Source organism: Oryctolagus cuniculus, chromosome 1, assembly GCF_051225735.1.
Source record: "Oryctolagus cuniculus isolate XC-2025 breed Fujian yellow rabbit chromosome 1, ASM5122573v1, whole genome shotgun sequence".
Taxonomy (NCBI): Eukaryota; Metazoa; Chordata; class Mammalia; order Lagomorpha; family Leporidae; genus Oryctolagus; species Oryctolagus cuniculus.
The window spans coordinates 12,401,015-12,464,926 of record NC_142867.1 but is presented as its reverse complement, the minus strand read 5'-3'; the positions used below and the strand labels follow the sequence as shown (position 1 = coordinate 12,464,926).

Below are 63,912 nucleotides of genomic sequence, written 5' to 3'. Positions count from 1 at the left end.
TATATGGTTACTGTACTATGGTCTGTACTCTTTATAAAACTGTTTAGAGGGATTAAGTCCCAGAATAAAATGCGGCTTGTTTGAAAATCTGCCCTTCTTGAGCTTCTGTACTGCATGAGACCTGGGAGCAAGGCAGATTGCAAAAAAGGCCAATAGAAAGCCAGATCAATGTGCCAAGTGATACCCATCCTGCAAATGGAACAAGGATTGAATTCTCTATACAACTTTTTCTGTTTTCTACTTCACCCCCTTCCACTTCTAACAACATACTTATTAGAGGGCTTATTGACAATATGGAATATCTATAACCCTGGCTATAAGAACATTTTTACTTCAACTCATGAATTACTTTTTGTTTTCCTTCTCCAAACCATTAGGGCTCCTCAGTTCTTTGTGAATTGAGACTGAAGGTTAGACTGAAGACAACTTGTTTTAGCTGCAATTCCTTCAATAAATGAATGCTCAATGTTTGGAAAAACTTAACTGGGGAATATGTATTTTTAAATCTAAGTATTAAATACAACTTGCTCAAAGTCTTATAGAAACACACTGAAGATACAGGCACACAGATGGAAGCACTACACTACCAGAATTCCATCCTTATTTCCAATATCTGCCTATGGCACCACCCTTCTCTATTGAATGTGTGATCATGAAGTGGCAGGGACCAGTGTTGAGGACTGAGAGGTTGTAAATGGAAGGCGCTCAGGGTCAATGACATGATTTGCTTTATTGGAGAGACACAGTGGTGAGTATTAGAGGTCATAGCTATGATGTAACATCAAGGGATGTATCCCTGTGTGTTTGGGAGTGGGTGGGTGGAATAGGACACATATGTGTCAAAAGGAGACCATACTAGATGTTACTAAATGGTGACTAGTTTGGGGTTATGGAATTATTTGGTCAGTTTAAGCATGTGGAAAGAACATTTTTCTACTTTTCTCCTAAATAACACTCTTGCTTATTTCATATTTTCTATTTATCCCCATTATGCCTTCTTGTTAGTAACTCGCATACATTGGCCGGCGCTGCAGCTCACTAGGTTAATCCTCCACCTTGCAGCGCCGGCACACTGGGTTCTAGTCCCGGTCGGGGCACCGGATTCTGTCCCGGTTGCCCCTCTTCCAGGCCAGCTCTCTGCTGTGGCCAGGGAGTGCAGTGGAGGATGGCCCAAGTGCTTGGGCCCTCCACCCCATGGGAGACCAGGAGAAGCACCTAGCTCCTGCCATTGGATCAGCGCGGTGCGCCAGCTGTGGCGGCCATTGGAGGGTGAACCAACGGCAAAGGAAGACCTGTCTCTGTCTCTCTCTCTCACTGTCCACTCTGCCTGTCAAAAAAATAAAACATAAAAAGAAATAAAAGTAACTCACATACATTGACCATACCTTGTTCATTATGCCAATGTTTCACAAGCTTCTGTCACTTATGATATTTGATTCTCATTTTCTCAAATTTAGAGACAAATATCCTTAAACTATATTGTAAACCACATTCTAATGTTTATGAGCATGATCTATAAACTAGAAGCCTATAAAATAATAGCATTAAATTCTTAGCAAATTTATTTAATCCTTTTTTTCAACTATATTTAAGCTACCTAGAATTAGTGGAAAATTTTTAAAAATTAAAGCAGAATTAACTTTAGATAACCCTATGAAAATGTGAAGATACCCAAAACAAAATAAGGCTTACATAAATAACAGATCCCTTCCTAAAAACTATTAAATTATGTGTGTTAGGCCATTACAAAACACACCAAACACCGGAGTAAGGGAAAGGGTTTATTGGGGAAAACCCAGCAGACCAGAGGGAAGAGGCGAGGAGGGCAAGAGAGAAGGAGAGTATGATAGGATAGGAGCTAGCGAGGAGAGAAGAGAGCACAGAAGAGAGACAAGATGGGGAGAGGAGAGAGAGTGAGAGAGCCACGTGTTCAGGCACAGGTCCTTTTAAAACTTTGTCAGAGGGTGGGCAGGGAAGCAAGAGCAGCGAATCCCATTAGGATGGGGGTGGAGCTTGACAACAGAGGTTGGGCCGTGTGGCCACCTGGCTTCCAGCAATGGCGGCAGGGGCTAGAGCCTAGGATGGTGTCAGGGTGTAGGTTGTGCCATAGATCAAACTGCGCCATTTTCCTAACAATGTGGTCCAAAAGAACGAACATGAGCACAAAGTTAGAGAGTTAATATATTAGCATAATTTATTCTTTTTAAAAAAGGTTTGTTTATTTGGAATGCAGAGTGGCAGATATTCCTGGTAGCTTTGGGATCTGCAGGAGAGAACACCCACACTTCCGGGAATGAAAAGTCCTTGCCAAGGTCCCCACGGGCGCCTAAAGGTCAACCAGTGAGGATCAGACACACCTCAACCTTTAACCCCCATGCCCTGTATCTATAAAAGGAACCCTCTCAACTTCTGATGTGAGACTTCCCCGGCCCCTGCCCTGTTGGGACCCGGGAACCTTGCATGGGAGCGGAATCCCAATAAAATCCTGTATATTGATTCATCTGGCTGGGAAGATTTGTTATGCACAGGACACCTTGCCATTCCATTGGTTGGTTTACTCCGCGAATGGCTGCCACAGTCGGGGCTGGTCCAGGCCAAAGCCAGGTTCCCTTTTTCCCTTTGCTGATGTTGTCCTGTATCTTTTGCTGTAAATAGTCTATTTGTTGAGTCAATGTAGCCAATAAATGGAATTAGGGATGGCCTTGAAGACCCTAATACAAGAAGTAACTTCTAAAAATTAAGAAATGCAATGAAAGTTAAAAAGAAATATCTAGAAAAAAAAAGGCCAGCACCGCGGCTCAATAGGCTAATCCTCTGTCTGCGGCACCGGCACACCGGGTTCTAGTCCCGGTCAGGGCGCCGGATTCTGTCCCGGTTGCCCCTCTTCGAGGCCAGCTCTCTACTGGGGCCCAGGAGTGCAGTGGAGGATGGCCCAAGTGCTTGGGCCCTGCAACCCATGGGAGACCAGGAGAAGCACCTGTCTCCTGGCTTCAGATCAGCTCAGTGCGCCAGCTGCAGCGGCCATTGGTGGGTGAACCAATGGCAAAAGGAAGACCTTTCTGTCTCACTGTCCACTCTCAAAAAAAAAAATATATAGGAACTTACAAATTGTTGGGCAATTCACTACATAGAAATAAGGAAACAAATCAAGTAAGTAAAACTCAGGCTTAAAAAAGTAATGTGGGGCCAGTGTTATGGTATAGCAGGTAAAGCCACCACCTGTGACACTGGCATCCCATTTAGGCACCAGTTTGTGTCCCAGCTGCTTCACTTATGGTCCAGTTCTGGGTAATGGCCTGGGAAAAGCAGCTAAAGATGATACAAATGTTTGGGCCTGGCCACCCCGGTGGAAGACCCCGATGAAACTCCTGGCTTCAGCTTGGCACAGCCCTAGGTGGTGTTGTCATCTAAGGAGTAAACTAGCAGATGGGAAATCTCTCTCTCTCTCTCTCTCTGTAACTCTGCCTTTCAAATAAATAAATATCAGAGGCAGAGAGAGAGATCAGTCTTCCATCCACTGGTTCACTCCCAAATGGCCACAATGGCTGGAGCTGGACTGATCCAAAGCCAGGAGCCAGAAGCTTCTTCTGGGTCTCCCATGTAGGTGCAGGGGCCCAAGCACTTGGGCCATCCTCCACTGCTTTTTCCTAGAAAAGAGCTCGATTGGAAGTGGAGGAGCCAGGACTCAAACCAGTGCCCATTAGGCATGCTGGTCTGCACGTGGTGGCTTTACCTGCTACACCACAGCACTGGCCCCCAATAAATAAATCTTTAAAAAGAAATGTAAAAAAGTCCATCTCATAGAAGCTGAGTGTAGAATAACTATTAGCAGAGGCTTGAAAGGGTAGAGGGGTTGCAGTAAGTTGATAAACAGGTACACAGTTGCAGTTAGAAAGGAGCAATAGGCGGGCTCAGCTCTCTGCGCTCTGCTGAGCCACCAGCCTGGCCTGCCCAGGTGAATTCTCTCCATTCAACCAGGTAACCTCACTCTCCACCAGTCTGAGTGACTGGATGCTCTCTCCCTATCCCTCTCATTCTGAAGGAGGCCCTATTCCCAATAAAGCCTTATGACTCTGCTCTCTGTCTCACGCCTGAATTCTTTCTTGTGTGAAGGCAAGAACTCCATGTCTTCCACGGCCTTTTCTCTGGCGATATTTGGGGACCCAGATGGGACCCACAAGAAATCCATGAGGGAATTCATGAAGGGATCAGGAAGGGATTGAAAGAAAACTCCATCCAGGTCTGTATATCTTCTCTCAAGCGCGATCGGATCTATGGGAGTGACCGTTGATCTCCCAGCATCCCACAGGTCCCCAAGAATGCGGAGTCCCCCAGCCACAGTGTAGCCGTGGCCCAGACTCCACAGAGATTGAAACGGGCAGGGCAGCTAGGAAGGGCAGTTGGCTGAGAGCCTGGAGATCGCTCAAGTTTGCTTTGGCTTTCCAGTGGCTGGACTGCGACCCTAGAACTTTTCCTCTCTCTTGGAGGACTCCTGGTACGCTGCCTACTGCTACATGAGTGGGGCTTAGCTTCAGTCTAGGTTAATATTGGCCCTCCAGGTAAACTCAGACAACTAGAGATAGCAGGCAATCAAGAGCAATAGGAGATTTTGAGCAGTTGGTGAAACAGCGCGCCTACCCAACCCCAGGGCCAGTCCTATCAGGCTCAGGTGTGCCCAGTCTTCCCTTTCCCTGCTCTCTGCCAGCAGAATGGCTCACTGCACCCACTCAGGCACAGCCGGATGTCTCTGGCAAGAGATGAGTGCTCTCTAGGGCTTTTTTCCTCTCTCTTCATTTCCAATTCAATACCCCTCCTAACTATGAGGGGGGAGGGCAAATGCCTCTGGCTAGGGCTGGCCTTACAGGTTTCCCCACCTAAACAAGAGACACCTTAATCTATGAAACCTTTCCAATCTGATGGATGGGTTTTTCTCTTCTCTGCAGTTGATGGAAACTTTCCTTCAACCCCACAGGAGTCTCTCATTCTCTGCCTCTTTCTTTCCTGGTGTGTTTCACTGTCCTAAGTAATGGGCTCATACGCTGATAATCAGTTTTTTTTTTTTTTCCTGTGCTACTGTAGCTGACTTAGCTAAGGAGAGTTTTCACGTGTCTTGAAGGTTTCGTGTTTTTCTGTTGCCAGTACTGAGTCTTAAATGGGTGAACTGCATCTCAGTTGATTATGATATCTGCCTATTCGTAACGTTTGAGAGATTATCTTAATTCGGATCAGATCGAGCCTGCAGCCTTGGTTAAAATGCTCAGGTTAAATGTACTATTTTAGCTAAATGGTGTGACTTTGACTATTTAAATTCTAAACTGAGTCTTCTGACTTTGAGGCTTCCAATCGATCCCTGGAATTCTCAAAGGATGAGACTCTCAATTTGTTAAAATAACACTTGTTTGAGTCGATTCAGATTATGTAAAATACATTAAAAGGTTATAAACGAAGTCAGACCTATGTTGTATTCAAGTTACTGCTTTTCAGCTAGAGTGGTTTTGTAAAGATGAGAGTAAATTCTGTGTATACAAGCTTTTATGTTGTTAACTAAAGTAAGCCAATACAGTTGATTCAAAAATTGTGTTACTCCAAATGCCCTTTCATTGGCTTGGTTTACATGTGTCTTTGATGATATGCTTTATACTTGTTTCTTTAAAGGATGACGATATTTTCAAAGTTGTTAACATACACTAGAGTCTGTGTTTACTGTTCAGGTGGTGTTATCCTTATCAGTTACTTGAGAACATGGAAGTATAGCTTTGACCTTAGAAATAATTCAGATAATGACATAGTATTCATTAATATCTCAGTGTCTTAAGTCGTCTAGGCATCGTTGCTAAGCAAAACTTGAGAAAAGGCATCGTGTGTCTTTTAGCATCTTAGATTCTGTGAGGGGGACTGTTCAGGTTTGTTAACATGTATTCTCAGAGGTTGTCCATACATGACCATTCAGGACTACTTAAAAGTAACTTTGGGTTTAAGTTTCAGGAGCTGTGAGCAAGTCACAAAAAGTTTGAGAGAAATCTTAGAGGAAAAGTTTGTGATTTTAAAATATTGTTTACAGAGTTTCTACAAGTTGAGTGCTAATGCCAAAGTTACACTTGTTGTAGGTAGGCATACAGGATATAACTGATCAGGTTTGTGAGCTGGAAGGCCATGTCTTCACCATGCCCCTGTGTGACCTCATGCCTCTACCTGACCACACCTGTGTGCCCACCTGCCAATCAGACTAGTTAACCACTCCCCTTTAGAAGGGATTAAAGGCCTGGAGCATGATGGGCCCAGTCCTTTATATGTTGGCCCTTTTGCCTTTTGTGCTGGGCCCTTGCTGCCCCTGTGCCTTTGGGGCATGTGGCCTTTGGGCCATCCACTCCATGTTTCCTGGCCTATATGCTGCTCAATAAGCTGGCTCCTGGTACTCAGTATGAATCCAGATTTCTCTTTTTAGATAGGGCCCTTACTTTTCTATGCATCTCCCTCACTGAATAAAAAGCTTAAAAACTTATCATGCTGCCTGAGTCATTTATGCAGGTATTCAGAATTCTTAATTCTTCTCTGAGTATTAGGCAAGAACCCACACAGGCTTGTTAATATTGGGAATTTGTTAATAAGCACACAGTAACATAATTGGAATCCCATATTCCGATATCACATTGACCCAAGGTTGAAGTCTGATCTTCTGTTACAACAAGGTTTTTGAAAAATGCATATTAATATGTTAGTAAATATCTGGAAATGGCCTCAGTCATAGATCTTAAATTCTGTTTTTGCAAAAACTGTAACATCTCCATTTAACAGTTTCTGTTTCATTGGTTACTCTTTGCCATTTCTAGAGTAGATCCTGTATGCTCTTTTTGACTGTTAAATTGTTCCAAGTTATGTGGTTATTTCATGTGTTAACTCTTATATTCAAAGTTTTTTATTTCTGGTATATTTGACAAAAAACATAGATTTTGTGTTCTGTTAATCTATTGTGTTCTCTACTGTTAAGTTCTGATTGATGAAAAGTATTGAGCCTATAGGCACATGAAAAAATGTTCAAGGTCGCTAGCAATCAGGGAAATGCAAATCAAAACCACAATGAGGTTTCACCTCACCCTGGTTAGATGGCTCACATACAGAAATCTACCAACAACAGATGCTGGGGAGGATGTGGGGAAAAAGGGACACTAACCCACTGTTGGTGGGAATGCAAACTGGTCAAGCCACTATGGAAGTCAGTCTGGAGATTCCTCAGAAACCTGAAGATAACCCTACCGTTCGACCCAGCCATCCCACTCCTTGGAATTTACTCAAAGGAGTTTAAATTGACAAACAAAAAAGCAGTCTGCACCCTAATGTTTATTGCAGCTCAATTCACAATAGCCAAGACCTGGAACCAACCTAAATGCCCATCAACGGTAGACTGGATAAAGAAATTATGGGATATGTATTCTTTAGAATACTATACCACAGTAAGAAACAACGAAATCCAGTCATTTGCAACAAAATGGAGGAATCTGGAACACATCATGCTGAGTGAAGTAAGCCAGTCCCAAAGGGACAAATACCATATGTTCTCCCTGATCGGTGACAACTGACTGAACACCAAAAAGGAAACCTCCTGAAGTGAAATGGACACTATGAGAAATGGTGACTTGATCAGCATAGCCCTGACTGTTAATGAACAACTTAATACATTATCCCTCTTAGTATTTTTTTTTGTCTGTTCTACTTAATATGACTGGTTTAATTCTGTAATTAATACACAGTTATTCTTAAGTGTTGAAAATTAACTGAAATGTGATCCCTGTTAAACATAAGAGTGGGAATAAGAGAGGGAAGAGATGTATAATTTGGGACATGCTCAAGCTGACTTGCCCCAAATGGTAGAGTTAGAAACATACCAGGGGATTCCAATTCGATCCCATCAAGGTGGCATGTACCAATGCCATCTCACTATTCCAAGTGATCAATTTCAGTTCACAATTGACCATAATGAAAGGACTAAGAGTCAAAGGGATCACATAAACAAGTCTAGTACCTGCTAGTACTAACCGATAGAATAAATAAAGGGGAGAGTGATCCAACATGGGAAGCGAGATACTCAGCAGACTCATAGAATGGCAGATGTCCTAAATAGCACTCTGGCCTCAGAATCAGCCCTAAAGGCACTCGGATCTGGCTGAAAAGCCCATGAGAGTATTTCAGGCATGGAAAGCCAAGACACTCTGGCAAAAAGATCTCTGTGAGTGAGATCCCAGTGGAAAGAACAGGTCTTCAAAGAAGGAGGTACCTTTCTCTGAAGGGAGGAGAGAACCTCCACTTTGACTATGACCTTGTCTAAACAAGATAAGAGTTGGAGAACTCAAGGGGCTTCCATAGCCTTGGAAACTCATGACTGGAACATAGGGAGATTACTGATGCCATAAACAAGAGTGTCAATTTGTAAAGTCAACAACAGGAGTCACTGTGCACTTACTCCTCATGTAGGATCTCTGTCCTTAATGTGCTGTACATTGAGGCTTAATGCTATAATGAGTACTCAAACAGTATATTTCACTTTGTGTTTCTATGGGGGTGCAAACGGTTGAAATCTTTACTTAATGTATACTAAACTGATCCTCTGTAAAAAAAAAAAAAAGAAATTATCAATTCCCAACTTGACTCTCACTGGGATTAAACATGACAATAGGTCTGATCTGATTTCATCATCATTTAAAAAAAATCATCTATTATTTTTCACTTTATGTTTCTGTGTGGGAGCAAACTGTTGAAATCCTTACTTAATGTATACTAAGCTGATCTTCTGTATATTAAGATAATCGAAAATGAATCTTGATGTGAATGGAAGGGGAGAGGGAGTGGGAAAGGGGAGGGTTGTGGGTGGGAGGGACGGTATGGGGGGGAAGCCATTGTAATCCATAAGTCGTACTTTGGAAATTTATATTCATTAAATAAAAGATAAAAAAAAAGAAAAAAAAAGAAAAGTATTGAGCCTTAAAAGTTTAAGTTATTTATATGTATTTATTTAAAAATATTTGGTCACTTTATCATTATGATTAAATCTGCTCTAAATTGTTGAAATTGTCCTAAGTGGATATCATTTCATGATGTTAAGGAATTCTATTTTTTTTTATTATAAACACTTTTATTTAGTAAATGTAATTTTCCAAAGTACAGTTTATGGATTACAATGGTCCCCCCCCCCATAACTTCCCTCCCACCCACACTCCTCCTATTTCAACCAGATACTTTAAGTTCTCTTGGCATCTTCAACAGTTTCTGAAAATCAAAGTTCTAAATTCTCTGGACTTTAATATTTCCAGATGGACCCCTGGAGATATCAAAGGATATATCTCTCATCTTGCAGAGATAATAGCCAATTAGGCTATTTGGTTTAAAGGTGTTGCCAAGGTGTGAAATGATGCTAAATTTCAGTTATAAGCTTGTTTCTTTCCAGCTACTCCAGCCTCTGGTTTGAAAGCCAGATTCTTTAAGGCAGACTGACAAAGTCTCCATCCAGCTAACACTGAATAATCAGGCATTGCTAGTTCAAAATATGGAACAAGCGGAGGTCCAGCCAAAAGGAAGAAAGCATTCCAAAAGACACTTAGAGATGATTGGAGATGGCAATACAGCTGATACTAGAGAGCTGGGTCCTTAGAGCCCAAGAAAGCTCTAGTGTCCACAGGCTACACAGTGAAAATCCAGAAACCCAAAAACTTACTACATAAATCCAAAAACTCATTTTTGAGTTATGTGGTAAATTCTAGAATAAACTTACGGGTTACACAGTAACACTAGTTAAACCGGGCAACCCAGGCCATAACCTACCAGCTCATTGTGAACATTCAGAAGCCTAAGGATGGCAAAGATGTCTGCCACTTCTTCTCTAAGTCAGGCTATGCAGTAGACACTGGTTAAACACTGGTTAAATCCGAAAGCCCAGGAAGTCAGGCCAAGCAATCAGGGAGGCCCGACTCGCTGCCTCATTTCTCCTTTTCTCTTCCAGAAGGGAAGTTGACTATTTAGGATTCTCTACTGTGATGTACAGTTTGCTCCTCAGACTTTATAAAAGTGAGACTGACCTTTTCTGTAACAATGTCTAGCCACAGCATAGAGGACCAAATGATATAGCCAAAAAACTATTAAATAATGTTACAGCTAGATTGGTTTTTCTGTGTACACAGTAAATGGGCAGAATTACCCCTTTTAAACCAAATTTAAGGAGAGAGAGGAAGTTGTACCGATGACCTCAAAATATATACACAGATCACCATATTTGATCTTACCTGAAAGGTCATAGTTCTCCTCATGGGCATGGTTTTAACTCATAGGGAAATACTAAGTTGTAGGCAGCCCATCGCTTCTCGGCCTTTTGGCTAAGATCTCCTGTAGGCAGCCCATAGACAAGTCAGACAAGTCAAAGTCAGCCTCGGCTTGTGGAATTCCTGGGAGGAGAAAGTCACAGACTCCCATGTTGAAGGAGGATGCACTCTGCTAAAATTAACTATGTTATGACTGTGTTGCACAAAACCCAATAAGTTGCTTGCGTGTGTTGTTAACTTCCGTGTTGCCTTGAGCTGCAGCTGGTTATGCATAAAATATCGCTGAGACGCTGGAATAAAGGAGCCTTGATCAGCCTTGTTGTCTTGGCTCCATTCTCTGCGCCCTTGTCCCTCTTTTCATTCCCACTCCCTCCTTCAGGTTCTATTCGACTGGTGCAGCTGGCCCGCACACTCTAAGTGTCACAATTTGCCCATGACCATAGCTTTCTAGCACATCTGATGATATTAAAAAAATCTTAAAAATCTGGATTGGGTTGAGCACCCCCTTGACTGACATCCTAGAGGCTGCATCCGTGGTCTACTTTATTAGAGGCCAGGAGAATGAGGAGCAAGCTAGGCAGAAGGAGCAATGTAAGGATAGAAGGCAGGCCAATTAATGGCTGTTTTATGCAGTGATTTTCCATTAAGGAGACCCAACAAGGCCAGTCCACCCCAAACAGCACCTGTTTCCGATATGAGGCACCAGGGCATTAGGCAAGCAGCTGTCGTGACAGAAACTGGCTTCTGTCAGCTCTGCCAAGAGCAAAGCCACTGGAAATGGAACTGCCTTGGGTGTCGAAGGATCCCTGGTTCAGAACCACAGACCCTGTGGTCCAGAGTTAAAAAACCTTTGTTTCTGCCCAGCTTCCAACTCTAACCAAAGCTATTAGAGGATGGCCAAGGGTCAGTGAAACATAAGTTGCCTACTTGTACTAGCCTCCTATTCAGTTCTCTTCCTAGTCCAGCCATGTAGTGGGAGTCAACAGAGTGCCTCCCTTAAGGAGATTCACATGTCTCTTGTGTTTCTCTTCCAGCTCCCCATGGGTAGGTCTGGGCCTCACACAAACCTGGCCAGGCCTTAAAGCCTGTTCAAATATTATTAAGCTTCAAAAAAGCACTTCCTGGGGCTGGCAATGTGGCACAGTAGGTTAATCCTCCACCTGCGGCGCCGGCATCCCTTATGGGCAGCAGTTCTAGTCCCAGCTGCTCCTCTTCCAATCCAGCTCTCTGCTGTGGCCTGGAAAAGCAGTGGAGAATGGCCCAAATGCTTGGGCCCCTGTACCCACGTGGGAAACCAGGAAGAGGAATCTGGCTCCTGGCTCCGGATCCACGTAGCTCCGGCTGTTGTGGCCATGTGGGGAGTGAACCAACGGAAGTAAGACCTTTCTCTCTGTCTCTCCCTCTCACTGTCTGTAACTCTACCTCTCAAATAAATAAATAAAAATCTTTAAAACAACAACAACAACAACAACAACAAAAAAAGCACTTACTGTCAGTTCTAAAAACAGGGCTTAGAGTAACAGCTAACTTAGATAGTCCTACACCTATCTGCACAGGTTCTCACAGAGGACTTAAAGGACCTATCTCTTGAAGGAGATGTGAAATAATCTAAAATGTAGATGGTTAAATGTAAATGGTTTATTAGTCTATTTCCTTTCCAAGCCTGAGACTCCGGTCTTGTACATTAGCTTAACTTCCTAGCTACTAGGCATCCAGAAGGGAAAAAAGCATAGCCAGTCCACTAGAGAGTTATTTTACCCTTAACCTCACCCCTGGGAAGAGAAAATGAGTCCCAGAGAGGATATTGGCCATGCAGCAAATTCCTGCTTCTGCAAACTTCAGGCAGTCTTCGATGAGGTGTCTGTTTCAGGTCTTTGACCCATTTTGAAGTTGGGTTGTTTTCTTATTGTTGAGTTAATAAGTACTCTGTATATTTTGAATGACAATTCCTAGTCTGTGGCTTGTTTTCATTCTCTTGAACAAGTTGGTTTTTATTTATTTATTTTTTTTGTAAACAGAAACTTTGCAAGTTAATCTTAAAGTTTATACATCAGTGCAATTGGCCCAGAAAATAGAATTGGTCAAATGAGAGAGAAGTATAACTCACCATATCAATATTAAAACAGCTCTATAGTAAATAAGATAAATACATAGATCAATGAACAAAATAGACTCTGGAAAATCCATGTACATGTATGGACCCTTGGCTACAGAGAAAAAGCACGATTCTCCCTTCCTCTTAAGTGTACTCTAAGAGGCAGCAGGTGATGGTCCAAGTAGTTGTGTCCTTGCCATGTATGTGGGAGACCTAGATTGAGTTCTTGGTTCCTGACTTCTGTCCTGGACCAGTTCCAGATATTGTAGGCATTTGGGAGTGAACTGAAGGATAGGAGATTCATATTCTCTCTCTCTCTTTTTCTCCTCCTCCTCCTATCTCCCCACTGCCTTTCAAATACATAAAAAATTAATTTTTACAAAACACAGGCTTTTAAATAAGTGTGATGGATCATTTCAATACCCAAGTGGATATCCATATGATCACATATACTTTTTATTAACAAAAATCAATTTCAAGTAGATTTAAAACCTACATAGACATGTAAAATCATAAAGCTTTTAGAAAAAGATATTGGAAAATATTCTTATGGATTTCATACTGGTAAAGATTCATTGAAAGTGACCCAGAGTACACTAACTCTGAAGGGAAGTTTCATTGATTAGATCACATTAATAGTTTTTTTTTGATAGAAAACTTTTATTTAAAAAATATAAATTTCCAAAGTACAACTTTTGGATTATAGCAGTTCTTCCCCCCCGATAATCACCCTCCCACCCACAAACTATCCCATCTCCTACTCATTCTCCCATCCCATTCTTCATTCAGATTCATTTTTAATTATCTTTATATACAAAAGATCAACTCTATACTGGGTAAAAATTTCAACAGTTTGCACCACACGGACACACAAAGTATAAAATACTGTTTGAAGACTAGTTTTACCATTAATTTTCATAGTACAACACATTAAGGACAGGGTCCTACATAGGGAGTAAGTGCACGGTGACTCCTGTTGTTGATTTAACAATTGGCACTCTTATTTATGTCGTCAGTAATCACCTGAGGCTCTTGTCATGAGCTGCCATGGCTATGGAAGCCTCTTGAGTTCACCAACTCTGATCTTATTTAGCCAAGGCCATAATCAAAGTGGAAGTTCTCTCCTCCCTTCAGAGAAAGGGACCTCCTTTTTTGATGGCCCATTCTTTCCACTGAGATCTCACAGAGATCTTTCATTTAGGTCATTTTTTGCCACAGTGTCTTGACTTTCCATGCTGGAGAAACTCTTACGGGCATTTAGCCAGATCCGAATGCCTTAAGGGCTGATTCTGAGGCCAGAGTGCTGTTTAGGGCATTTGTCATTCTATGAGTCTGCTGTATATCCTGCTTCCCATGTTGGATCATTCCCTCCTTTTTAATTCTACCAATTGTTATTAGCCGACACTGGTCTTATTTATGTGATCCTTTTGATGCTTAATCCTATCTATGATCAGTTATGAACTTAAACTGATCACTTTAAATAGTTTTGTTTACTCTTATTAAGAACACCATTAAAACTTAATCAGATTTAATAAAATTAACAAGTATGGGTTCTCCAGAGAAATAGAACCAATATTAGATACATAGAAAATGGGCTCATGTAATTATGGAGTCTCAGAAGTCCCAAGATCAGCAGTTGGCAAGTTGAAGAGCCAGTAGAGTTGATAGTATAGCTGTAGTCCAAGTCCAAAGGTCTGAGGTCCAGGAGAGCCAGTGGTTAATTGTGTAGTCCAAGTCAAAAAAGGAGACCAATGTCCCATCTTGAACACAAGCAGAGAAAGTGAATTCTCCCTTAACATCTTTATTCTATCCAAGCTGTCAATGAACTGGATATGTCCACATTAGAAAGGACAATCTACTTTATTGAGTCTACTGATTCAAATGTTAATCTCACTAAGAAACAACCTCACAAACACACCAGGATAATGTTGACCTGAAACCCAGGGTACCAGGTGTCTCAATCAAATTGGCATAACATTCTTACTATCATACCCACTACAAACTGGTAGAAGATATTCACCAAACGAATAAACCAAAATGTTCTTATCCTATTATTTACAAATTAGTTTTAAGAACACAGACAACTAAATAGAAAATTGGAGAAATGATTTCACAAGAGAAGGCAGTCAAATTGTCAGTAAACATGAAAATCTGCTCAAATTCACAAGTAATTCATGAAACTCAAAACTAACAACGAGAGGATGAGCAAGACATCCAACTGCAGATGTATCATCTGTGTCTCCCTCCTGATGCTCATTAAATCCTAAAGCTCTTGTTTCTTATAATTTAATTAACAAGAATTATGTAGGTATGAGAGATATCACATAGGCATAGCATGTTCCTGGAGATGTACAATAGAATTATTAACTTTATGACATAATATCTGATACTAAAATATCTTTTATTTTTGAGGTAACATTCAAATTTACACTACAGTCAAAGGCTTAATGTTCCACTAAATAGAGTTTAACAAGTAAAAAGTTTAAGGACCATAGCAGGTGGCCCAGATTGCCAAGAAAAATGCCTCTCAAATTTAGTATGCAAATTGACTAGTTGACAGTCTTGTTGATGTACATGTGTTGTACACTGATGCTGTAGCTCTACAGTGGAACATATTTTCTATCTAACAAGTTCTCAGGTGAGGTTGTGGAGCTCCTGCTAGCTAGCTGACGGACCATGCTTTGGGAAGTTACTAAGGGTTCCCATGGGCTACCCAGGTAGAAGGTAATTGTAGACAGCTGAGTGTGGTCAAGGTTTATAAGCATTTAAGGAAGCCCAGCTCCTTGCTGCTTCCTATTCCCTGTGAGTGTTGTGTCCTGTAGTCTGGCGTGATGAAGGCCTGTGCGCTCTTAGGCGAGTTCTTCCTCCTCTCTTTACTATTTTGGCATTCTTCAGGACTTGAGCCAGGTATGAACAACAAATGCCTTTGGAAGATGGTGATGTAGAGTGATAAGGTTTTTTTTCTTTTTAATATTTTGTATTTGAATGTCAGAGTCACAGAGAAAGAGGGAGAGAGAGAGAGAGATCTTTCATCCACTGGTTCACTCCTCAAATGGCCACAATGGCCAGAGCTGGGGAAGACTGAGGCCAGGAGCCAAGAGTTTCTTCTGGGTCTCCCATGGGGTGCAAGGGCCAAAGCACATGGGCTCTTTCTCTGCTGCTTTCCCAACTGCATTAGCAGGGAGCTGGATTGGAAGTGCAACAGCCAGGAATTGAACTGACGCACATAAGGGATGCTGGGGCTACAGGGGGAGACTTAAACTGCTATGCCTCAGCACCGGCCCTAAGATTAGTTTCTAAAACACTGCTGTATGAAGAATTATTTTTCTCCTTGATTATAAACCAATAGTTAGGGTTACTTGTTTCCAACTAGACGGTTTTTTTAAAAAAACAATGTGTTTTCATCCCCATAATCCACTGTGTTTAAGCTGTACTCAGGTGTTGGCTTTTATTACAAACCTGTTTGAAACTCTTCAGGTTGAATTTATCTTATATCACTAGCTGTATTCCAATGGCTAGACCCATGTTTCTGATGTAATTGGGATTCATATGATTTGAGAGAGCTAGGAAGAAGGGCTACCTTATTCATGTCTCCAGATTCCTGGGAAGGAAGGTTGTAGACATTTTTGGCCTATTTTCAGTGCTTGACAGAATAAAATAAACAGTGAGTAGATGAGTTTGGGTAGGTTCTAGTGAGTTCCTTTGAAATTCTGAGTTTTGGAAATGCGTTATAACCCCAATTCTGGTGCTTATTAGATGCATGAACCCGGGCTTTACTTGAAGTCTCTTGGCCCAATTTCGGCCACTTTTAAAATTACTAGGGATGCATTTGCACCTTGCAATACAATGGTGAGAGGACCAATGAAGTGAGTTGCTCAAATGTAAGTGTTGGTATCACATGAAGTAATTGAGAGGGTAGCTACAGATTGCCTCAGGATGCCAACCTGATGGCAATTGTGGCTGATGTTGCTGTAAAAGGTTTGCCAAGGAAAGCCTGTGGACTCTGTCTCATGGCTGTAAGCATGTTGCTTCTCCACCTGTACAAGTACTTTAGAATACTGTTTCTCAACTGGGGGGTTGTTTGTCCCTCCAGGGACATCTGACAACATCTAGAGGCACACTTGGTTGCCACAGCTTGGATTGCTACTGGTATCCAGTGGATAATGGTCAAGAATGCTACTATACATTCTATGTATACAGCCAATAAGAACAGTCAACTGCGAATATCAATAGAACTGAATGAGAAATCCAGTTTCTGCTTAGTTGGAAGACTCCTTCACTATGCAGAACTAGTTCCAGACGGATATTTAAAAAAAAAAGATTTGAGAGAGAAAAAATCTTCCACTGCTTTACTTCTCAAATAACTCCAACAGCCAGGGCTGGGCCAGGCTGAAGCCAGGAGCCTGGAACTCCATCTGTATGTCCCATGTGGGCAGCAGGGTCCCTAGCACATGGGCCATCTTCTGCTGCTTTTCCAGGTGCAGCCAGTTTACCTTTTTTAAAGTTTGACTTTTTTTTTAAAAGATTTATTTATTTTGAAAGAGTCAGAGAGACCAAGAGAGAGAGGTCCTCTATCTGCTGGTTCACTCCCCAAATGGCTGCAATGGTTGAAAGACTGGACCAGGCTGAAGCCAGGAGCCAGGGACCAGGAGCTTAACCCTGGTCTTCCACATGATTACAGGGTCCCAAGCACTTGGGCCACCTTCCCTTGTTTTCCCAGGTGCATTAGCAGTGAGCTGGATCAGAGGTGGAGCATCTGGGACTTGAACCCACACTTATATGGGATGCCGGTGTTGCAGGTGGCAGCTTAAGCTGTGCCGAGTTGCTGCACCAAGCAAATAGTAGTATTAATCTTTACAGCAAAAATACACTTTCCTGAAAAGCTAGATGACATGCTCCATCTTGTGCTTGTTTCTGCCCTCTTTCAGCCATTGCAACAAGCAATAGTGTGAAGTTGTCCCTCCAGATTTCTAGGCTAGATGAGGCCACCTTTCTAAGCCAAATGGAGTCTGCAGATCACTGGATACTGCCAAGTGTCCCAGGATCAGATACTTGGTAAATGTCTCATTCAAGTGGTTTGGCAAATCATTTATTTAATTAAAACTCATGTTGAAGACCAAATGCATACCATGTAGCTGGGGATGAAGAATTGAGGATTCACATTTGGGTGAAAGATAACAATGTTTCTGATGTTTACTTGTTTAAAATGTTAATGGGTTGAGCACAGCCTCTATGGGTTAAGATGAGAACATTGTGCTGTGTATGTTTTAGTATTAAGATTTTGCTCTAGATTTAGTTTATTTTTTTTAAAGATTTATTTATTTGAATGTCAGATTTACAGAGAGGAGAGGCAGAGAGAGAGGTCTTCCATCTGCTGGTTCGCTTCCCAATTGGCTGCAATGGCTGGAGCTGCACCCGCTAGGAGCTTCCTCTGGGTCTTCCCACGTGGGTGCAGGGGCCCAAGGACTTGATCTATCTTTCACTGCCTTCCCAGGCCATAGCAGAGAGCTGGACTGGAAGTGGAGCTCTACCCATATGGGATTCTGGCACTGCTGGCACCAGCCTTGCCTGCTATGCCACAGCGCTGGCCCCTAGATTTAGTTTAGATCACTGATGCTGAATATGGACAGACAGATCTGTCTCCATAGCAACAATTTGATTATAGTACCTTACATAAACACTTTGAAATTACTTTTACCTTAAATGAACATTGAGCACTTAAGTTCTAGGTTTTAGTCTAAGATATTTCTATGCCTATGTCATTTAATCACCACCAGACCTTGAAAGGTAGGTAATAATTACTATACCTTAAATATGACTAAATGGTTAAAAAGAAACTAAATTTATCTCTTTGGATGAATTTTTATTGCAATGTAAAATGGAAAGATGCAAATTGGTCACTACCCTCAAGTGGTTATTGGAGCACTTGAGATGTGGCTATCTGAATTGTGCTTTAAGTATTTTAAATGCATAGATTTCATGAAATCTGCTTGGAAAAGAGGATTTAAAAATCTTAATTTTTATTACATGTTAATGATAATATGAGATATTAGATAAAATAAATATTAAAAATAATACCTTTTATTTTTGACTATAGCTTTCAGTTTTCTAATAGCCATAAATTTATATGGTGTGTTATGTACTGTACTGTGTTACGTACTGTACTGTTATGTATAGTACTGACATAGAAAGTGTTTGCTTTGAGATAAAGATGTGCCAACATATTAACATTTTGGGTTTTTTTTATAGCAGTGACTTCAGTGTGTTCTGACGATTGGTTGGTAGCCAGAATAAGAAAGAGACCCTTTGATAATGACACGGAAGTTAGAATTGGTGACATCCACCTGGGAAACAGCTGTCTCGTCACAAGGATGCTGTCATTCAACTACGAGTTTTCTTATCCTATCGTTTATTGTGGAATCAAGAAATTTGTAAGTGCCATGATGATTTTCCTTAAAATGCATTCTGCATTTTTCAGTCATATTGTGTCAATGGTTACTTTGTCATTTAAAAACTTCAAGATACTCATACCTTGCAATGAACAACTCTTGCACAAGAACCAGATGCTGTACTCAATTTCAGATAAGTGGGTTTGAAGAAGTTCAAAGTTATGGTACATGACTTCCAATTTCCCAAACATCATCTGCTGTCAGATTGAAATATTTCAAAGCATTGTGTGGTTATGCACAATGAGGGGCTATTTTGGAAATGTCTAATATACTTTAAAACAGTCCCTCAGACAAAAGTGTGCTGTCTCCTCTGGTGGTAGAGATGGAGACAAAGAGTTAAAAAGACAGAAGACAAGGTGAATAAACTGTTTCTCTCTCATAACTACTGCATTATTTTTGTTGAATTAATGTAAAATGGCATTTTCAGGTTTTTCTGGAACTGATATATGAAGTTCAAATCACTAAACCACCAAAATTTTGTTATCTAGTGTTAAAACTCTCAATCCTTTCAGATATTCCAAGGGAATGATGTTTTCATATTATCTGAAATCAACTACAAACCTAGATTGGATACCAGCTACACGTTCCCAGTAGTTTGCTTTATGAAGAGGTAAGTGTAGCCAACTATTCCCTTACATATATTTTCTTAAATATATCCTTTGTTGTTTTATCCTTTGTTTTTGTTGCTAATGTAGCTATTAAAAATTATCCTGGGGATACCTATGACACTACTAAGATTTCTAAAATTTCTCTATTTCTTGTCAGGAAAATTTTCGAATCTAAAGAGTTGAAAAGAACTTTATGATAAACGTCCATATACTCAATAGCTAGAGTCTGTCATTTTTCAAAACTTTATCACACACCCTTTCCCTATGTAACAATTTTTTTAGTGCACGTCCAATTGAAGGCATGAGCACACTCCCCCGAGCACTTGAACATGAATATAATGAATTGGGGATCAATATTTATTTAAAGGTAATTCTTTGAAGAAAAATTCACATACAACTAAATATATATATGAGGGTGCTTCAGAAAGGTTGTGGTAAATTATTTTGGTGCAAAAATTTCTTTTAAAATATTTGTTTGAAAGAGTTACAGAGAAAAAGGGAGATAAAGATCTTCCTTTTGCTAGTTCACTCCACAAATGGCCGCAATGGCCAGGGCTCGGCCAGACCAAAGCCAGAAGCTTCATTCACATTTCTCACATACCAGATTCTACCCAGAAATTCTATGATTCTCTGACAACCTGTGGGTGGCAGGGGCCCAAACACTTGGGCCATCTTCTCCTGCTTTTCTCATGCCATCAGTAAGGAGCTAGAATGAAAGTGTAGTATGACAAACTGGTGCCCATGTGAGATAGATACTGGTATCACAGGTGGAGGCTTTACCCACCATGCCACAACACTGACCCCCATAGTGTTTTCTAATATCCCTTCTTCAGAAACTTTTTGAACTTTATAAAGGTTACAGAAGTTTGCATTTGTCAGCTTGTCTGTATGTTTCACACTTCACCTTGCTATTCCTGTCTCTATAGTTTTATATAAATGGATCATAGCATCTGTTCTTTTGTATCTGGCTTTTTTCAACTAGCATAGTATCTCAGTTTATTTATGTTATAAAAACGAATATGTTCTTCCTCTTATGTTGCTGAGTGGTAGTCCATTATATGTTTATTATTTTGATGAGGACTTGTGCTGTTTTCAGTCTTTTAATAAATCTTCTATGATCATTTTTTTGCATGTCTGTTCCTTTGAATGCCTAGAAGTATTGCTTGATTATACAGAAAGTATGATTAGTTTTGTAAGAAACTGCAAAATTTTTCCGAATAGGATGTTTGTCTATTTGTACATATATCAGGAATGTATGAGAGTCTTTTGTTTTACTAGATGATGTCCTTAGAAAGGATTTATTGGTGCTGGCACCGTGGCTCAATAGGCTTATCCTCCGCCTTTGCGGCACCGGCACACCGGGTTCTAGTCCCGGTCGGGGCACTGGATTCTGTCCCGGTTGCCCCTCTTCCAGGCCAGCTCTCTGCTGTGGCCAGGGAGTGCAGTGGAGGATGGCCCAAGTCCTTTCTCTCTGTCTCTCTCACTGTCCACTCAGCCTGTCAAAAAAAAAAAAAAAAAAAAGGATTTATTTATTTGAAAGAGTTCTTTAGAAAGGAGAGACAAAGAATCTTTTATCTGCTGACCTATTCCCCAAATGGCCTCAATGGCTGGGGCTGAGCCAAGATGAATGTAGGAGTCTGGAACTCTATCCAGATCCCCCATGTGGGAGGCAGGGGCCCAAGTACCTGAGTCATTTTCTGCAGCTTTCCCAGGCACTTTAGCAGGGAGCTAGATGGGAAGTGGAGCAACTGGGACTGGAACTGGCATTCATACGAGCTGCTGGCACAGCAAGTGGCAGCTTATCCTGCAGCACCACAGCTCCAGCCATCGCTCACAATAAGATGTTAGTCCTTTTATTCTAGTCATTCTAAGGAATGTATAGTAATATAGTAATATCTTATAGTTCAATCTACATCTTACATTTTGCATGAACTATTAGTGCTCACTGGTCTCCTGTGAGTTGTCTTCTGTCCATTTTTGTCATCATCCATCTTACTGAGTTGTAAGTGCTTTTCATATATCTTCACTACTAGGCCTTGGTCAGATGTTTTGTTATAGTTCCAACATTACTTATTCATTGTCTTAATGGTGTCCCTTGATAAGCACACATCTGTAATTTTGAAGTTTAATTTATATATTCTTCCTTCTATGGTTATTTTTCTCCTCTTACAATTCTTTTACTGACAAATCTTTAATTTTCTTCAATCTTTGATTTTGGACTAGCTTACCTCTACAATCCATCTGAACTTAAATTTTCTATGTAGTATGAGGCATATTAAAATTCTCTTCTCAAATAGCTATCTTGTTGATTCTGCACCAGCGATTTTGGTGACCTTCCTCTCCCTCTTGGGTTGCTTTGGTTCATCTATAAATTGATGATCATATAAATTTGGATATTTTATGTTCTACTTATCTACTTGACCTCTTTCTCAGTACCATGCTTTCTGGACTAATTTCATTTTCAACTTGGCAATGTCATTTTCATCTACTTAGTTTACTTACAAATGAGCTCTTACTATGTGAAGGATCTTTGAAAAGTTCTAGAAAAATGCATATTATAAAGAAGCACATGAATTTCAAAATTCTTCACTAAAATAAGCCTTTTAAATTCATTTTCCTGCAAATATTTTGAAGAATCCTCCATGTCCTTATAATTGTTTTATGGAGAGAAAAGATAAGAAAGTCAACCAGGCAAGGACTGACTTGAAACTAGCATTAAAAAGGATCTCGTGCCCTTCAAATTCCACCAGTCAACTCTAAACCTGTGCTATGTGATACAGTGGCCAGTAGTCACATGTAACATTTATCCATAAATTTATTTAAATTAATGCAACCTGAAAGCTAGTCCTTTAGTTGTACTAGCTATTTCTCAAGAGCTTAATATCGGCCTATGAGCAGGGTAACATCACAAAGTGTGGATGGAGAACATTGCCTTTATAGAAAATTCTACTAGATAGTGCTGCTACATAAGAATAAATAGTTCTGAACTAGATAGTAAAAATCTAATTCTTTTTCTAGGAGTGGTTCTGAGCTTTAAGTAGTCCTGTGTCTTTTGATGCCAGTTGTCTTCAGAGTGTATGATGTGAGGATTAAGACAAGTATAAGAAGATCTGAAAGACGGTGATGACTAAGGGGTAGAAGGAAGCTCACTGAACATTTTTTTTTTTTGACAGGCAGAGTGGACAGTGAGAGAGAGAGACAGAGAGAAAGGTCTTCCTTTGCCGTTGGTTCACCCTCCAATGGCCGCCACGGCTGGGGCACTGTGCTGATCCGATGGCAGGAGCCAGGAGCCAGGTGCTTTTCCTGGTCTCCCATGGGGTGCAGGGCCCAAGCACCTGGGCCATCCTCCACTGCACTCCCTGGCCACAGCAGAGAGCTGGCCTGGAAGAGGGGCAACCGGGACAGAATCCGGCGCCCCGACCGGGACTAGAACCCGGTGTGCCGGCGCCGCAAAGTGGAGGATTAGCCTAGTGAGCCGCGGCACCAGCCCAACTGAACATTTCTGTGATAACAATTTTCTTAAATCATCTAATTTCACCTTAATTCTATAAAGGAAATCTTGCAATCTTTACTAATGAAGATGCTGAGGCATGTAGCTATTATGACTTACTAAATGGCAGAGCTACAACTATGATTCTCTGACAATCTGTTCTTTAAAATCCTCTGTAAATAAGATATTAGACTCTATCTTTAGACATAAGGCTAGTGAAACTAAATTCCAATTTCCAATATTAGGATGCTTTAGTCTTTGATCTTCTAAAGAACATGTTTTCTTGGCAGTATGAAGTGTTTGCAAACTGTTCTGTCATACTGCCTGGAACAAATGTAGAAAGGTGCTCGGTGTGTGTGTGTGTGTATTTTAATATGTGGAAATATGTTTTCTCTTCCAACTTCAGGACCTTTTCAACCTCCATGGCTAAAATGGTAGCTGGTATATTTTACAAGAACCACAAATCTGTTCACCCAGGTTAGCTCCTGAATTGGGTGCTGCCAGTCAGTTTTTCAAAAAGCCTTTGCAAACCTGTCACCTGCTCAGAGGCTGACAGCCTTGTGATAAGAGGCTCAAGCCATCAATCTTCTGTTTTGGCTGATGAAAGAGGAGATCTGCTCTAGGCAATGATCACGTAAATGTGGTGATAAAAGATGTACAGCATTCCATTTCTTCCAAGAATTCTATAAACTTATAAAAGAAGCCTTACTATTCTCTCTGCAAAAATATCGATATAGCACTTAATTGTGTGCATTTATTTCATTTTCTCTACTTCTAGGCTTATATTCTCGTCTCTGGTAACTTTTGGGTTGAATGGTCATGAAATCAATCTCTTGAGTGATAGCTCTCAAGTAAAAAGAGTGCAACAGTCATCGATTTCCTTCCAAAGTGAGAAATGCGAACCTGATTTTAGCAGTGTTCAGAAGGTGAGAATATCCAGCTTTTCCATTTTATCATGGTTAACTCTAATTGGCCAAATATAATTTTTAAAAAAGATTTATTTATTTGAAAGTCAGTTATACACAGAAGGAGAGGCGGGGGTGGGGGGAAGGTCTTCCTTCCGCTTGTTCATTCACCAGTTGGCTGCAATGGCTGGAGCTGTGCCGATCCAAGGCCAGGAGCTGGGGGCTTCTTCAGGGTCTCCCACATGGGTGCAGGGGCCCAAGGACTTGAGCCATCTTTTACTGCTTTCCCAGGCCATAGCAGAGAGCTGGATCAAAAGTGAAGCTGCCAGGTCTCTAACCGGTGCCCATATGGGATGCTGGCACTGCAGGCAGCGGCTTGACCCACTATGCCACAACGCTGGCCCTGGCCAAATATAATTTTAATGGAGGAAACAACATGAACTGTTTGCTCAAATTGCTTGGCCTTTATGTGAACCGTTTACACTTAGGAATCCTAGACTGTTCTTGGGTACAGTCATAGCTTTCTTGTCAGTTGGCACATACATTTGAATAGGTTCCATACTGATCAATTTCCTTACCTTTTATATTAAATATCAAATTGTATGTTTTCATATAAACTATGAGAAAGTGAAAATTGTCTTAGAAGGCCTATACCAGGTCTCAAATTTCAAACCAATGCCTTCAGAAAAACATGTATACATGCATACTGTATGTAGGTATACAGGTATGATACAATATAAAATGAGAGCAGGAAGATTCAGAGGAATTTTATTACTTTGCATTTGTAACTAAGATCAGATACCTGCAGAAAAGCACTGTTAAGGATTTTTCTACTAAGCTTATTTCAAAAGGGTGCTACAAAATTTGTGCAAATAGACTATGGTTGTGAAGTTTATTTCATAAGGAAGTGAGCTTTGTTCTAGAGTTCTGATAACCATTTAAAGTTGTGTAGCCTAAATATCTGGTGTAATAGTCTTGGACAAGCAGTATACTATCCATACTTAGACATTATGTTATCAGAAATAGTTTGCATCTAACTTATATATTTGATTATAGTTGAGTGATGCTATAGATTACATTTGAGGACAGAAGTTGGCTTTTTCACACTGCTTCTGATTAAGCATCCTTGAGTTCTCTGAACAAATTGTTAGGGGAAGGTTTTATGTAATTGGTTCTTGACTGGTTTTCCCCCTGTCCTACAGGAACAACTAAATCACTGCATCAACAATGCCTGTGTTATGACTTCTCCCTGAAACACAGGAGCAAGTGGTATATACCTGTCTGGGAGCCAGGTTCAGTAACACTGTGGTTCTATTACCATTTAAATACCTTCTGAAATTTGAGATACTGAAAATCTACACTGTGGCATTTAAACTTTTCAGTGAATTCATCATAAATGAAGCTATCTTGTATGTGAAATCAAGGTTATAATAAAACCACTGCTATATGAAGATTTGCTCAGGTGCAGTGTGAGTACTTTTATGACAGGTTTCATATGACTGAGCATTTTCAGGATTCGGCTACTAACTTTAAACTTCTACCTATTACTCTTAGTAATTACTTAGTGTCCAATACTGAAATATACTCCCCCAACTAAATCTTTCCTCTTTTATAAAGCTGGGAGAAGGGGAGATAATCTATGCTACCTGTATAGTTGCTTTAACAATTGGAAGACTTTCCCATAAGTCATTTATCTTGGCTTTGGATAATTCTTTTCCTATTTTTTGATTAAAATACTTCCTCATGGGGCATTATAAATTTATTTTGGAATTGTGCATTTATCCTTCCATTACTTTGAGGCAATATTGGAAGAAAATATTCCAATTGCTTTTCAGCCTAATCTTGAGAATCATAATCAAAGAAAGCTACAATTACACCATAAACATCTTTTCCACCTACCTCTACCCATAGATAAGTGGGTTGCTGGAGATTTCTTCATTAAAAAACACTTGCTCTTTCCTTTGAGGTTCCTGAATGAGTTGACTGACAAAATGTTGATCAAGGAGGTACAGCTACCAATCGCAAATGAGGATTCCCACTGTGTGGAGGAGGGCAAGCCATGAGTAGCAGGAGCTCATACCTTGGCCTGCTGCATCTATGGGTTTGAATTCAGAAAATGAGGACACCACACACATGGCACTGTTTGGATATAATTCCTGTCTCATGTGTTGAGAAAGGAGACAGAGATGCATCAGAAAAGATGAGGCAGAATCATTTTCTGTAGTGTGCAGCAGCAGTCTGCCATGGTCAGCAGTGACTCCTAATAGCCAATGAAGGGTGGTGGGTTGTATGCCCTCTAGAGCTGCAGGCAAAGACCTTATTCTCCTCCTATGGCAGGAGATACCCAGATGGAGTTGGCCTCGTGATATGAGGAGTGGAGAATGCAAATAAAGGAGAAGGAGACAGAAGAGACATTTAGGATTAAAGAGCTGTATATTTTGTACTTATACCATGGAAAATGTTCTTACAGGAATAAACTTCTACAAAAATGGCTGTCAGTGGATAAAGTCTACTGAACGCCAAGCTAAGATTTGGCTTTCTCTCCTGTGTTAGAGTATAATGACCACTTACTTTAGCAGGAGAGACCACCATTCTTGGAGAAGTACATTTCTTTTCTATCCCATCTCCAACCATCCCACTTCAAATATCTTCTAGATATATACTCAGTGGTTCTCAAATCTGGCTTCAGATTAGAATTACTTTGGAACTTTGTTTTAGAAATGTCCATGCTGGTTTGTTCCAGAGAAACTAAGGTTTATAAACTCTCTAGAACATTCTGAGTAGCTGGAAGTAGAGCCATTGCATTAGCATTTCCTACCTAGGCTATGAAGGGATTTCAAAATATTCTTGTAAAATGATATTAGGATAACTTTATTTGGGTATGAACATTTTTTGAAATCCATAACATTTTTTCATAATGTCTTCCATGAAGTTTTTGAAGGTTCTTTAATTTTTTCACACCAAAATAAATATCTTTAATCCCATTTCTCAAACTTTAACTTATTTAAAGTACAACTTTTTGATTATAACAGTCTTTCCCCCTATAACCTCTCTCCCACCCACAACCATCCCATCTCCTCCCTCTCCCATCCCATTCTTCATTAAGAGTCATTTTTAATTATCTTTATATACAGAAGATCAACTTAGTATATACGAAGTAAAGATTTCAACAGTTTGCACCCACACAAATACGAAGTATAAAGTATTGCTTGAATATTAGTTTTACCGTTAATCCTCATAGTACAACACATTAAGGACGGGGAAGTAAGTACACAGTGACTCCTGTTGTTGATTTAACAATTGACACTCTTATGACATCAGTAATCACCTGAGGCTCTTGTCATGAGCTGCCATTTCAAACTCTTTAAAGTACTCTTGTATTTCCCCATTTACCAAAAAATATGACAAATTTTTAAGATTTACTTTATTTGAAAGACGAAGTTAGAGAAAGGGCACGCGCGAGAGATCTTTAGTTGGTTCATTCCCCAGTGACCACAATGGCCTTAGTTAGACCCATTCAGAGCCAGAAAACAAATTCTTCCAGGTTTCCCATATGGGTATAGGAGCTTGAGTACTTGGGCTATCTTTTGATTTCCCAGGCACGTTAGCAGTGAACTGGATTGGAAGTAGAGCATCCAGGTCTTGAAACTGTGGCCCATAAGGGGTGCTAGCACTGCAGGTGGTAGCTTTAACCTATACTACAGCATGGCCCCTTGAATCAGTATTTCTAGTCTTTGATAACAATCCTTGCCCATCTTGACATTAGTTTTACAATTATAGCAAATGTCAGTTTTAACGGAACAAATTCAAGGCAATGACTTTAAAAGTCTTAGAGTTATAAAATTATGAGCCATGAATCAAGCACAGTTAGTACATTCGAAATTCAGACTTTAGGTGAAAATGCTTGTTGAGGAAACAGTTATGCATACTTAGATATATAAAGGTGCTGCCTCAAGAAGCATGTAATCTTAATATATTCACTAGATAATGTAAATATTACATAGAATAAGACAAAGCTTGAGAAAATATCATTTAAAATAGTTAAATGGTACAAGTGTAAATGACCAGGTAGAATACAGATGAATTCATTCAAATAGAGACTAACTTATTTGAGAGGAAGAGAGAAGGACAGAGCTCCCATCTGCTGATTCACTTCCTAAATGCTGACAATGACTGGGGCTCGACCAGGCTGAAGTTGGCAGCAAGAAATTTGATCCAGGTCTCCCATTTGGGTGGCAGGAAGCCAAACATCTGCACCATCACCTGCTACCTCGCAGGGAGTGAATTAATAGGAAGCTGGATCAGTAACAGAGCTGGGACTCTTTTTAAAAAGGTTTATTCATTTTTTTTTAATCTTTTATTTAATGAATATAAATTTCCAAAGTACGACTCATGTGTTACAATGGCTTCCCCCCCCCCATACCGTCCCTCCCACCCACAACCCTCCCCTTTCCCACTCCCTCTCCCCTTCCATTCACATCAAGATTCATTTTCGATTATCTAATAATCTGAAGGTTTATTCATTTATTTGAGAGGTAGAATCACAGACGGAGAGAAAGGTTTTCCATCTAATGGATCACTCCCCAAATGGCCACAACAGTTAGAGCTGGGCTGGTCTAGAGCCAGGAGATTTTTCTTAGCCTCCCATATAGGTTCAGGGTCCCAAGTACTTAGGCCATCCTCTGCTGCTTTCCCAGGCACATTAGCAGGGATCTGGCTTGGAAGTAGAGCAGCCAGGATGCTAATGGATGCCAAAACAGGGGGCGTGGCCTCTACTGTGTGTGCCACAACATGTATACCCAGAGCTGGGACTTGAATCCAGGCACTTTGATAATGAATGTAGGCATCCATACTAATGGCATATTTGCTAGGCCAATTGAGTATTATCACTTAGCAACTCAATTATTTAAGATATTTTATCACTGAAAGTAGCCAATCTCCCCCCAATCATATCCTCTTATAATTAGGAGATATTGCATACAAGTAGAGGAAAGCCCTATGAGTCATCTTTCTCATCCTAACTCACATTTAAATATTTTTTTCTGCATTTATTTGACTCCTCCCCCAGATTTGAGGTAAAATAAGATGATTCCAGGAAGCTAATGTGCAGCATGCTGACTTAGTTAACAAAACTGTGTTGTATATTTGAAATTTAAGAGTAGATTCAAATTTTTAAATTTATAGAAAGGGAACAAATTTTGTATAGTTCTTTAAGATTATTTGAAAGGCAGAGATATAGAGAGAAGGAGAGAAAGAGATCTTCCATCTGCTGGTTCCCTCCCCAGATAGCTTTAACCAGGAGCTTCTTTTAGGTCTCTCACATGGTTGGCAGGGGCCCAAACACTTGGGTCATCTTCCACTGCTTTCCCAGAGCATTAGCAGTGAACTGGATTAGAAGTGGAGCAGCTGGGTCTTGAACAAGTGTCTACTTTAGGCAGAGGCTTAACCTTCTGCTCTATAGTGCCGGCCCCTCATGTACACAGTTTTAAGAACATAATGAAACTTCCCTCTGTCGCTCCCCCTCTTCATGGAGGAACGACACTAAACCCTGCCTAGGCTTCATATCCGAGTCACGGCACCATTATGTCACTCCCCCTCTTCGTGGAGGAACGACACAGGACCCTGCGCTGTTCTTTTATCTGCTCAGCCCTCCCCGGGTTTGCTGCTTGTTCTTCCCGGGTTGGCTACCATCCCTTCCACCTCCATGGAAGGGCGGTTCCCCCTGCCACCTTCCCCACTTCCGCGGGGGAGCGGCACACCGCCGGCCAGCTCTCTCGGGGGCTGCACAGGTGTTCCTTCAGATAGATGTTCCTGGTGCATGTTGTCTCTCTCCTCCTTTATAGTCCTCTTCCACCAATCCCAACTCTGCTACCCACACGCCGAGCACGCTGCCCTCCTCCAATCAGGAGCAGGTCCTACAGTTTATTGGTTGAACTGGAGGCAGCTGTGTAGAAGCTGTTTCTCCCTTCTCAGCACCATATTGTGGGAGAGCAGATACATAGAATAAGTCTTAATTCCAGTAACTTAGTCTAGTCCGAGTTGCTCCCAGTTGCTCCCCACACCCTCTCTCCTTCCCTCTTTTCCACCCTCCTCCTTCCTCCTCATTTTTCTAATTTTTGTAATGACATACTTTAAATTTGCTTTATAATCACAAGTTTAACCCTCCACTAAAGCATTCAACAAGTAAGAGAGTAGATCTCAAATGTTCTCACTACTGAAGGAAAACTAAGAGCTAAGATGGCCACATACACTGAGTGTCAGTTCAAGTTCTGGCTGCTTCACTTCTGATCCAGCTCCCTGCTAATGCACCTCAGAAAACAGAAGACGGTTCAAGTGCTTTGGCCCCTGCTATGTATAAGGGGGATTGGATCGAAGCTGCTGGCTTCAGCCTGGTCCAGCCTTGCTGGGAGTGAACCAGTGGATGGAAGATTTCTCTTTCTCTCTGTAACTCTACCTTTCAAATAAATACTTTTTAACTTTTATTTAGTAGATATAAATTTCCAAAGTACAGCTTATGGATTACAATGGCTTCCCCCCTCCATAACTTCCCTCCCACCCGCAACCCTCCCATCTCCCGCTCCCTCTCCCATTCCATTCATATCAAGATTCATTTTCAATTATCTTTATATACAGAAGATCAATTTAGTATATATTAAGTAAAGATTTCATCAGTTTGCCCCACACAGAACACAAAGTGCAAAATACTGTTTGAGCACTAGTCATATCATTAATTCACATTGAACTACACATTAAGGACAGAGATCCTACATGGGGAGTAAGTGCACAGTGACTCCTGTTGTTGACTTAACAAATTGACACTCTTGTTTAAGGCATCAGCAATCTCCCCAGGCTCTAGTCATGAGTTGCCAAGGCCATGGAAGCCCCCTGAGCTCGCCGACTTTTATCTTGTTTAAGCAAGGTCATAGTCAAAGTGGAAATTCTCTCCTCCCTTCAGAGAAGGGTACCTCCTTCTTTGATGACCTGTTCTTTCCACTGGGATCTCACTCACAGAGATCTTTCATTTAGGTGTTTTTTTTTTTTGTGTGTGTGTGTGTTTTTTTTTCTCCAGAGTGTCTTGGCTTTCCATGCCTAAAATACTGTTGTGGGCTCTGGTGAAGTGAAATGGACACTATGAGAAACAGTGACTTGATCAGCCCTTGTCATCACTGTTGATGTAAAAATTAATACTTTATCCCTTTTAGTATTTTTTTTTGTTCTACTTAATACTATTGGTTGAGCTATGTAATTAACACAATTATTCTTAGGTGTTTAAAGTTAACTGAAAAGTGATCTCTGTTAAATATAAGAGTGGGAATAAGAGAGGGAGGGGATGTACAATTTGGGACATGCTCAAGCTGACTTGCCCCAAGTGGTGGAGTTAGAAATGTGCCAGGGGATTCCAACACAATCCCATCAAGGTTGCATGTATCAATGCCATCTCACTAGTCCAAGTGATCATTTCAAGGCACAATAGATCATAATGATAGGTCTAAGAGTCAAAGGGATCACATAAACAAGACTAGTTTCTGCTAATACTGATAGAATAAAAAAGGGAGAAGTAGGATCCAACATGGGAAGAGGGATACACAGCAGACTCCTAGAATGGCAGATGTCCTAAACAGCACTCTGGCCTTGGAATCAGCCCTTAAGGCATTCGGATCTGGCTGAAGGGCCCATGAGAGTAAATAAATATTTATTTTAAAAGGACAATTAAATGACCAACAGGCACATGAAAAAATGTTCAAGGTCACTAGCAATCAGGGAAATGCAAATCAAAACCACAATGAGGTTTCACCTCACCCCGGTTAGAATGGCTCACATACAGAAATCTACCAACAACAGATGCTGGCGAGGATGTGGGGAAAAAGGGACACTAACCCACTGTTGGTGGGAATGCAAACTGGTCAAGCCACTATGGAAATCAGTCTGGAGATTCCTCAGAAACCTGAATATAACCCTACCGTTCGACCCAGCCATCCCACTCCTTGGAATTTACTCAAAGGAGTTTAAATTGATAAACAAAAAAGCGGTCTGCACCCTAATGTTTATTGCAGCACAATTCACAATAGCCAAGACCTGGAACCAACCTAAATGCCCATCAACGGTAGACTGGATAAAGAAATTATGGGATATGTATTCTTTAGAGTACTATACCGCAGTAAGAAACAACGAAATCCAGTCATTTGCAACAAAATGGAGGAATCTGGAACACATCATGCTGAGTGAAGTAAGCCAGTCCCAAAGGGACAAATACCATATGTTCTCCCTGATCGGTGACAACTGACTGAACACCAAAAAGGAAACCTCCTGAAGTGAAATGGACACTATGAGAAATGGTGACTTGATCAGCATAGCCCTGACTGCTAATGGACAACTTAATACATTATCCCTCATAGTATTTTTTTTTTTTGTCTGTTCTACTTAATATGACTGGTTTAATTCTGTAATTATCACACAGTTATTCTTAAGTGTTGAAAATTAACTGAAATGTGATCCCTGTTAAACATAAGAGTGGGAATAAGAGAGGGAAGAGATGTATAATTTGGGGCATGCTCGGGCTGACTTGCCCTAATTGGTAGAGTTGGAAACATACCAGGGGATTCCAATTCAATCCCATCAAGGTGGCATGTGCCAATGCCATCTCACTATTCCAAGTGATCAATTTCAGTTCACAATTGATCATAATGAAAGGACTAAGAGTCAAAGGGAGCACATAAACAAGTCTAGTATCTGCTAACACCAACCGATAGAATAAATAAAGGGGAGAGTGATCCAACATGGGAAGTGAGATACTCAGCAGACCCATAGAATGGCGGATGTCCTAAATAGCACTCTGGCCTCAGAATCAGCCCTAAAGGCACTCGGATCTGGCTGAAAAGCCCATGAGAGTATTTCAGGCATGGAAAGCCAAGACACTCTGGCAAAAAGATCTCTGTGAGTGAGATCCCAGTGGAAAGAACAGGTCTTCAAAGAGGGAGGTGCCTTTCTCTGAAGGGAGGAGAGAACCTCCACTTTGACTATGACCGTGTCTAAACAAGATAAGAGTCGGAGAACTCAAGGGGCTTCCATAGCCTTGGAAACTCATAACTGGTGCATAGGAGATTACTGATGCCATAAACAGGAGTGTCAATTGGTAAAGTCAACAACAGGAGTCACTGTGCACTTACTCCTCATGTAGGATCTCTGTCCTTAACGTGCTGTACACTGAGGCTTAATGCTATAACGAGTACTCAAACAGTATATTTCACTTTGTGTTTCTATGGGGGTGCAAACGACTGAAATCTTTACTTAATGTACACTAAACTGATCTTCTGTAAAAAAAAAAAAAAAAAAAAAAAAAGAAAGAAATTATCAATTCCCAACTTGACTCTCACTGGGATTAAACATGACAATAGGTATGATCTGATTTCATCATCATTTAAAAAAAATCATCTATTATTTTTCACTTTATGTTTCTGTGTGGGAGCAAACTGTTGAAATACTTACTTAAGGTATACTAAGCTGATCTTCTGTATATTAAGATAATCGAAAATGAATCTTGATGTGAATGGAAGGGGAGAGGGAGTGGGAAAGGGGAGGGTTGTGGGTGGGAGGGACGGTATGGGGGGGGAAGCCATTGTAACCCATGAGTCGTACTTTGGAAATTTATATTCATTAAATAAAAGATAAAAAAAAAAGGACAATTAAATGAGTTTGTGGATGATTATGAGGTTAATTATCTTGTTTCTGCTGATTATTTTGCAGCATATCCATATATTAAAACATGGTAAACTGGTAAATACATTCAATTTTTACTTGTAAGTATTCTCTTGAAAGCAATTCTTTGCAACCATTCTTCAAGGAATAGAAGAGGCCTCTCATTTTTAAAATTTATTTTGATCTTAATTACTAAGACATTATATGCATTCTATTTTTATTTAATAAATACAAATTTACAAAGTACAACTTTTGAATTGTTGCGGCTTTTTCTCCCATAACCTCCCTCCCACCCGCAACCATCCCATCTCCCATTCCCTCTCCCATCTCATTCTTCATCAAGATTCATATATGCATTCTATCATTTAAACTTTCTACTGTTTTCTAAGACAGGTATTATGTTCTTACATTTACAGCTGAGAGAACTAAAGCTTTGAGTTTGTGGTTTATTCTGCAGTTCTAAATCTATGACAACAGGTGGAAAGGATGTACTTTTGTTCCCTTTACTTCCCCATGTTCTGTTTGTTCTTCCCTTAAGGCACTGCTTGCCATTTTTCTTCAGTATTCCACTGGCAATGGCTCTGGCTAAAATGAGATGAGAGTGTCACACCTTCATCATCATCCTTGCAGCTGTTTCCCCTTGACTTCTGTTACCAGTCCCCTCCCTTTGCTCACAACTAGACCCTCCATAGCTTCTGTGCCATACTCAGGGGCCAGGCCTGCTGTAGAGGTCTATGCATTCTGTTCTCCTGGCTGCTGGACCCCTATTCATTGTGCCTCTGCAACCTCTCCTGCCCCAGCTGTCCTGCCATCAGGGAACTTGGAACCTCTTTCTCTTTCCCGTGCCAGTCCCCACTTATGCTCTGGTTTCCAGGACTGGGTTCTTGCAGTGAGCATTCTTTCTCTCCCATGGATCTGGGATTGATCCAGGCTTTCCTCTCAGGCGCTGTCTTATGACCTCGGTAAAGATGATGCTTTGCATCTTCACGTACTACCTACTTCCTTACTCTGTTATTTGGCTCTGATCTTTTCATCATCTATTTCAGGACACTTATTTATTATGGATGATTATGTATAATTTGTCATCTAGATGAAAACTGAGAGGGGTTATTATAATCAGCATAAAAATTATGACTGGTTTTCCCATACATAGAACCTATGTGTGGATTTGGCACACAGGTTTGTTGGTGTGATGGTCTGGATGTGTCCTCCCAAACTCATGTTGAGATTTAATTACCATTGTGACAATACAAACAGGTTGGACCTTTAAAAGATAATTAGCTTATGAGGCCTCTGCCCTTGTTAATGGATTAATATCATTAGTGAGAAGTGGGTTAATTATTATGAGAGAGAGTTCCTGATAAAAGAATGAAGTTTTACTCTCATTCCCTCCCTATCTTTCCAATGATTAATTGCCCTTCTACCATCTTATAATGTGGCATGAAGGCCTTTGTCAGATGTCTTGGACTTCCCAACCTCTAGAACCATGAGCCAAATAAACTTCTGTTTATAAATTACCTATTTCCTGGTTGGTATTCCATTGTAGCAGCAGAAAGTGGACTAAGGCAGCCAGTTAAATGTTGGGAAATATGATTAACTTTTATTTTTTTAAATTATTTTATTTGAAAGAGTTACAGAAAAGGAGAGGCAAAGAGAGAGGTTTTCCATCAGCTTGTTCACTCTGCAAATGGCCACAATGGCCAGGACTACAACAGGCCAAAGCCAGGAGCCAGGAGCTTCATCTAGGCCTCCTATGCCAGTGCAAGGGACCAAGCACTTGGGCTATCCTTTGCTGTTTTCCCTGGCATATTAACAGGAGGCTGGATTGGAAGTGGAGCAGCCAAGACTTAAACCAGCACCTGTATGGGATGCCAATGCTGCAGGTGGCAGCTTTACCCACCATGCCACAGCACCAGCCTTCTGGTAAACTTTTCTATGCCATATCAATATCCTGAAATTAAGTGTTAGTAATAGTAGCTAGGACTTGGGTCAATGTGAGAATGGAATGAGTTAATGCATGTATGATATTTAGAATAGTGACTTGCACATGATCTTTTAATTCATTTAAACCACAATTAGTGTTGTGTCTATGACAAGTAGTTAATTTTTCTCAGTCTTTGAAAATTTAATATTATCATGCATTTAAGATTCAAAGGCACATTATATAAAATAACCTCCACCCTCTGTCTTCCAGATGCTAGTCTTACTGCCTGATATCTTTTCTTACTCTATGAACAACTGTTTTACTTTCATTCCACAATGGTTTGCCTTCATTCCTTACCAATGATCTACCCACATTTACTGCTCTTATTTTTTGCTCCAACAATGTGTTAAGCAACATCTCAAGGCCGGAAGACAGTTACTCCTGGTGCCAGTTACCTAATCATCACAAAGGCTTGGAGAAACAGGACTGATCAGAGAAACCCCAAATACAGATATGATTGGCACAGTCTTCAGCAAAACATTTTCACCAGCTCCACCAAAGTGTTGCATAAGGCAAAGAGACGTTAAACTTGAGGAAAGAGAGCCTGCCATGTTCTGGGAAAGACACAGTTATCATCATTGCACATATCATGCTTGGTGACAAGATGAACTTGGGAGAAAAGAGGTCTGCCAGAGCCTGACGCCTCCAAGGTAAACCTTATTGCTCCCCTCTCCATAGAAACCCCCAGCTGTTTTCTGTTAAAGGTGCCTCCCAGTGGGCCTCCGGGGTTGTCTGCAAGATTTTCTGTTTGGTTGACATAGTAGAGAGTTGGAATATTTTTCATGAGGATGGCTTCTCCTTAGAATGTGATAGGTACTCCGACACCATAAGAAAAGATGCTAGACTTAATAATACAGTGATTTCTTTTGGAAGATGCCAGTATGGAACCACACACACACACACACACACACATACACTTTAGGCCTTAGATGTATTAAGTACTAGTGGATGCACTTGAGTTTGCCTGCAGCTCTGATAATGAGGGTGGTTTGGACATCCCTGAGATTTGGAGTTTGGTGAATGAATTTTAGTGTAATACTAAGTAGAGCCAGAGAACTATAGTCTGATACCTAGCTCCTCAAATTTCTGGCTATGTGTTTTTTTTTTTTTTTTTTTGTTTTTTTTTTTGACAGGCAGAGTGGACAGTGAGAGAGAGAGAGACAGACAGAGAAAGGTCTTTCTTTACCTTTGGTTCACCCTCCAATGGCCGCTGCGGCCGGCGCACTGGGCTGATCCGAAGCCAGGAACCAGGTGCTTCTCCTGGTCTCCCATGCGGTTGCAAGGCCCAAGGACTTGGGCCATCCTCCGCTGCCCTCCCAGGTCACAGCAGAGAGCTGGCCTGGAAGAGAGGCAACCAGGACAGAATCCGGTGCCCTGATCGGGACTAGAACCCCGTGTGCTGGAGCCGCAGGCGGAGGATTAGCCTATTGAGCCACGGCACCGGCCGGCTATGTGGTCTTAAGCACGTTAATTAACTTTCTTTTCCTCAGCTGTCTCACCTGTAAAATCGAAGATCCTAAGAGCAATGCCCACTCATACGGATGGTGTGAGCACTAAATTGGCTAACATGAATAAAGCAGTTAGAGCAGCTCCTGCCACACACCAAAAACTGGATAGGTGAAATGAACTAGGTAGGTCCTTAGGAAATCTACATTTCTTGATTCTTTTTAAAAGCCAAATTGACCAAAATTTGTAAAATGTAGCTTGTTTTACCTGAAGCCTGAAAATTCTCCCTAATTGTTTTTTTTTTTTAAGTCAACTTGTATAATGTGGTTAGAATAGATTTCTTCCCTCCATAATGGCTCTGGAGTTTCATGATAAGAGAGGCTTTGTGCTTGTAGATATATTTTCCATTATGATCCATGGGCTACATGGGGCTGGGCTCAGGGTATGTTTGTTTATTAAATGTGGCTTAGCTGAGTGCCCACTGTACTACAGATACTGTTCTAGACATGGGAGTTAACTGGGTAAGAAGACAGTGAGAGACAAGTATTGAGGCAATTGGAGCTCAGACTGATGAAGTGGTTTGAGGAAGGAAGCTGGGGAAATTCTGAGAATAGCTGAAACAGGTGCATCATCCAGTCTTTGTCAGGACTAAAACAGGTGTCCTGTAAAGTATGATGTGGGGCTGACACAGCCTGGTAGAAGAGCAGAAATCTTCTAGGTGAAACTTTGGTGGGGAGTGTTCCAGGAGAGGGGAATGGTGCTGAGAAGGATTGGAAACATTTGAGGGCAGTTGTAGAGACTGACAGAACTGGAGCAAGGCTGGACTGAGTTTTGAGATGGAAGAGAGTTAGGAATGAAGCCAGAGAGCTAGGCAAGTAACCATCTGATCACAAAGGAGAGTACTCCCCACCTTACTTAATCTTAGCTTATTAGATATTTCATCTAAAATATGTGTCCCAATCACAAAATAATTTAAATAGGGTTATTCTATCTTGAATTTTTCTTACACTTATTTTACATAATTACATAAACATTAATTAAAATAGATTGGTTGTAAACTTTATTGATTTTTCTTCACTTTTGATTTCTGTGCATGACCTTGAACAGGAAAGGTAAGAGTTTCTTGTCACCATACCTTTATTAACATTTAAATAGATAATGTTCCTTAATGCTAGCTGAAAATCAATATTGGTGAGACAATTTTATGAAGTTTATAATGATCTTGTAAATGGCTTTCATAGGAAAATTTTATGAATTTTTATAGCAATTCCCAGTGTGACAAAATTAGAATGTGTTCTGGCCCTCAGAACACTAATTTTAAAATTTTTTAAAATTTATTTGACAGATAGAGCTAGACAGTGAGAGGGAGAGAGAGACAGAGAGAAAGGCCTTTCTTCCGTTGGTTCACCCCCCAAATGGCTGCCATGACTGGCACTGCGCTGATCTGAAGCCAGGAGCCAGGTGCTTCTTCCTGGTCTTCCGTGTGGGTGCAGGGGCCTAAGCACCTGGGGCATCCTCCACTGCCCTCCTGGGCCACAGCAGAGAGCTGGACTTGAAGAGGAGCAGCCGGGACTAGAACCTGGCACCCATATGGGATGCTGGCGCCACAGGTGGAGGATTAACTAAGTGAGCCATGGCGCCAGCCCCCAGAAAACTAATTTTAAAATTAGTGTCTTAGTGATTTGTTATCACACTTGAATAAGTGTAATACGTACTCCTTACAATGGAGAATTAGAAAGGCACACATCATGAAGGGGTATGGCATGTTTATTTTGACAAAAATATATCTATTAGAAAATGAATCTATAATTTCTAACAAAAAGTACTAAATAAGATGTTATTCTAAACTCAGTCAATAGTTTTGACAGAATTCAGCAGCGCTTGGTGGATTGATAATTCCATCTCTTCCACCTCATCAGTTAGAAAAGCACATAAGAGTTTTGCAATTGCTTTGCCTTGGAGGACTATGTATGCATCAGGAAGTTGTACTGCTCAACATTCAGAAGTATAAGCATCCTGTGTATACTTGTGTGATGTAACATTTTTAACTGTAAAGACTGAGGTGTTGGTTTGGTGAACCCTAGATCATACAACTAGTAAGTGGCCAAATCTGGATTTGAATCTGGTTCCTCCATAGTCCTCAAACTGCTTCTGTTATGCTTTATTACCATTTATGTAGTGCCACATGCAATGTATTCACTTTGAAAGTGTTGACCCTTTCCCCCCATGGCACTCTGTTTGGGGTCTCTGATTCTAACAAACCTTGTTTTAAAAATAAAGTGTTGGGCCTTTAGGTAGAATATCTTTAGTAGAATCTGAAATCACTTATCATCTGTACAATTTTGTATGTTTCTTAATCTATATGCCTTGATTATTCTTATCAGTAAAATTAAAATAATAATGTTAAGACATAGAGTTGTTGGAAAAGTTAAATATATTATTAGTACATTCATAGCAATAAGACAGTGTCTGGAACATAACCATCAACATTAAATAAATGATAATTATTGTCATTAGATGTTGTCTAGAGTCATCCTCTTCATACAAGTGACTACTGGTCAGAAGAACTTTGTATTTGATGATTGGGTTGAGGAGAGGCATGGGCCTGCTAATGCACATAGAAATGAGCAAAGAATTATTCTTTACACACGTGAAGTATCCAGGCCGATTACAATGATTCGTTGGTATCTACTGCTTTAAGACAATTGGAAGTGAACATTATACAAATTATTCTTCCGACCACATGCCCCATCCATGAAGAATCTTTTTTGTTGAACAGACAGAATAGACCATTTCTCTTAAACTAAAAAAAATATGATTGCTATTGGTAGAAGGTAAAGCACAAGCTTTTGGATTTCTTTTCCATGACAGCCATAAAAATCATCAAATGGCTTCCCAAGAAGTTGATAAAGCAGTGCTGGAGACAGCCTCAGCAGCTGGTATCCCAGGCAGCCCGGAACCAGAGGGAGTGAGTACTTCTTCATACCAGTCCATTGAAGAGTCAAACATTTATCAGAAGGGAGAACTACAAGCCCTTGGGGTGAGTTGGCCCTGTTCAAAATATTGGTTTAAAAGGGAAGAAATTAAATATCACACGGAAAATGTTATCGTTGCCCATAGGAATAAATTCTAAGTTATTCTTCATTGACTCATTGAAGAACTGAAGAAAAGACTGAGATGTACTATAGCCCCCACAAATGGAAATGCTGCGGCATTCTCTCCTGGTAGACAGCATCATACCAAACCTTGGAAAATGGATTCCAAGGCCCTTTGATCTCTTATGATGCCCAATCAGGAGGCTGAATTCTAGGAAGCTCATATTCTATATCTTCAGTTAGAAAAATGGGTTTATGACATGTTCATGAAGGAAATGGAGTGAGGGGTATATGGGAACTCTTTGTATCACTACTTCTTAGTTTTTATTTTGTAAATGTAAAACTATTCTGGAACAAAATGTTTTAAAAAATTGGGTGGATGAAAAGGCTGAGTAGAACACTGCTTGCCATTCATCTGCTTTCAATCTGTTGTGAGTCCAAAGCATTCTGGGAAGATGTTTGGACTTGAGCTATCTGATCAGCCATATCGCTAGTCTTTTGACACTGTAAGAAGAGGAGTTGTGGGAATAAGTAGAAACTGAAGAGAAAGAGAAAAGAAAGAAGAGAAAGTGAAGAAAAAGGGCTGCCCCTGGAACTGATGGGACTACTATAGTAAGCAACATTTCAGTATAAGTCCTTCTATTTAGGCTTGACATTTTATTTTTACTTTAAAAATATTTTAAATTTATTTTTAAGCTTTAAAATTTAACAATTTTTAACATTTTGCCACATATACTCCCTATGCGTACACTTTATATGTATATAGTACACACACACACACACACACACACATATGTAGTAGTTTTCATTGAAAACAGGGATATTAATATCACAAAGTGAGGGCTTCCTAACAATGATCATAGTGTAGGGGAAAGAAGGGTGTATTTTCACATACTGTTATAATTCAGTGAAGCAACATTTTTATAACTATATACCAATGCCATGACAGCCTCATGGTTTTTATACTCTCTCTCTGTAGGCTTGACATTTACACCATTTCAAGCATTTACATCTCCTTTCTGAGGAAAATTAAAGTGGAATTATATGACTTCTCATTTCTTTTTCTCCTTGCAGGCCATCCAGATCCTGAATGGAGCAATGATTCTGGCTCTGGGTGTTTTTCTGGCCTCCTTACAATACCTGTCCCATGCGTTCAGGCACTTCTTTTTCTTTACCTTCTACACAGGCTATCCGATATGGGGCGCTGTATTCGTGAGTATTTGTATTTCCCACGAATGGATAGCTTCTACGACATCACTGTTACAAATGTTTATGAGAGTGTGGTTGGACGTTATTTGGAGGTTGCATGCTGTGGCTTTGATTTGCAATTCTTGATACAAATAATTTTTTAAAAAGCCAATATCTTTCTGATTCAAAGAAGGCACATTTCCTTAGTTCAAATTAAGTCCCAAATATCAATTTAATACCTATATGTTAGATTTATAGATACTAAAAAATATTGAATGGGAAGTGAGTATTGGAGAATTGCCATGTGGTTTGCCTGGCTTAGGAGATAAGAAATGTGTCTGTTAATCAAAGGATGGTCAAGAAAAAAAATGGTAGCTACTCATTCCTTTATCTACTTTACTTCCTATTTTCAAACAGTTTATTAGTTCAGGATCCTTGTCTGTTGCAGCTGGGAGGAAACCCACAAGAATGCTGGTAAGTGGCAGTTCTTCCTCTTTTTCTAGGACAATAGTAAGAACAGAAAAAAAAGATCCTTTAACAGGGGGAAAGTAGAGGTTGGTGAATCCAGCTGAGACACTGTGTTTTATGTAATTCACGAGGAAATTAAAGCATTCAGATGGTAGGTCACCAGATGGTGAATATCCTACCTGGGATGGTTGTTCTGAATGTGTGATGAGTGTTAGAAAACAGTATCTTAATTTTTATGTGCTGTCAAGTTTTGTCAATTCTAATTATTTTGAGCCACTGGTTCCAAAACTGAATATGAAAAACTCTATTCCTTTAGTTGTTCATCAAAGAACACCCACTTCTCTTCTGTGTATGCAGTCAGTGCACATATAGCCATTTATCCTCACTTTCCTGTTCAATTCATTCACTTCCCCTCCTTCTTAGAAGCTATTTTACCATCCTATTCTTATCTCAATGCTAATCCTTTTTCTTTCATTCTTACTCTCTGTTGATGACCTTGTTTCCTAGTCTGAGAAAAATAAAGCTGTTGGAAGAGAATTTTCATATCCCCTTTATTCTACATACCCAGTGGGCCAGTCTATACCAATGTATTTATCACTCTAGCCTCTTACCATGGGTGAATCTAATCCCCCTCCTTTAATTTTGGATTCCATTCTTTTTACTCACTCATAAATGCATAAGCATTCAATTACTGTTCTTAACTTAAAAAGAGAAAATTCACCTTGACATATTTCCCCTTGCTATTACAGGCACTTTTTTTCCCCCTGTAGCTAAGCTCCTTTAAAGAAGTTATTCATGCTATGCCTCCAATTCTTGTCTATTGAGTTTCAATTAAATCCATTTTTGTTAGACTTTATTTTCTTCCCTACCATGCCCTGGAACTACTCGCTTTCTTTAAGATTTATTTATTTATTTGAAAGGTAGAGATACAGAGGGAAATGGGGAGAGAGAGAGAGAAAGAGAGAAAGAGAGGGAGAGAGGGAGAGAGGGAGAGAGAGGGAGAGGTGGAGGGAAGGAGGGAGAGAGAAAAGGAGAGAGATCTTCCACTGGCTGATTCAGTCCCCAAATGGCAGCAAATGCCAGGGCTGGGCCAGGCCAAATCCAGGAACCAGGAACACAGTCCAGGTCTCCCATGTGGAAGAAAGAGACCCATCTACTTGAACCATTAATACTGCCTCTCAGGACCTGCATCGTTAAGAGACTGGAATTGAGAGCAAATCTAGGACAGGAACCTAAGTACTCTGATAAGGGACACAGGTGTCTTAAGTCAAATACCTGCCTCAGTGGTTAATTCTTGATTCTCATCTATCTTAATTATGAGCAACATTTAGTACATACGGTCATTCACTCTTCCTTCCAATAATTTCTTCACTCGGCTCCCAGCATGTGTCAATAGGCTCATCTTTTGCTTTCTCCTCCTCAATCTCCTATGTTGGTTCCTTTCATTCCCCCTGACCTTTTAATGTTGAGGTGCTACAGACTTCAAGTTTTCCACCTAATCTTCATCAAAGCAATGATTATGGGTTGAGATCTCATTCATTTTCCTGGACTTGAATAACATGTGTTTATCCATGAATATTAAATTTAGTGTATATTTCCAGCCTAGTTTTCTCCCCTGAGTATTTGACTGGCATGTCTACTTGCTTCCATTTTCATATCCAAAAGTTCCAAAGCTCAGTTCCTAATCTTCCCCTTCAAGCCTTCTACATGCCTAGTCTTTCTCATGTCAGCCAAACTGCATTCCCAGATCAAAACCTTGGTATATATCTGACTCTTCTTTCTTTCACAGATCCTGAGTCCTATTTGTGAGTAAATCCTGCTGTGTCTATCTCCAAGCTATGTCCCAGTTTGACCTTATCTTTCTGCTGATGACACTTTATCCAATGGACCATTCTCTCCTCTATGGACTTCCTGCTCCCACCCTTGAGCTTCTCTTCAGTAGTGGGGACAGAAGGATCCCTTTAACTCATAAACCTCAGTTTGTCACCCCTTCCTGAAATCCTCCAACAGCTCTGTAATTTTCTGATTTGGAACCTTTGCTTGATCTACAGAGACCTTTATTACTTAACTCTGAACTTTGTCTTCTTTTCCTAATATTGTCTACTTGCTCCAGCAACCTTGTCCCCCTGGCTGCCCTGGAGCCCTTTAGCTTCAAGGCTTTGAAGTGGGAGTTTCCTCATTAAAAGGACATCCCCCAGAAACTCTCTTGGCTAACACTTTCAGCTCATTTTTGTCCCTTTCCATGTGTCATTCCTGTTTGACATCAGACACACTTACTCCTGTCTCTGGATTTTCAGATTCTCATTAGCCGATTTTTATCTCTTACTTCACTCTATAATATTAATTACTTTCAAAACCATTGTACAATTTGCCTATTATTTTGGCTATTGTTTCCTTTGTCTATTGCTATAATGGAAAGTGCATGGTGGAGAACTGTGTTTATCAATGTTTGCCCTACATCTAGGATATTGCTCAGTGTGTAAATATTATCCAATCAATATTTGAGTAAGAGAACTGTTGCTAGGGAAACAAAATATGTGCTATATACTAACTGAAAATTCTTATTTCCTTTTAGATGCAGAACAGTTTTGGGATGAACATTGCCAGTGCTATAATTGGACTAGTTGGAGTTGTTTTTCTCTCATTGAATTTAGCAATTAATAGCAACTCACTCAAAAGTTGTCAGTCCTCACAGTCACTGGACTTATGCATTTACATGGGTTCCACATCAAATGTATGTTTCTTTAAAAATAGATTATATGTAAAATACTTTAAACAATCCAAAATTCACACAAAATAGTACATAAGGTACATCCATGATATTTTAAATTTTGTTCACTTGTTTGGAAGGCACAGTTACTGAGAGGGAGAGAGAGAGATCTTCCATCCACTGGTTTACTCCCCAAATGGCTGCAAAGGCCAGAGCTGGGCCAGGCCAAAGCCAGGAGCCAGGAGCTCCTTCCAGGTCTCCCATGTGAGTGCAGGGTCCCAAGTTCTTGGGCCGTCATTCTCAGCTGGATCGGAAGTGGAACATCTGGGACTTGAACTGGTGCCCATATAGGATGCCAGTGTTGCAAACAGTGGCTTAACCTGCTACCCACAAACTGGCCCCATCTATAATATCTTGATTTGAATCTTGGCTCTGCTACCTATTAACATTATAATGAAGGGCACAGTAGACAGTCTCATTATGCTTTTATTTTCTCATTTTTCAAATGACGATAATATTCATTTTAAATGGTTGCTGTAAGAATTAAATAAGTTAACATTTGATAAGTAATTATAATTGCTCAGCACATTGTATTATATTATTCTTAAAATTACTTCTTATACTCCCAGGGAGATTCAATTTAAAATTTTATTTTTATATGCTCTTACAGAATACAACAAATTTGAGAACTTTACAACTATCTCCATAGTCTGGAATGTTTAATGAAGTACTGAGTGACTTCACTTTTGAATTTACTGCAGTGTGGTATTTCAAAAGGGAAGCTCTTTAATAAACTTCCAATGTTATGTTTGTTCATGTGTACATATTCTACCTCTTAGGCCATATTAGAAATTACTATTTTTCTTCAAATTTTCCCATTTTGACTCTGATTTTCTGTAATCCATAAGCATACTGAATTTTCCCCAATTCTCCCGTGTTCTGACTCTGCTCATGGAAATATGTATAGTTTCTCAGTATTATATTTTTAATTATCTAAATTTATTTTTATCAGATTCTTATTTTTCAGTGCACTTGGTAGTATTATTCCACAGGAGAAATTTTCATGTTACTTTTCTTCCAGGTGCCCCAGTGATAATAGAAGAATCACTAGCCCAGCAGCAATTCATTTGGTGTTGATCTCAGCTTTGTGTTTTAGTTTCTAGGGATAATATAAATGCCTAAACCACTATGAGCTACCATCAGTGAAATGGTGTTAGACTTATTTGTGTTCATTTTCCTAAACTGCCTGTTATCTCCCAGTTTAATACCATTCCAGTTGGGAGGGTTAGTGATAGTGTCAGAATTTTGGCTTTACAATTTCTTCCCTCTGTTGACCATCTTGTATGAATTGCTATAGAAATACATCACACCTCTTTCTTCTTTTTAAAAATTATATTTTATTCATTTGAAAGGCAGAGCTGGAGAGAGAGAGAGAGAGAGAGAGAGAGAGAGAGAGATCTTCCCATCTACTAGTTCCCTCCCCAAATGGCCACAACAGTCAGGACTGGGCCAGGCTGATGCCAGGAGTAGGGGATTTATTGAGGTCTCCCATGTGGGTACAGGGGCCCAAGCACTTGGGCCATTTTCTGATGCTTTCCCAGGTGCATTAGCCAGACTGGAATCAAAAGAGCTGGGAGTTGAACCAGTAATCCTAAGGAATGTTAGCATTGCAGGCAGTGGCTTAACCAGCTCTACCACAACACTGTCTCACAAACACATCTCTCTCTTAAGGGAAAATGTCTCTATGCTTTTAGATTGAAATTGTATCCCTTCTACAGTGTTTGTGTGTATCTATCTTCAGTCTAATTTATGGTTCTCTTTTTCCATGATGAGGGAGGAAAATATTATGGTCTGGCTTCTTGCTGATCTTTTCTCCCTCCGGATGTTTCCACTTGGTTTGACATGGGCATTGTATCCCCTAGGGCCTGGTATCTCTCATGCTCATCCTCACCTTGCTGGAACTGTGCATAACCACCTCTATCTCAATCATGTGGTCCAAAGCGAAGTGCTGTGCTTCAAGACCAGTAAGTTTGTTGAAATGACTAATCCTGTAGGATTTGAAGTTGTTTTTGGCTCTTGGAACTAGAAACAAACTTTTATATGAAAATGAGTTTTGGGGGCTCATGGATTAGAGATTTTATAATGTTCAAGACAGAATGAAGTCTGGGAAAACATTCAGCTGCGAAAAAGCAAGTGGAAACCTTGTATTTAATATTTAAGAAGCCTTTTTCTTTGGTACCTGGAATTAAATTTGTCTTCTTGTACTTTTAGCTTTCTAGCTTTTTGACCCAGGAAAAATTGCAGATTCTTTTTAGATATACAGTATCTTAACTGTAAAGCTGAAATAATATTTTTATTCTCTTCTGACATTTGTTGTGAGGATTGTGTATGCAATCATAACACCATGTTTATTTTAGTATAGTAACAACATGTAAATAAGTATTATTGATGATTGTGATGGTAGGAAGAAGTGGTAGAAGAGGGAGACGATGACACTATTCTTAGAGACCGATGTTTTCTTTTCCAGCAGATTTCTTCACCCTCCGATTCTGTGGAATCAGGAATACCTCCTGATGAAAGTCATCCTGATGAATACTCAAGCTAAAGTCGCTAAAGTCTCCAATGAGTAGGAGATTCATCCAAGAACTCAAGAGAACATGAACCTGTAAAACTCAATCCTCCTGATAGCACCAATCATGAGAAACGTGGACCTCTAACTCAATCTTCCTTATCTTAATTGTAAATTCTATTTTCATGCTCTGAGTATGGGAGGACAAATATAATCCTTTAGGCATTCTTGGATTTCAGATCATTACTCTAAAGTTATTTCTAGAAACTGGTTCTCCTTTCCCACATAAGTCATTACTTCATAAGGCTTAAGGAAGGAAGTTAATATAATACCCCTATATCATGTATTCTTACTAAAATCCAACTTCCAGCCATCCAGTGGGGAGGACAATAAATCAGACTTTCTTGACTTTAGCTGACATCAGCATTAAAAAAACTGCCAAATTAATAAAAAATCACCAAGATAAATTTTCACTATGTTTAAGGTGGATTGAATAAGCCTCAGTGACTCTACTTCAGTCAACTACTGGGATGTACATATACCTAAATGGTGGTTTAAATTGGGGACTTTGAAAGCAGTGCCAACATCTGTTCTTCAAAGGACCACGAGAAACTGCAAAGCAGACAAGAGAAAAACCAGGGCTTTAGAATATAATATCTGACTTCATATTCTTTTTTTTTATTTTTTTATTTTATTTTATTTTTTTGACAGGCAGAGTGGACAGTGAGAGAGAGAGACAGAGAGAAAGGTCTTCCTTTTGCCGTTGGTTCACCCTCCAATGGCCGCCGCGGCCGGTGCACTGCGCTGATCCGATGGCAGGAGCCAGGAGCCAGGTGCTTTTCCTGGTCTCCCATGGGGTGCAGGGCCCAAGCACCTGGGCCATCCTCCACTGCACTCCCTGGCCACAGCAGAGGGCTGGCCTGGAAGAGGGGCAACCAGGACAGAATCCGACGCCCCGACCGGGACTAGAACCCGGTGTGCTGGCGCCGCTAGGCGGAGGATTAGCCTAGTGAGCCGCGGCGCCGGCCTTGACTTCATATTCTGACCCTTATTATCTATCTGAACTTGGGCAGTTACTTAATCTCTGTGGTGCATTTTCCTCATATGTAAAATAGACATTATAACATCAACTGCCTTATCAGTTATTATGAGGTTTAAGTGAAAACAAAACCGTTGTGAAACAGCACCACTTCTTGATGATGTGTTGCTGTTAGTGATCTTGCTTCTGTTAAACATGAGGTGCAGCTGTGGTCTGATGTGCTGTAGGAAGACAGAAACCCTCTCTCGTCTGTTGTGGCTTCTGTACCTCCAGTAGCTACAATGGCCATCTTTTCAAGGTAGCAATTATTTCCTGAAACTCTTTCCATCTCAGTGCCTGATTTATGAATCAGCTGAAGTAGTTATATTTCTGATTTAGAAATTAATTTTCCCTCTTGATGTTGAATTGGGACATCTATAATGTCCAAACATTCATATTCATAAGTTGCTTTTAACTCCTCATTTATCATATGAACAAAGGTTGTTCCTTGCTTGTTTCTACTAGTTCATTGCCATCCAGTTATATAATATACGTTATTCTATATTTTAATCCATTCAATAATCACTTACAGAGGGCCTACTAAGTATCATGTTCTGTGCTTAGAGTTTGACATACAATAGAGAATGAAGCAGTTTCTACTATCAAATTGCTCATAATGGAAGGTATAGACTCAGAGAAATAAGGGCTATGATAGAAAGAATATTAAGGATCTTGGGAGGCACATAGGAAGTGTTTCTAACCTGGATAATAGGGAATGTCAATGATAATTTTTCAGAATTTTCTTCTCAACTGATATGATGGGGCATTAGCATCATGAAGGGGGAAGGAGCATAAAGGAATATGCGCTAATCAAGGGAGGATCTTTATATTCAAGGAACAAACAAAAGTTTACTGTGTGAGGAGTAGGCAGAAAAGACAGATTTGGAGAAGGAAGAATATGCATCACAGGTCTTAAGACAGGGCAACTCTAAGTCGTAAGAAGTGATTGAAAATGTATGCAATGCGGCTGGCACCGTGGCTCACTAGGCTAATCCTCTGCCTGTGGCGCTGGCACCCCGGGTTCTAGTCCTGGTTGGGGTGCCGGTTCTGTCCCGATTGCTCCTCTTCTAGTCCAGCTCTCTGCTGTGGCCCGGGAGTGCAGTGGAGGATGGCCTAAGTGCTTGGGCCCTGCACCCGTATGAGAGACCAGGAGGAAGCACCTGGCTCCTGGCTTGGGATCAGCGCTGTGTACCGGCTGTAGTGGCCATTTGGGGGGTGAACCAATGGAAGGAAAACTTCTCTGTCTTTCTCTATCTCTTATCTGCCTGTCGAAAAAAGAAAAAGAAAAAAATGTATGCAATGATGTGCAGCAGTGTTAGCTTGTGAGAGCCAATTTTACATTTTCTGGGAGCACAAGTCAACATAATTTGGGTAGCTTGAAACTGGTTATGAGAGGAACATTTATACAGCAGAGATTGGCTGAAGCCACAAATCACACTCCCACCTTCCACTGTCTCCTCCCTAGAAAGCTATTTGCTAACCATTTGAATGAATACCACCAGATGTATATGAATAATCCATATACTTATTTTAGAATTTAGAAATGTCATTGTGGTTGCAATGTAGAGTGCATTGGAAGGAGTACATGGAAAGAATATGGTTGGTTAAGAGTAAACAAATCAGGGGCTGGTGCTGTGGCATAGCGAATAAAGCTGCCGCCTGCAGTGCCGGCGTCCCACATGGGCACCAGTTCGAGACCCGGCGGCTCCACTTCCGATCCAGCACCCTGCTCTGGCCTGGGAAAGCAGTAGAAGATGGCCCAAGATAGCCTCTGTACCCCTGTGGGAGACCTGGAAGAAGCTCCTGGCTTTGGATCGGCACAGTTCCGGATGTTGTGGCCAACTGGGGAGTGAACCAATGGGTGGAAGACCTCTCTCTCTCTCTGCCTCCTCTCTCTCTGTGTAACTCTTTCAAGTAAAATGAATTTTTTTAAAGTAAACAAATCAAACAATGGAGAAATACAGATTTCAGAAGGAAATGTTTCTATTAATATTTGTAATACCATTTTCATCAGTATTTTTCTCTAGTGTTATTGAATACATTAATCATTGCTTTGTATTTTGAGAAAGATGGCAAACAGATCAAAATATATTAACTGCCTGTACTGGACACTGTGAATGCCTCATCAGCATTCATCCACCACGTCTCTACCCCCATCCCCTACTGATGCAACCGTGAGAGTTTGGTGCAGTTAACCTCAACCTTGAGCTTCAGGAATACACCCTGAAAAATCTAATTCCATCAGGACAGTTCCATTCATGATTACATTATAACATTGTGTGATAACATTCACTTGGATGAATGACCCTATGGATTGCAAAGCACTTCTCCTTACTTTTCCTTTATTGAGTCTTGGGAGGGTCCTTCAGTTAAATCATGGCTTTATTTTCAGTAGGCAGAGAGAGTGATTGGTAGAATAGGTAGAATCATGAGATAAATATTTTGACCAGTTCTGAAGAGGGGGTATTTTAGAAATATCTCAGTAAAACAGGAAAAAAAATGCATTACTCATGATCTGTGACAAAAGTGTGAGACCTAAAGAACAATGGAAGAACAAAATGAGAGAATGCTAAAGGAGAAACTAGGATACTGCTGGACCAGTGAGAAACTGAATGATGACTTGCTATTTAAAAAATATGAATATTTCTGTTGCTTTCAATGGTTCCTGATGAGACTTTTTCCAAAGAGAATACTATGGAAAATTCCCACAAAGACTTTTGCCTCCAATTGATTCTTAGATGAATTAAAAATTTGAGAATAATTCAATTTACAGTGTGTATGATACTGGTATTTATGCACTGTCTGGTCACCTTTTTTCAGTTTCCCACTGGGTTGAGGACATTGGTCAATTGGTTTATTTATTCATCCAATAAATACTGAATTCCTAGCACGTGCTTGAGATTGTGTTAAAAGTTCAGATAGGGTCTGGTGTTGTAGCAGAGCAGATTAAGCCACTGTTTTCTATACTGGCATCCTCTATCAGAGTGCCAGTTGGAATTCTAGCTGCTTTGCTTCCAATCCAGCTCACTGCTAATGCTCCTGGGAAAGCAGCAGAAAGCCTAAATGCTGGGTCCCTGTAACCCACAGGGGAGACCAGGATAGAGTTCCTGGCTTGGCCTGGACAAGCCCTCGCCATTTGAAGAGTGAAGAAGCAGATGGAAAATTCTATCTCACCCTCTCTCCACCCTCTGCCTTTCAAACAATGTCTTTCAAAAAATTTGGATATATTGGGAGGTGCACTGTGGCACATTTCTGAAGTCATAAATAAAGAGGTTTTCTCTTTATAATCAGCATTGGGTTTTTTTAGAACCATCCATCTTATTTTATGAAAATTTTCTTTTTTTTTTTTTTGACAGGCAGAGTGGACAGTGAGAGAGAGACAGAGAGAAAGGTCTTCCTTTTGCCATTGGTTCACCCACCAATGGCCGCCGCGGCCAGCGTGCTACGACTGGTGCGCCACGCTGATCCGAAGGCAGGAGCCAGGTGCTTCTCCTGGTCTCCCATGCGGTGCAGGGCCCAAGCACTTGGGCCATCCTCCACTGCACTCCCGGGCCATAGCAGAGAGCTGGCCTGGAAGAGGGGCAACCGGGGCAGAATCCGGCGCCCTGATCAGGACTAGGACCCGGTGTGCCGGTGCCGCAAGGCAGAGGATTAGCCTATTGAGCTGTGGCTCCAGCCCTCATTTTCTTCATTTTGGTAATCAAATATTCCGTGGAACTTTGGAGCTTGATGTCAGTCTTGGGCTTTCTCAGCCCCTGACCCATTTTTATTGAACCCATACTTGGCTCTGAAATGCAGATATGAGGGAGAGAGACAAAATCCCAGAGAAAGGCTGTGATTACTGTAGAAGTTTCATAAAATACCCCCTAAGTGATGATATGGCTTTCAATGTGTAACATGCATATTCATGCATTTTTAAAACTAAACTGAGCATTCAACTTGAGAAAGTTGTTAGTGTGGGATCTGAAAGCAAATTTCACGTTTGAGGAAATAAATCTAGTATGCAACTGAGAGAAGACGTTTGGAAAGGCAGTGCAGAAGACAGATATATGGTAGGGGAAGAATGTTAGCTCTATTATCTCTTCCGTTCAGGGTGAGCTTTGGTTAAAATGCTTAACTTGATAATTTTACCTCCCCCCCGTCGCTCCCCCATTCGTGGGGGAACAACACTAAACCCTGCGCTGTTCTTTTGTCTGCTCGGCCCTTCCTGGGTTTGCTGCTGGTCCTTCCCGGGTTGGCTGCCGACCCCTCCACCTCCATGGAGGGGCGGTACCCCCTGCCACTTTCCCCGCTTCTGCGGGGGAGTGGCACACCGCGGCCGGCTCTCTCGGGGGCTGCTCAGGTGTTCCTTCAGGTGTTCCCCTTAGATGTTCCTGGTGCATGTTGTCTCTCTCCTCCTTTATAGTCCTCTTCCACCAATCCCAACTCTGCTGCCCACACGCCGAGCACGCTGCTGTCCTCCAATCAGGAGCAGGATCAGCTCCTGCAGCTTATCAGTCAAATTGGCGAGAGGCAGCTGCGTAGTTGTTTACTCCTCCCCAGCGCCATATTGTGGGAGAGCAGATGCATAGAATAAGTCTTAATTCCAGTAACTTAGTCTAGTCTCAGTTGCTCCCCACACCCCCCCACCGAAAATCATTTTGTTGTATATTTCAGTGTTCACTATTGTGAAAGATGAAAAGGCACAGCTGTGGGAAGCCACTGCATGGAAACACATGATGGTAAGCACCTCAGAAAGGAGGAAGAAGGTGCTGGTGAGAATGCGGGTGGGAAACAATTGGGAGGGCATAAAGTATGTCTCAGTTTCTGATTTGTACTTTGCAAGGTCCTGTTGGAAATTCTCTCAAAATGGCAACATTGTGTCCATACACCAAAGACCATCCTCAATTTATTTCCTATATAAATTTCAAGTCCAATTCTTTTTTTTTACACATAAAATGATCGGTTATATACTATTAGGAAATATCCCAAGTAACAATTTCTTCAGGATTTTCACCAGGAGGTGTGGTGGGCTTCATTTCACTGAGGAAGAAGTAAGCAAATGAAAATTCCTGAGTCTATCATTTTAAGTCTGGGCTCAAATGTCACCTCTGGGGGTTCATTCCATGAACTCTACATATCCCTTATCAGGTGGAATTGTTATACACTCCTATGTGTTCTAACAGCCACTAGCCTCTGACGTACTAGGTATAACTATACAACTTATTCTTGTTTTACTCTGCTAAGTTGTGGGCCAGGCATGGATGGGACATGACATGTTTCCATACCTGCACAGTGGTACACACAGTGCCTAGCATGGGGCACTAAGTCTCTTTTGGATGAATGCATAAATGAATAAGTTTTATGTATTAATTCCTATAGTTCATTGGTTAGCTTCACTAATTCCTGAAGACGAGGTGGGAAGGTAGCACCCGGGTTAATACATTTTTGTTATGAAACAGATGCCAATATATCTTTTAGTATCCTCTGTTCATGCAAATATTTTATTTTCTCAGGAGAGGAAATTTTATTACATCCCAGAAAACCAACACAGGTGATTGGAGGTATAATTTATAGCACATTTATTGGCATTTTATTGAACAGTCATTTAAGATTATTCCTATAATTAAACTGAAATATAAATAATCCAAACCTTCTATGAACCCCTCCCTATACCCCTTGATTATTTTGTTTTATGCCCTAAAAAGATCGAGCACATTGTATAGACTCTAATCCTAATATAGACATTCTTCTCAGTTCAATACTGTTTAGATTTCCTTGTGGGATTTGCTATCAATTTTATGTGTCCCAGTGTTTTGATGTCCCATTCTGTCATGACAAAGATCCAAGCAGCAGACAGCCAGTTTAATGTTTTATCAGACATTGAAGCCTTTTTAGTGTGAAAACTTCTTAGCTTTCATACTCTGTCATATATGGATCACAGCCTGTCCTGTTTCCAAGATCATCTGCTGGGGAAAGTTATACAAACTGCATCCAAATTACAGGAAGAGAAAGATGTGTCGATAGATATTGAAGTCAAAGATAGAAAATGAATCCAGAGGTTCAGAGACTAAGGCATACTGATACAAATACTGCTTCTGCCTTGGGTCTATCTGTGCAGCCCAGTGTGCCTTAAACAGGGATGACAGACTTTTTAAAGCTGCAGTTGGAGAACTTCTGTCATAGAAATGACTGAACTAGAACACAAGTAAGGAAAGCTCTGGAAGAGAGGTACATTTCTTTCTGAAGAATTTTCTCTCACCATCTTAAATTTTCATTAAAATGTCTCATTTTTAGTTTCTGTAAATCCTACTTGTCTCCAGCAGAATTATGCTCCAGGTGTCTCACATGTCTTCATTTCATGCTAGTCTCTATTCAGCAAATTTCTCAGTTTTGCTATTCATTACAATAAAAAAAAAACCCGATGATCTTAATCAATTGGTAAACTTATCTTTCAATGGCTTATGTCTGAAGATTATCATCAATGTCATGACTCAACCCATTGTAACTACTTATTCAGACCACATTGTGAGAGGAAGTCCCTCAAGTCTCAACAACATCTTTCACTATAACATAGTTTTGCTCCTGAGGAGTTAACGAAAAATGGAGACAGAACTTAGGAGCAGAGCAGAACTTGCTCTACCGAGCCCAGAAGGGCCCTCCAGGTAGGTACAGGCTTTATTATTTTTTCCAGTCATTTTGGGGCTGAGAAGATGCTAATTCATGGATTTTGCCATAGATCTATCTCGTTTAATATATTGGCTACACAGACGCTCTCAGCTCTATTTGCCCAGTGGTTCTCATTGATTGGGGGGGGGGGAGGGAGATTTTTGCTCAGTTCATGAGGGGAATCAACAGGATTTCTAACACCAGAGAGTGATACCTGGCATGGAACAGGAGAATTCTTACTGCCCACGTAGATCTCTGTGTGTCTGATATATAAGCATATTTCAAAAAGTTTGAGGAAAATTGAGTTAAAAGTTATGTTTTTCTCGATGCAAAAATTTTGAAATTTGTGTATAGTTTTTCATAACATGCATTTTCCATGAGCATTTTGAAGGTCCCTGTCATGCTATACAGAAGCTTTACAAAAAAGCCTTCTTCCTAGTTGACATTTCTGAACGTTAGGCTGAGGGATCCTGATCTGAAAATGAAGAAAGGAATAGAGATCCAACTATCCTTTCAATCCATTCCTTTTCTGTTCTCTGAGCACTTGAACTTGAGTGTGCTATTGACAATATTTATTCAGAAACATTTGTTAAAAGAACAGTCAAATGCATAAACATGCTTATTTGTTAATGCTCACAGAGATGAATGTGAAAGGGTTTTGTAGTAATACTGGATTAAGATTTGGCATGGGTTTGGTCCTATTTTTTTCTGTCTAATCACTTGGATATGTTCAAGTCTTTGTCAGTTACTTGGGCCATCTGAACCTTATTTATTTTCTTAGTGACTGCAATGAAAATTTGAATTGCAGGGTTGTTTTAAAAAATGTGCAAAGAAAACTCCTCTGTCAGTCAAGAAATTCACACATGGACTTAGGGAATTTCCTCACAATCAAATTTCCGTTAAATTTCACAGTGTGTCTGAAATCCAACTCTCAGAAGTCTCCCTTCGAGGTAAAACTCTACTGCAGAAGTCTACTTCCCGCCCACCACGACAGACATGGTTAACATTTTTGAAGAAAGAGCTGGAATTCCTGGGGGTGAGTGAGCCCCCCTCCAATCTTGACTAGAGTAAAAGTTGGCCACTGGAAAGAATCTTCGGTTGCACAATTGTTTCCCCACTTGAGTTCACCAAGAGTGAAAGGTCTCCTAAAACATGCGGTCAATGAAAAGTTGATAGTAGCTGGGCTCTTTAGGGAAGACAGAAGTTCTTCAGGAAGACTTTAAATTCCTGAGAATGGCAACGAGGAGTGAAAGATCAGTAACTTCTACTTTTATTTTGATGGAAAAATTACTGATGTCATGATGGTAAAGAAATAAAAACACATGAGACATGCATTAGCTATCTATGCATTAGGTATGCTTGTATACATTCTTACTGTGGCTGAGGGATACTGGAGAATCTCAGATGACTTCTTGAGACAGTGTAAGACATTAGAGCAATTTCTCGTATTTGGCCTCAGTTAAGAGGAAATGGATATAATCTTCAGAAAAGATATTCCAATTTCACAAATCTATGTGGTTTTTTTTTTATAGGTAATGCAAATTCTGATTGGTTTCATATGCCTTTATTTTGGAACAGCGATCTACTTTGCCTTCGACATTTCGGAATTTGAAGGAGATGTTTTTTCATCATTTAAAACAGGCTACCCATTTTGGGGAGCATTGTTTGTGAGTATATATCCACTAAAGCTGCTGAAATAACACTGAACAGAGATTTTCTTTTACTCACACTAACCAGTTTTTATCTGAAGTATCAAGGTAATATTTATAATTCTTTATTAATATGCATATGGTATATGTGCATGCATATATATAAACTGCATGTATTTGTATATATGTGTATTTGTGCAGTTTATTAAGTACTTTTTTATAAATATGCTTAAGAAAAACAATAAATGATCCTCACAATTGTTCAATCTGAGTTGACCACTTAGCATACTTTTCTCAAATGAGAAACATGAGAGTAATAAAAGTTAATTGACATACCCAAGGAACACTTAGCTAATAGATATTGAACCTGAATTTCCAGAATGCCTTTATAGGAAAATACTCCCAAAACTATTCAACAATATTGTTACCTACACATACTATTCTGAATGAGGTCATATAACAGACCTATTACAAATAGCACGTTTGTAAGGTGTGCAATTTGATTAGTTTTGAAGCATAAACACACACAAAAAATCTCTCAAATATCCATCATCCCTGCAGATTTCCTTGTGCTTCCTTCAAATCCCTCTCTCACTCCCTCTGTTTCCTATTCTCCCATTCCTAAGCAACCATGGTCTGCTTTTTGTAACTGTAAATGAATTCGTATTTTCAGAGTATTATATAAATGAAAGTATACAGCAAATGTTCTTTACTGCCTTCTTTCACTCAGAATAATTATTTTGTGATTATTCAGGCTGATTTTTCTATCAATACCTCATTTACGAGGATATCCTAGTATTTTGACTCTAAAGAGTGATGATGCTGGCTGGGCACTCTGCTAAACACTTAGTACTCAATCACTTGTTGAAAACTCTCCTTGGCCGGCGCTGCAGCTCAATAGGCTAATCCTCCGCCTTGCGGCGCCGGCACACCGGGTTCTAGTCCCGGTCAGGGCTGCCGGATTCTGTCCCGGTTGCCCCTCTTCCAGGCCAGCTCTCTGCTGTGGCCCGCGAGTGCAGTGGAGGATGGCCCAAGTGCTTGGGCCCTGCGCCCCATGGGAGACCAGGAAAAGCACCTGGCTCCTGCCTTCGGATCAGCGCGGTGCACCGGCTGCAGTGCACTGGCCGTGGCAGCCATTGGAGGGTGAACCAACAGCAAAAAGGAAGACCTTTCTCTCTGTCTCTCTCTCACTGTCCACTTTGCCTGTGGAAAACAAACAAACAAACAAAAAAAACCAGCAAAAAAAAACCACAACACTTTCCTTAAAACTCTAACACATTCTATTAGAAACCTCTCTGTCCTGTTTCTTCATTCCAGACACTTAGTTGATTACATATCCCTCAACCTATCAGACAGTCTGAGTTGTTAAGAGATTGGGATTTGTACTATTGCTCTGTATTTTTACTAAACCCTTTGTCATGTACCTTTTCAGAATTAGTGTATATCTATATTACATACGTCAGACTTTGGAGATATACAAGCCCATCCAAACAACAATAAAATGAGGGTAGTGTTACAGCAAGGTTGTGTGCTGAATGTAACTGGTCCTTGCTACTCCAAGAATCGTCCACAGATGGTCAGGATCAGCATCACCTGGGACCAATAGACGTGAAGAACCTCAGGTGCCCTTTAGTACCTAATAAATAACAACCTGCATTTTAACAAGACGCACATGTCATACAAATACCCATTTAATTTTTAGAAATTAGGAAACAAGAATAAAAAATACTGCATTCATGAGGTAATCTCATAGATAACTTTACAAAGAACTCCAAATTCCATTTTATACTAGCAAGGTGGAGGTAAAAGCAGTAACACTGAAGGGTAGGGGACTCATTGTTTTTCCCCTTTCTTTTTGGACAGTTTGCTGTTTCTGGATTTTTGACAATTCTATCTGAAGAGAAAAATAAAATATATCTGGTAGGTCACAATTCCATCTTTGTTCATCCTTGAGAAGGTAACAAAATAGAATTATCATAGTCCTGAGGAAGACATGTCCATATATTATAGTGAATGTGGCTGAGCTGTTTTTTTTTTCAGTGTATTTTGTGTTGGGGGGGCTTTGTAATTAAAGTTGAAAATAATCATAAGAGGCATAAATTGTGTTATTTAACAGAATGAAATTTAATTACGTTAGCACTTGTTTTGAAAAAAATCCACATAGAGGCATTTTCCTGGTAGATAAGTAATCAAATAAATGATTAATTTCCAACTAAGGATACTATTTGAAGACATACCATACATATTTGTGTGGTTCTTCTTGAATATAGGCCCAGCAAGAAAGTAATAGATGCTTATTTAACTACCAGTACGTTTTCAAGATTGCACCTTTCAACCTAAATTTTGAGCTAATATAGATTTTGCAGGATTCCTACAGTTCTGAAATGCAGATCAGTTCATTGACTGTGCTGGCAGGTGCAAACCCAAATCTGAGTGAGTTTTCTTATCATCAGGCAAGAGGAAGATTGGGAGCAAACACTGTGAGCATTATCATTGCGGGGACAGGGGTCATCATCCTCATCTTCAACCTAAAGAGGAGCTCAGCCTTCAGTGAATATTGTAAGAACATTTATGAAGTTGAGAACTGCTTCGTGGCTTCTTTCTCCACAGTATGTATTTCTTCTAGAAAGGCTAAGATTCTGGCTCCCAATCTAAATAATAAGCCCTTCTTTTCTTGTGAACTCCACCGTTTTCATCACAGAGTACTCTGTAGGTTCATGCAGCCCTGGAAGGTGCCAGTGCCCCTCTCCCCGCCTTGTGGCTAAATCCCTCACGGTTGGAATTATCCACCTTGAGTAACCATTCTGGTTTCCCTCTGTATGTGTGTTACTTTACAAGGGCTGGTATGTTGGGTGAGCAGGGGCTGCTGTAAGGGGAAGGAGTTTTTGGAACACCTGCCATATGACTCAGTCTTTGTGGTTGTTGCTTGTTGTTCAACAGGAAATTGTGGTAATGATGCTGTTTCTCACCATTTTGGGGTTTTGCAGTGCTGTGGCACTCATAGTGCATGGTGTTGGAGAAGAACTCAAGAGAAAAAAGGTAGGCAGGACCCTGGTACTAAATCATGAAATGACAGGCTAAAGAATTTGAGCTTTATCCCTTAAAAATATGGCCTGGATTTTCTGGAACATTTATTTCAGAAAATTATTTATCCAAGTTTCATTATTTTGGTTTCAAAAATCTCATTTTCCCCCATGTATTTTCCTTATTAAAATCAATTATTATTATTAATTGTACTTATCTATGGGATACAGCATAGTAATTCAATACATGTGCTCAATGTGTGATGATCAGCATTCTCATCTAAAATATTTAAAAATTTGATTAACACGTCATCATTGTACATATTAGTGGGATGCAGTGTGATATTTCTCTAAATATATGTAATATATACAGATCAAATCAGGATAATTAATGTTTTCCTCCCCTTGACATTCATTTATGTTTGGAGATTTCCAAGTCCTCTGTTCTATTTGTCCATAGAACACTTTTAATCAACACTCATAGGTAGCACAAATCTCTTAGTATATCCCCTTGACTGAAGGTTAGGAACTAGAATCTATAATTTTAGAAAAAGGAGATGCCTTGAACAACACTGAGCATAAGAAATGAATGTACAGGCAGTGTATGATGGAACCACGCAGGCGTATGGTCTTGTTTTATGTCGCTAGTTTCTTTATTTTTATTTCTACTCTTTCTTTTTTTATTATTCTCTTCCTACTTACTCTGAAGCTGCAGGTTTTTTACCTCTCTAATTCTTGATTACTAACTGTGCTTTCAATTGCTTCACCCATCCATTCCACCTATGATGAGAATCCCAAGGGTAATTTTGATGAGATACACATGTACTTACTCAGATATGACAGATGAAACACACTCTGTGTGTCCACTTTTCTGAAGCAGTCAAGTATGGCCTTCTTCTTTGACCTCATTCCTCCAACGATAAGTAAGACTGCAGAAATGCTGAAGGTCACATGCAGAGTGTTCCCAACATCAACTTAACATCCATAGGCATGATTCCTTTTGGACCCACCTGGGTTGCTAGTCTGGTTTGATTTTATGGAGATGAGGAGAATCATTAGAAAATGATGGGAGAGAATGTGAGATCCAGAAAAACAAAAGGAGAAAAGGTCATCCTTTTGGATGGGTCTCCTAGTGATGGGACATTCTTGGTGATTGATCTAGAATGACTTCTTTCCTCAGGTTCCAGATGAACGCCTTTATGAAGAATTAAAAATTTATTCACCGATTTACAGTGAGTTGGAAGTCAAAGAGGAAATATCTACTCCCACTGATTCATAAAAATCGAGGGTCAAGAACATTCTGATTCAGAATAAAGATCCAGAGAGCTACTACTTAAGGGGCTACTGGGAAAATTTCTGTTGTTTCCACACCTGCTAATTTTGCATTACATTTTTTCTCCAGATGGCAATGTTTTGTTTTTGTTGTCTCTGTTTACCTAAACATACCCTTTTCTCCATTTATAGATATGATAAACCCTACTTTGTTTTATTTTACAATTCCATACCCATCTCTTATGAGAAGTTGACATGTAATAAACAAACTTTCCCTGTGTGTCTGTAACTGTGCAAATAGAGCAAGACTGGCTGAGAGTTGAGTTAAACTTTGATAGTATGATATTTGTTAGTTATTTTTGGATTTTGAAATAGCTACAGGTACACATAATATACATTCATTCATCCATACCTGCGTGTCCACACCAAAATGCATACATACAACACTCACATACAGACATATATGATTTTCTATATGCAAATATTTTATACCCTATTGATGATAATACATTTTGTTTGCAAATAAAACATAATGTTTATAGATTGATAAGTAGACACTGGGGAGTTTCATTAAATTACTGAATATCTGTTTAGATATATATGTACAACTCAAGAAACCAGAAATGGTGCATTTATTGAATAAGGCATATGTAATGAAAGAAGAATAAATTAATGAAGACCTGAGCTGATATTATGTTGAATGGAAGAGAGAGATCTAAAATAAGTAGAAAAACATAGTGGGTTATCTTGCCTATCAACAAGTTAAAGGAAAAAGTTAAATAAGAAACATTGATGAACAAATTAAGTGTTTGAGTCTAAACTCAAAGTAGAATACTCGATAATGTTGGAAAAAGTGATAAGATGTAAAACAAAAGTATGATAGGCAAAGGAGGGGTACATATAGTCACATTTAAGCTAGGCTCATTTTTAGACCCTCATTTTGAGGAGACAAAGGGAGATAGAATTGAAAAGGACATAATGGCATTTAATATAAACTTTTGGTTAAGATAAAATTTTGTAAAATAGGTTTAGTGTCATTAGAAGAGAGATAATTTTGAAATGAAGCAAGCTAACATTGTAATGTTACTCTGAAACATAAGTGAGGTAAACTTAAGCTTCACATGCCTATAATCAGAGGGAATATGTAAGGATGAAATCTAGAAGGTATAAGTTCACTGTGGGACATTAGACAGTAGGTATCTCCCAGATAGAGAAAGGATAGACAGAGAGAGAGTAATTAACCAATCAGAGAGTGTATATGTAAAAAGTCCGTGGTGATAAATCAATTCCAGGTAATGCATGAAGATGGGTAGAGAAATTATCGGTGGTGAATGAATTAAAAAGGTAGAGGAATTCTATACTGGAGAGTAAATGAATAAAACATTTGAGAAGGTGTTTAGGAAAAAAAAAGGGAGTATGTGTGAAAAATAAGATAATATGTAGTAAAATAATTTAGAAAAATAGAAAAATGATTTTTTTGCTGTTGCTGTTTAATTTTTTTTAACTTTTATTTAATGAATATAAATTTCCAAAGTAGAACTTATGGATTACAATGGCTTCCCCCCTCCATAACTTCCCTCCCACCCGCAACCCTCCCCTTTCCCTCTCCCTCCCCCCTTCCATTCACATCAAGATTCATTTTCAATTCTCTTTATATACAGAAGATCAGTTTAGCATATATTAAGTAAAGATTTCAACAGTTTGCACCCACATAGAAACACAGAGTGAAAAATACTGTTTGAGTACTAGTTATAGCATTAAATCACAATGTACAGCACATTAAGAATAGAGATCCTACATGAGGAGTAAGTGCACAGTGACTCCTGTTGTTGACTTAACAAACTGACACTCTTGTTGCTGTTTAACTTTTAAATATTTGAGAGGGAGAGGAAGGAAGAAAGGAAAAGAAGAAGAAAGTGAAACAAAGGAAAGGAAGGGAAGAAATAAAGAGAAAAGAAAAGAAATAAATATAAAATGAGAAAGAGGGAGAGGAAGAAATAGAGAGAAAGAGCCAGCTCCCATTCCTTGGTTAACTCCCCAAGTGACTGTGATGGCCTGTATTGGACCAGGGTCAAAGCCAGAAGCCGGGAACAATCCAGCTCTCTCACGTGGGTGGAAGGAGACACATTGCTTGAGCAGTCCCTATCACTGCTGCTTCCCAGGATCTGCGTTAGCAAAAGCTGGAGTCAGGAGGAATGGGTGCAAACTGAGGCACTTCTATGTGGGATGTTGGCATCTTAACTGAAACCTCAATTTGTAAGCCAAGTGCCTAAGCCTTGTTTTAATTTTAAAAGAAAGAAAAATAGTTAACGCCATTAGCCTAAGTAGAACAGTCATGTGAGGAACTGAAAAATTAGTTTGGGAGTGTTGGTCATTTCTGCCTGTCTTTTGTCCACCTGCCCACTAAAGCGTGCACAGACCACACAGCTGATATACTCTTTACACTTTCATTCTCCAGATTAATATCTTTTTTTAAATATTTTTTTTTGACAGGCAGAGTTTAGACAGTAAGAGAGAGAGAGAGAGAGACAGAGAGAAAGATCTTCCTTTCCATTGGTTCACCCCCAAATGGCTGCTACGGCCAGCATGCTGTGACTGGTGCACTGCGCTGATCCAAAGCCAGAAGCCAGGTGCCTCCTCCTGGTCTCCCATGGGGTGCAGGGCCCAAGCACTTGGGCCATCCTCCACTGTCTTCCTTGGGCCACAGCAGAGAGCTGGCCTGGAAGAGGGGCAACCGGGACAGAATCCGGCGCCCCGACCGGGACTAGAACCTGGGGTGCCAGTGTGGAAGGTGGAGGATTAGCCAAGTGAGCCGTGGCACCGGCCCAGATTATTTCTAAATTTCAACCTAAAGGCTATTCTCTCCATGAAGCCATCTAATACATACTTCATATTCTTCCAGGGTAGTATCTTGCTCTATAACCACTTGATCACTTGACACAATGTGATATGATTAATTATTAATGCACTTGTTATTTTGTATCCTCAATTACTAGTATCTTTGCAATAAATTGGAACCGCCTGATTTCTCGCCTGTGCTTGTATTTGCGTATAAGGATGAGGTACTAAGCAAGGATAATGGAGAATCAGATCATCAATTAAATTATTTCAAGGACCAAGAACAGTTTCTGGAATCCTCATCCTTATCCACAGTTTAACAATTGGGAAATTGATAAGCAACCCATGTGCATAAACATACTGTAAGAATAATCACTAGCCATCTCTTGGCAAT

General features: G+C 40.2%; 3 protein-coding genes across 13 annotated transcripts; all 3 read left to right on the top strand.

The window, feature by feature from the left end:
- The first annotated feature begins 15,151 nt into the window (after positions 1-15,151).
- OOSP4B (oocyte secreted protein family member 4B) lies at positions 15,152-25,307 on the top strand. 2 transcript variants are annotated; one of them, XM_051835042.3, is made up of 5 exons: positions 15,152-15,309; positions 18,652-18,833; positions 19,364-19,461; positions 23,728-23,875; positions 25,057-25,307. In XM_051835042.3, exons 1-5 carry the CDS (start codon positions 15,234-15,236, stop codon positions 25,105-25,107), a joined length of 555 nt encoding a protein of 184 aa, XP_051691002.2. In that variant the 5' UTR covers positions 15,152-15,233; the 3' UTR covers positions 25,108-25,307. The 2 variants fall into 2 exon arrangements, with proteins under 2 accessions (XP_051691002.2, XP_089164500.1); XM_089308374.1 differs by having other exon boundaries at positions 15,156-15,309; positions 18,655-18,833.
- Positions 25,308-37,048: 11,741 nt separating this feature from the next.
- Positions 37,049-47,483, top strand: MS4A3 (membrane spanning 4-domains A3). Its single transcript, XM_089302890.1, has 7 exons — positions 37,049-37,165; positions 39,852-40,020; positions 41,150-41,287; positions 41,681-41,737; positions 44,307-44,465; positions 46,364-46,465; positions 46,969-47,483. Exons 2-7 carry the CDS (start codon positions 39,868-39,870, stop codon positions 47,044-47,046), a joined length of 687 nt encoding a protein of 228 aa, XP_089159016.1. The 5' UTR covers positions 37,049-37,165; positions 39,852-39,867; the 3' UTR covers positions 47,047-47,483.
- A 5,091-nt stretch (positions 47,484-52,574) lies between these two features.
- On the top strand, positions 52,575-61,225 carry MS4A2 (membrane spanning 4-domains A2). 10 transcript variants are annotated; one of them, XM_017346722.4, is made up of 9 exons: positions 52,575-52,809; positions 53,584-53,631; positions 54,588-54,732; positions 55,649-55,772; positions 56,269-56,403; positions 58,249-58,305; positions 58,839-58,994; positions 59,373-59,424; positions 60,589-61,225. In XM_017346722.4, the coding sequence occupies exons 3-9, from the start codon at positions 54,671-54,673 to the stop codon at positions 60,597-60,599; spliced, it is 597 nt and encodes a 198-aa protein (XP_017202211.1). In that variant the 5' UTR covers positions 52,575-52,809; positions 53,584-53,631; positions 54,588-54,670; the 3' UTR covers positions 60,600-61,225. The 10 variants fall into 10 exon arrangements, with proteins under 10 accessions (XP_017202211.1, XP_089164489.1, XP_089164483.1 ...); XM_089308357.1 differs by having other exon boundaries at positions 52,577-52,809; positions 56,315-56,403; positions 59,326-59,424; XM_089308341.1 differs by having other exon boundaries at positions 52,581-52,809; positions 54,645-54,732; positions 59,326-59,424.
- Positions 61,226-63,912: the final 2,687 nt, after the last annotated feature.

Bases quoted from the DNA above. Each gene is read 5' to 3' on its own strand.
- MS4A2 (XM_089308346.1), top strand. From the start codon at position 54,671: ATGGAGACAGAACTTAGGAGCAGAGCAGAACTTGCTCTACCGAGCCCA. The intron at 58,306-58,838 runs GTAGGTCACAAT...TCTTATCATCAG, and splicing joins AGAAAAATAAAATATATCTG to GCAAGAGGAAGATTGGGAGC. The intron at 58,995-59,325 runs GTATGTATTTCT...GTTGTTCAACAG, and splicing joins TCGTGGCTTCTTTCTCCACA to GAAATTGTGGTAATGATGCT.
- MS4A3 (XM_089302890.1), top strand. From the start codon at position 39,868: ATGGCTTCCCAAGAAGTTGATAAAGCAGTGCTGGAGACAGCCTCAGCA. The intron at 41,738-44,306 runs GTAAGTGGCAGT...ATTTCCTTTTAG, and splicing joins GGAAACCCACAAGAATGCTG to ATGCAGAACAGTTTTGGGAT. The intron at 46,466-46,968 runs GTAAGTTTGTTG...TTTCTTTTCCAG, and splicing joins AGTGCTGTGCTTCAAGACCA to CAGATTTCTTCACCCTCCGA.
- OOSP4B (XM_051835042.3), top strand. From the start codon at position 15,234: ATGAAGGCCTGTGCGCTCTTAGGCGAGTTCTTCCTCCTCTCTTTACTA. The intron at 19,462-23,727 runs GTAAGTGTAGCC...CTCTACTTCTAG, and splicing joins GTAGTTTGCTTTATGAAGAG to GCTTATATTCTCGTCTCTGG. The intron at 23,876-25,056 runs GTGAGAATATCC...CCTGTCCTACAG, and splicing joins ATTTTAGCAGTGTTCAGAAG to GAACAACTAAATCACTGCAT.